General features: G+C 38.4%; 1 long non-coding RNA gene across 1 annotated transcript; it reads left to right on the plus strand.

Moving 5' to 3' along the window:
- The first annotated feature begins 14085 nt into the window (after nucleotides 1-14085).
- On the plus strand, nucleotides 14086-47490 carry LOC130541539 (uncharacterized). The gene is made up of 5 exons (XR_008955607.1): nucleotides 14086-14119; nucleotides 27565-27703; nucleotides 29188-29255; nucleotides 32121-32179; nucleotides 47249-47490. It is a non-coding gene; the product is annotated as an uncharacterized LOC130541539 (long non-coding RNA).
- The last annotated feature ends 24599 nt before the right edge of the window (nucleotides 47491-72089 follow it).

A 72089-nucleotide genomic window follows, 5' to 3' on the forward strand; every position in this document is an offset into this window, starting at 1 on the left:
TTTCAAAGTATATCCCTTTAAATGTAAATAATGACCTATTTTTCTTCCAAGTACTTAATGATATCATTGCAATTACCAGAGACCCCAAGGATAGAAAATAACAGTCTCAAAACAATTATCTCCCTTACAGGCAGAACAACAACAAAAAAAAACTCACTACCATCAGAGATATCAGAAAATAAATTAACAGAAACAGAGATATTTACATATCTTCAATAAAAGTACATCATCAAGAAATCAGAGCATAAATAAAGGCAGAGGAAAACCCTTGCACTTGCCCTCAAAACAATGTGCTGAAGTGTCCAGAGCCTCATACTCTCTAATTCTTTCTATATTAAAATGGTATATCACACCTGCCAAGAGACCAAGGTGAAAGCAGAAGGTCACTGGCGATCTTTGCTGGTGTGTAATTGTTTGCCGAGTAGCAAAGTTATCAAAGAGTTGGTCCTGTGATTGGGACCAGGTCTGGCTGGTTTCGTGGTCTGGCATGGTGGTCCAGGATGTGCACCTGTCGCAAACACAGGTAGAGACACCAGCCCTGGCCCAGGAAAATAGAAGAGGCAGATAAAACCACACTTGCCACCCAGTGTCAATAAAGCCCTAGACTGTCTGCAGCTCAATTCAGTGCTATTATTATTCCTCTTCAGGTTCTAAAGGCTTATTTATTTTTACTTTTTTTTATCATTATACTTTAAGTTCTACGGTACATGTGCACAACGTGCAAGTTTGTTACATATGTATACAAGTGCTATGTTGGTGTGCTGCACCCATTAACTCATCATTTACATTAGGTATATCTCCCAATGCTATCCCTCCCCCCTACCCCCACCCCACAGCAGGCCCCAGTGTGTGATGTTCCCCTTCCTGTGTCCAAGTGTTCTCATTGTTCAATTCCCACCTGTGAGTGAGAACATGCGATGTTTGGTTTTTTGTCTTTGCGATCGTTTGCTGAGAATGATGGTTTCCAGCTTCATCCATGTCCCTACAAAGGACATGAACTCATCATTTTTTATGACTACCCAGTGTTCCATGGTGTATATGTGCCACATTTTCTTAATCCAGTCTATCATTGTTGGACATCTGGGTTGGTTCCAGGTCTTTGCTATTGTGAATAGTGCCGCAATAAACATACGTGTGCATGTGTTTTTATAGCAGCATGATTTATAATCCTTTGGGTATATACCCAGTAATGGGATGGCTGGGTCAAATGGTATTTCTAGTTCTAGATCCCTGAGGAATCGCCACACTGTCTTCCACAGTGGTTGAACCAGTTTACAGTCCCACCAACAGTGTAAAAGTGTTCCTATTTCTCCACATCCTTTCCAGCACCTGTTGTTTCCTGACTTTTTAATGATCGCCATTCTAACTGGTGTGAGATGGTATCTCATTGTGGTTTTGATTTGCATTTCTCTGATGGCCAGGGATGATGAGCATTTTTTCATGTGTCTTTTGGCTGCATAAATGTCTTCTTTTGAGAAGTGTCTGTTCATATCCTTCGCCCACTTGTTGATGGGGTTGTTTGTTGTTTTCTTGTAAATTTGTTTGAATTCTTTGTAGATTCTGGATATTAGCCTAAAGGCTTATTTTTAATTCAAATAACTATTCTCAAAATTAAATTGAGCCCATTTTCAAAGCCAAATTTCATGAGACACTGCAATCCAAGACAATACTTTACTCTGTACAAATGTGTTCCCTCTCCTGCTTTCTCTTGATCCAATTCCATCAAAGCTGTTCAGTTCTGCAATTCTATTAAGACCATTATTTGTCTTACATTTGACATATCCCCTTGGCTTGTGTATTAGCTAACCTGGGGGTAAAACCTTCCCTGAAGGTATTCCTGCCTTCTGTAATAAATCATTTCAGATTTCTCTGTGATATCTACTCTGATATTTTGTTAATTTGAACCTCAGAAGATCTTGTGATTTCTGGGGTTATTTTACCCTTCATAATAATGCGGTCGCTTTGTATCAGAACAAATCTCTATAAATAAGTTCAATTTTAGCATTCACTGAGTTATGCTAATTTCATAGCACCTGAGAGTTTCAGTTGTTCTCTAAGGAATGGTCATCTATCATGTTTAACTTGCTTTTCAGTTATTTTCTATGTTAAAAAAAATACATGTTTGCTCTTTCAGCCACAGCAGAATCATCATTGTACTTCAGATATCTAACTGCCATAATGAACATTCCCAGACTAAGAGCAGACCACAGTTCAGTCTGGGGTCTGTCTTTCCCAAGTGTGAGCCTGAAAGTGAGGTGACAGTTTGGTAAAATATACCCCTGACATCCCCTTTACCGACTGAGTGATAGTGATCTTCAAAATTGGACATGGTCATCTCTGAGGGTAACAGAAAAATATCTAGGGAGTGTGAAGCCTATGTTTAGATCCTCAATTTCTTTATGTACACATTCCTATAACTGATTTTCTTGAAAGAGTGCTGGAGGTCATACGGGTCCTCACCCCTTTTATAATATACCTTTTCTTACTTAATGCTGGTGCATTTTCTCAAGTGGTTGTACAAAGAGAGAAGATAAATGGTCTTATAAGCAAGTCACCTTAACAACCTCTCTCAATCCAATTCATTATGGAATGCATTCCCCCTACGATTTTACTTTCATGGGTAATAATTTATTATAATTTGTAACAAATGTACATTGTTTGACCCATTGTATGTGAGAAATTATTGCAGTAAGTCAATTTAAAAGAAAAATGTTCACATTTTAGAACCCTGTGATCATATGAATTTTTTTAATTTAACTTTATGTATTTATTTTTGTTCTAGAGAATTATGGTGAAGTGAAAGGCTTTCAAACATAACAATATGTTACATTAGAATGCGTCACTGTATAGAAGGAAAACAGAAATATGATAGCTAGACTAAGAAAAAAATGATGCAAGAGTTTCTAGTATTAAAAAGGTGCTTCTTCATGCATTTTTAAAACAGATGATGGTGGAAATCAAATCACTATGGAATTCATATATTTGGAATTCAAATACTTGTTAAATATATTCAAAAGAGTGATCTGAAAGTTTTATTCAAGATGTCAATATTTACCAAATACTATTATAGAAATTATATCCTTCGGAACATTTAAATATACAATGAAAATGTTTAAGTGACAACTTTAAAATGTGGAGGAGAATACCTAAGTTGAACACTATTGTTATATATCCAGGCATCTGTTGGCGAGAGAGAGATTGAGATTATCTATACTTGCAAAGTGATTGGCAGATCACTTCTGACACTCACCTAAAGGTTAAAAGTATTAAGTCTAGAAGAATGAAATCATTTTACATTGGACATGTTAATGCCAAATAATGCAATATAAATATGAATAATTTGAAAACGCCATCTTTAGTCAATTTCCACTTATTACGTCCAAGTCAGTAGATCCAATGTAACACAATTCACAGTTGGCTTAGGCCCCTGTCGTTTTCACAACACCCATGAGGGGTACTATATTAAAAGAACAGTAAGCAGACGAAAGAATAGGTCAAACCAAACTGAAAAACTGAAAAACCAAACTTAAAAATGAGAAATACGGTTATGAACATATGCATAAAATGTTATTTAAAGATGTCAAGATAGAATGTTTGCTACAGAACATGGATGAATCTGACAGTCTAAATTCCTTTATTTCTGAACATCTCAGTTCATCTCTTCCTCCTGGGAATCTAAGCATGTCAATTCAAGTGAACCGGGCCATTCACAGAGGTTTATTCTCCCTCCTCCCCAACATACTCAGATTCATTTGGGTAAACACACAGTCCTTATCCCTCTCACCTTCCTTCTTCCTTTCTCCCTTGGTATGATCCATGGGCTGCATAGACATTGACTTTTGTAGAACCCTTGCTTCAGGAGAAATGGGGTATCTTGTTCACTAAAATTCTCTGCTCACACTGGCTTCCACTGAGATATAATTTGCCTCATATGGGTCTCCAGTGGTATCCAGTATTAAAGTCTGCAATCTTGAACTAGCCTCAGATGGCCAGGTCATACTGTTTGAGTCATTCTCAGCCTAACCATGAGATCTATGGAGCCCAGCTGTTATCTTTTGATTGTTCTGTACCTCACATAGGGGCACTTGGACACTGTTATGAGCTGAATTCTGGCCCTCCAAAATTCACATGTTGAAGTTATAACAACCAGTACCTCAGAATGTGACTGTATTTGCAGATAGGGCCTTTAAAGAGAGAATTCAGGTAAAATTAGGCCATGGGTCCTAATCCAATATGACTGGGGTGTCCTTATCACCAACAGACACAGAGGGAAGACTATGTGAAGATGCAGGGAGAAGACAGCCATCTACGAGCCAAGGAAAGAGGGCTCAGAAGAAATCAACCCTGATGACATCTTGATTTTGGACTTCTAGTCTTCAGAACTGTGAGAGAATACATTTCTGTTGTTTAAGCTTCCCAATCTGTGCTATTTTGTGATAGCAACCCTAGAAAACTAATACAGGCACTCTCAGCTGCTCCCCTTGTGTTCAGGTGGTAGCACGGAGGACTCAGCTTGTGACCCTCAAGGTATTCAGCCTAAAAATACCTCCCTCAGTCAGCGCCGGTCCACTGATCAGCACCTTGTGAAGATGCAGCTGCTCTCAGAGGCTTGCATATGCCTGGATATCCCTGGGCTACTCCACTCTTGAAAAATCTCCAACAGATTTAATCTTTGGTTTCTGCTCCTTTCCTCCCCACCCTCAACTTGTTTGACAGTTTTAGCCCGGGGCTGTTTGTGGGGGGGGAACAAAAAACAAACAAACAAAAATGGATCCCAGACTCCCTTCACAGACAGTATGGCCAAGGACTTATCCATCACTTTGTCTTTCACTAGACTTTCCTTCTCCAATTGGTCAATTTGACCTTCTTTCTGAATGGCAGGAAAAGTTGGCCAGAGATAGTCTTCTAACCCCATTGTTTATGCCAGGACCTGGGTTCTTGATTTTCAGTAAGTCTCTTCTCTCAATGCTGTCTTCCCAACCCAAATTTACAAAAATATATTTTAGAAATTCAAAAGCCAAGAATTGGACTCTTGGGACTTTTTATTACTTCAGTATTATAGCTTCCACGAGGGCAACGTGAATAGTGAGCTATTGTTGCATACTGAAGAGCGAAAGTAGCTCAAATCTTCCATTCATTCATCCATTTTCTTCAACAAATACATATTGAGGCCTTACTTCATGTCAGGCACTGTTTCAGATACAAGTGTAAACAAAGATATGTCCTTACCTATATGGACCTAACATCCTGGGGCAGGGAGAGTGGCAATGGCAACAAATACATATATAAATATATATATATATACATATAAGAGTAGCAAGTGAAGAAACACAAAGCAGGGAAAGTGTCCAGTGAAGGGGTTCCTGGTGGTTAGGAAATGTCTCTCAAAGGAGGTAATAGTTTGTGTAGAGACCTGAAGGGATTGGGGGAGTAAACAATTTTAATTTTTTGGTCAGTGTCTTCCTAGCAGAGAAAACTACAAGTGCAAAGCTCTGAGTTAATGAGGTACCTGTTGTGTTCAAGGAACACCAGGAAGGCCAGCATGGCTGGAACAAATGGGCCATTAGAGGAATGTGGTCAAAAGGAGATCTGGGTGGCAGGGGCAGCCCTTAGAACCCAAGGAACCAGAAACCATGGGGTTGAAAACTCTGTTAACTTTATTAAATATTAACCTACTGAGCTTACATCTTATTAAAGTATGATAGCTTCTACAAGACTGTTTTGAGGGAGAAAAAAGAGGAGTAATGTAGCTACCAGTGACAAGAAAGGAGAGTTGATTGAGTTAAAGATTCAGAAAAACAAGGCAGATGGAACAAGAATTTGGCTGAAATGATTACAATACAAAAATACTCCACCCTAACAAGTATGGGGCAAGCTCAGGGCTATCATGACTGTCACTCAGGCAGTGTCCTAGACAAGGATACCTGGGCAAGGAGGTGAGTGGGGTTGAAATCCAGCTGCCTACCGTTTGCCATGCCGCACCGTGGTACAGGGCTGCATTCAACTGGAAGTGTTTTCTAATTCACATCAGGGTGCTATGTAGGCTTGTATAGCCCTAGATGTACTGTGCATTGCTAGTGGAGCAGCAAATTCCCCTAGAAACCTATGTAGCAATATGTATCAACAGTCTTAAAATGTTGAGTGCTTTTAACCCAGTAATCTTGATATTAGGAAATATTTTCTGAGTTCTTTTGCATGACTGCCATTACTCCATTTTTGCTCTGCACCCTACATTTTACAGAGTTTATGGCTATCTGGTTTTGGGTTTTCTCTTTGCTCACCCTCTGCCAATCCTTTCCTAGCCTGACACACAGTGTGGTATATGTGGATTTGGCATTATGCTATGTAAATAGGCTAACTAGGCATCTAAGGTGAGGCAAGAACCACAGCTACATACAGACACCCAAAGCCAAAATGTTCAAACCAAGGTTAATAAATCCAAAGACCATCAACAGTCAAAGCATAAAGCAAGCTGAAATGGACAAGTAGGCGGAAAGTCCAAAAATACTAACAAGTAAGTCTGAAGGAAACAGCAGGTAATCCTGTGCACAAGGGCCCAGATGAAATCTTGTTCAATGGCTGCTTCTGTTCTACCATCCTTTCTCTGCGGTGGGTCCTCATGTTGGTATCCCAAGCCTTAGGGCACTGTGGCCCAATCTCTTACACTTCACCAAATATGAAAGAAGAAAACAGTAGAGGATAAACCATAGAGGCAGCAAGCATGCTTCATCTCACAATCTAACTCCAGTTGCTTGAAATGGCTCTTTGCAGCTCTGTGTGAATGTGGATCATGATTTGTCCCCCATGAGTGAAAATACAGAGAGCAGCATCATTACTCCTCAGAAACAACCCTTTCTCTAATATACACACCACCTCTCCTGCTGCTCAGGAGAAGGGAAATCTGTTTCCAGGGATGACTTAAAATGGGGTAAGAGCTGCTGGGTAGGAAAGCCTAATATGGAAAGAGTCTCAAGATGTCCTGTAAAAACTGCAAAGTGGGGATTATAGTAACCACACTTTTTATTTCTGTAAATGATCTTTTAACATTTACAAAATAGCTATTAGTTATTATAAAACCCTGGCTTACCCAAACTATCTGGAGACTTCAGATAACCCCAAACCACATACCTTAACAGTTGCAGTGAACGCAAATTTCACAGGAGTGCCACGTTCAAACATAGCCAGCCAATCCTAAGTCCACATACTCTGCCTTGCCCACCCCTTCCACAGAAACCACAATAATGGTATTTGCTCATCATCCTGTCCCCTCTCTCTGCCTCATGAAAGACCCTGGTACTTCCTCCTAGTGACCCTGTATGGCCTGCTATGTCCTCCCCAGGGAACTGTGAGTATAATAAAATTGGGAAACTCTTTCCAGTTTCTCTCTCTTGATCTGCATCTGACCTCATCATACCTCTCCCAAGATAATATGATTAAAACAGGGGGCCAGGTGTGGTGGCTCATGCCTGTAACGCCAGTACTTTGGGAGGCCAAGGCTGGTGGATCACTCGAGGTCAGGAGTTCGAGACCAGACTGACTGACATGGCAAAACCCTGTCTCTACTAAAAATACAAAAAAAAAAAAAAAATTAGCTGGGCATGGTGGCGGGTGCCTGTACTCCCAGCTACTCAGAAGGCTGAGGCAGGAGAATCACTTGAACCCGGGAGGTGGAGGTTGCCATGAGCTGAGATTGCACCAGTGCACTCCAGCCTGGGCAGCAAGAGCAAAACTCCACCTCAATAACAAAAAAAAAAAAAACAAAAAAGCAGGATGGGGTCCTTTTTCCTCAGAGTCCCATGACTGTGAGAAAGCCATGGATACCTAAAGAAAACAGAGGTTCTATTAGAAAACAGAGGTTCTATTAGCAAAGACATGGTGGGGAAGAAGGGGAGATTATGGGTTCAGAAATGGCAAACACAATGTTTAGTTCAAGTAGCAGGGAACTGAGGCAGAGAACAATTAACGTTTAAAAAATACTGTTAGGAAGACAAAATAATAGCGGAGTGGACTAAAATTAGTGAAAAGAAACAGGTAAATTAAGCAAATTGGCCATTCAGTGAATTGTCTTTCAGCAAATTAACCCATAACGGACATAATTGGTAATAAAGAAGGAATGGAATTTAACAAAGATTTAGTAATTGTCCCTGAGGGATGACCTAACAATTGCAAATGTTGGATGTCATTGTAAACAAGCCTTTTAAATTTTAAAGATTACTTTTAAAGCAATACAGTGAGTGGTTAGAGTGTAGAGATCATAAATACATACCCACAGGACAAATAAAAAAAAAAACTGTCCTAATGTTACGCAAATGGATTCTAGTGGCTTGGGATAAATTTCCAGTGACAGGATCATGCATGATTCACAAAGTACTGTATCTCAAACAACTTCAGTGGAAGTGAAGGTGACATGCCTAACAAAACTGCATTAGAGCATTCAAAAAGTGGCTATAGTGATGATGAAGACATGGATGTCAAAGATAAATGTGAAGAGCATGAAGAAAAATGAAAGTTAAAAAAAAGAAGCAGGTCTCTAAATGCACATTATTTTATCTAGCGTAATTTTAAACATTTAGCACACCTAAATTAAATATAACAACTATGCTCTTGGCTGTTTTATCTATATCTCTTAATGTTTATTTATTCAAGTTTGAAAAACAAGTTGTTCCATCTTCTCATCAGGAAACCAGAAGATTAAGGTCACTTTATGGATAGGGCTTACAGTAAGCAGGTAGTAGGAAATGATCAGAGTCATGTGATTCCAAATGACAAAGAACATGACTTGACCTTGGAATCTAGGAAAGCTCTCTGAAGAAATGCTACTTAAGTGCTGACAAGATCAAAGGGGAAAAGGAAGGCTGTTCCAGAACAAGTAACTAGCAGGCACAGAGTCCTGGGGCAGAAAGAGGCCCGCGCTGGGAACTGAAAGCAGGTTGTGGAGCAAAGGGAAAGAAGGGGAGCGTGGAGCAAGATGAAGCTGGAGGCATTTCAGAGCCATGAGAGATGCTAATCATTTTGTCTTCATGTAAGAGTGAAAAGAAGCTAATAAAGAGGTAGTGATTGCAAGTGGACCAAACATGAGATGTTGGCAAGTTAGTAGATGATGGCCAGATACCAGATCACACAGTGCCCTGCAGGCCACAGAAAGAATTTAATGCGGTTTGGTTTTGGCTTTAGTTTTGGTTATTGTGTTTTGTTTTGCTTAAGTGTGATGGGAGCCACCACCGCAAGGTCGCAGTGAAATGATCTGACTTACATTTTAAAAGCAACAATCTAGTTGCTGGATTGAATGGCAAAAGGGAAGGATAAAAAAGGGGAAGATAATTGAGAGGTTATCACCCTGGTCCTGTATTACAGGCAGAGGCTGGCTGCATGGGGGTAGCAACGGAAATGAAGACAAGTAAATGCAGTGAAGAGAGGGAGGGAGGTTTTACAGATGCCTCTTAAGATTTCTGCATTACCAGGATGCTTGTGCATGTCACTGAGATAGGGAACACTGGGAAACAACCAGCTTCAAGGTGGAGAAAATCATGAGAGGTCAGAGCGTAACTGAGGTGGAGTGAGACTTCCTTCCTCCGTGCCCGTCTTTCAGTGGCAGATGGACAATAGCATGTTAATGTCCTATATATTACAGGTATGGAGACTTTTATTTTCCACGTACCTCATAAACAAAGGAAAGTTCCAGGAAACATGGTAGAATCACCCAATTTGCTCCATGGGAGGTGGGGTTTACTGTAATTTTCACCTCATGTTTGGAAAAGAAGGAGATATTTACCATTTCTTGTAAGTATACTGAAGGAAGCCTTGTGGTCATGACCATGCAATAGTGCTTTATTGGACACTTGTGGATCAAGAATCTGAACCGAAAACAGAATCCAGGGAAAGGTGCTGATGATCCTAAAAACTCCTGATGACCCTAAAAACTATCTTTTTTCAGAATAGAAGGCTAGTTTTGATACAGAAATCAAGAGCATGGGAAGGAAACTTCTGTTTGTTTGTTACCTGCTCTGCTGGCTTCTCATATGGTTCAATATTTCTCCTCCATTAGGAATACTTTAAGATGAAGCCTTGGGAGCAGATGGAGAATGTCTTTGTCTACAACACTGAAGCCACAGAGCAGTAAGCCAACACTAACACTGGGGACAACCATCACATCTGTGTCACTCCCACAGATGCTGAGAAGACAACTCCCAATATGGGGCAAATGCATGGACTTGGGAAATGTCCTTTCTTGTGGGAGAAGAAAAAGAGAAAGTACACTTCTGACACATTCAGCAAACAGGGAGTTAAGCATACTGGGCCACCTTCCCTAATGTGTGTGTAGTGACACAGTCAAGGAGGTCACCATGGATACATCTGGCTGCATCTGCCTGAGTTATTTGTATTGAACAGATTGCTACAGGGTGTTTTTTTTCTGGTCTCATTATGTGCATGTAATGCCAATTAAATAACAGGAATGAAAATTAAAAAAGAAAATATCTGCCCCTGCTGGGTTTAATCTCATTAGCGCAAAGTCAAATGATTAGTCCCAAAAAAAAGGGCTCCAACAGGCAGCAAAGACAGCAGTAAAGCTGCAAGTATCTTTTGCATCACACCGAGAAAATGAATCAGAATTGCTCACTCAGTTGAAGACACCAGAGCCTTTCCTATCATAAGACCATGTTATGGCTTGAGTACTATTGAGTTGGGTCTCTACCTAAATGAACAACAGGGAGACTACCATGGCACATCCCAAACTTCAAATTAATAATAAAAAAAATTGCTACGTCAGCCATTTAAAGGACAGGTGTCATGTTTCCTTGGGTGGATTGTAAAACTTGGCAGATGTTTACTTTATAGTGCTCTAAGACTAACATAATCTTTAAGCAACAGATTATTTTTCAGATTAATCAAACCTTCCAGCTATAATGTTGCCACCAGAACTGAGCAGCTCTCGATTAAAATGCTAAATAGAAGAGTCTGCCCAATTTCAGGCTCAAAGTTCATTTAAAATGAAGGGCTTGAGCAGCTTAGAAGTACACCAGCAGGGGGCTCATCCTCAGCTAAGCCTCAGGTGGAAAACACCAAGTGTTCCCTCCCTTCAGAAACTTTGAGAAATATCAGCTACAGCTACAGGATATTCCAAGGAGAAGACCTGAAATGGCCAGCTGTGTAAAAATGACCAAGCCCAGGTTTTCCTCAGGGACTCACTGACATTTACTTTCAAAGTACTTTATCCCCTTTTCTCATTTTACCTTCACCCTGAAAAGCAGAGAAAACAGAAATCTTGTCAATATTTTAGGTGAAGAAAGCAAGGTACAGATGAGAAACCCAGTTCTCCTGACCATCTTTTAGTTAATTGCTCCACCAAGCCCTCCAGGGGCCAGTCAAAAGGAACCAGGCACAGACACATAATCATCTATCTTGAAAAAACTTCAGCTGGGATGAGGCATGCACCATGCCTCATATGGTGCTATAAAATGACTTACTTTGCCTGCCCAGGATGGAGACAACTGGACATTTTCCCAGCCCCTAACCAGTGAAAAGTAATCTTCCAGATTAAGCAGTCTTTAACAGAGGTCCAGAGTTAGACCTCAGGAGGCCTCTGAATCACCTTACATAATATGCAAACATGTGTGTTTTTGTGTGTATGGGGGGGGTGTATGTGTGTGTGTACATGACTTCTGAGAGAATGTAAAACTTTCATCAGATATTGTACCTCTCTGACCTATAAAAAGTTGAGTCCTGATCTCTACAGATGAAGAGACCCACACTTATTTTGAAAAGGCTAAAAAGAAAGCCAGAGCTGCCTACATGAGTGTGGGTAGTCTCTATTCAAAGCAATGGAGACCCCATGAGACAGGACATTCTCAAGGAGAGGCAATGCTCTGGAATGGGAAGATCATAGGATTTTGGATTCAGATAGATATAGGTTTGCAATATTAACCATGTGGTCTTCATCAAGTTATTAAACATGTCTTATGTTCAGTTTCCTCCCCCATAAAATTTTTAAAAATGAAAATATTTAAATTAATGTAAATAATCAGTCCCAACTTTCAGGGTTGTTGCAAGGATTCAGTGATGAATCAGTGATAAATCAAGTCCCTGACAAATGGAAGATTTGCAATAAATGTTGGTTTACTTCTCCTATTTGGCATCCTTGAGAAAGAATAAGACCAAAACCAAAATACAGATTTGACTCTGCCTGGCAAGCAATCAAGAGAAGAGGATCAACATGTGGCCTGACCAGAGAAAAGAGAAGAGATATGCAAGAACTTCACAAAATGAGTTAAGCACAGGGCATGGCCCCACATGTTCTTGGGCCAGCCCCAGCAGATGGGATCCTGGACAGCAGGACTCAAACCCAAACTTTGGGACTTCAGTCCAACCCTCTTCCCATGTTTCCTCCATAAATCCTGCTTCCACATGCCTCTGTTGTTTCAGTTTTGCATTCTCTCCCTCTCCATTTAATGATAGGGCTAAAAATAGTTTGCAATTAAATACACAAATCTATTAAATTTAAACAAAAAAGGTAATGTACTTATATAAAATAATTTCTATATCAAAAGCCAACTGTCAAAGCAAAATGAATGAGCCAGCAAAGGGGTCATTTGCACCTGTAAATAATTCTACATGGAATCGCCAATGTACAGTGATGGAAACACTGTCAGGGCAGAGGGGGACTCTATGCTGAAAACATACATGACAGGTATCCTTCCTCCCCACTCCAATTTTGGTGGCTGTTGGTCATCTAAACAGTACATTCCAACATGTTCTGCTCTCTGTGCCCTGGATTTTGTAGGATAGTTCTTATTTTACATGGTGTAACAGTCCCCTTGCCAGAGTAGTGGAAGCTAGAAGGCCCTTGACATTGGTCCTTAGAGCAATTGAAGGTCACAAGCCTGCCCCTGGGTGGGTGTGACAATGAGAAACTCTCACCTTGGCCAGGGGAGGAGAGACAGTGGAGGGCATGACCAGGAGCCCCAGCTTCATGGCTTCTGAAGAGTGTAAACTAGGGTATGCACTGAAATACAGACCAACATGTGTCTTCACGCACACTGGCACATCCCTGCACACTCTTGGGCAAATATTTTATTTGTCTTTCACAAGATAACTAACACACAATGCTACAAATTATAAAGTTTTTTTAAATAAATCAAATAATGATATGGTTCTCCCTTTTCTTCCTTTTGCAATATTCTCATGGTGATGTGTTTTAACTTATGCATGTTTATATAGTTTACTTCATCTGTACATTTCTTTAAACATTTCTTACTGAAAACAAGCAAATTAGCCCATCAGTAGAATAAAAGACTGTGTTTAATCATTATACATATAAAAATGAATATTAGTATATAGTATAGTGATAAAAATTTTATATTTATATTATATGTAAAAATATAGACATATAAAATACATACATAAATTAATGTATTCTTAAAAATCCAGTCAACATTGAATGCCCTGGCTTATTCAATAAAAAAAGTAATAGCTAAGGTGCCTAGATTTATTAGAAGCTGCATGAGAGTTACTCACATTGTTTCCTAAATACATATTGATCCTTACCTCTTCCAGCTCATACAAATGCATGGACAAATGCCTACCCTGGAATTAAAGTGACCCCAAGATGGCCAGAGTGAGTACCATTGCTCATTTCTCTGGTGACTGTCAGAGAATGAAACAGCAGAGGGACAGAGCCTAAGGAGATTTGGATTGACTGGAAAAGACGAGTCTAAAAGCACTGGGTTCCCCAAGATCAGGGGTGGGGACAGGAGGCAGAATGGAAGGCAGGGGCTTAGACCCAGGCTCCTCCTGGCAGGTAGAAAACTGACAGAAACCACAAGGCAGAGAGAAAAGAATGAAGGGTAGCCATGTTGCCTGTCTTCACACAGCCTCTCACAGTGGTGTGGCCTGGACACCACGTTTCCTTCTCCTTTCTCAGGCTGCCCTATTCTTAGTACTCCGACATATTTTGATATTTTCTAGCTGGTGAGACTGAGAGAAATTCATCCTCTTCTCAATTTTGTTTTGTTTTGTTTTTCAACACAGTACTCAGAAAGTTCCCATTGGATCTATTCTGGTGCCTGAAACTTGGAAAATTTGACACGCCATGCTTATTGATTTGGAAATAGATATTGTGAAGGTAAGTGACAGTGATAAGCTAATATTTTCTACCTTGCACATAGCAGGTGCTAAGGAAATATTTACAGTCCTGGTGGGATGGGAGTTAGTTCTTGTATCATCAGAACATTCTGACATCAGTTCAATTACAATCTATGTGAAGCCAAGGAGGATCCTTTAGATCCTATATTAAATTTTTCAATAGAAATTCCACAGTCAGCAAATTTGCCTCCAACAAGAAAATGATTGTGTCACATTTGTTCAGTCATGTGGTAGCAGAGAACAATAAGGTCTCTGTATACAACTTTGAAATGACCCCCCAGGAAACGCCAGTGCAATTGGAGGACTCAGACTTCAAATCGACCCCGAATCCCTTTTAGAAATAGGCAGTAAATCATATACAAAGTAAATAAAGAGAAATTTATCCAACATATAGCATTTGGAAAAGAAGTGGATCTTGGGAATTAGCCTAGGCTAAGGAATGATAATCACTCTATGATCACTAAAAATGTTTCTGGGGTTACACAATCAAGCAGTCACTGACAGACATGAAGTTTGGTGGCCCTTGGTATGATACAATAGCAAATGGCTAAGGTTGGAGATAATGACAATACAACCACAAGCACCTTTTGAGCACATGCTCTGCACCAGGAATACACAGGATAATTTTCAATACATGTTAAACATGTATTAGATATGCAACTGGAGTTATTATTAACTTATTTAGTCCTCACAACAACTTTAAGAGCTAGATACCTTTTAAGGCACAGAGAGGTTAAGTAACACGGCCAAGGTCATACAGCTAATAAATGTCAGAGCCAGGACTCAAATCAATCTGGCTGTCTGATCCCAGAGGTATACCTTTATTCATTCTATGCTATCTTGGGGATGTGTGTTAATAGCAAACTTGCATTTAAATACATTTTAGCATGCATGATCCTGTTGATTCTTATAAAGCAATCCTTTCAGAGGATAAACTGTGAGTAACTTTAAAGAAACTGCTTTTAAAAAAATCTTATTTCCTAGTCCTGTTTATTCTTCCCACGAGCACCATCTTCCAGAAGAGGAACATTGGAAATAACCATACATCAGACACCTGAAGCAATGGCCTCAGAATATACAGTATTAAGTAATCTCAAGGTGGGTTAGTACTCAAACATTTAATGTTTCATCACCAGCAACTTTAGCCTCTATATAACCCTCCTTGGAAGAAATACAAACACTTATTCTCCTGAAAGTATAAAGTATTACATTTAACATGTATTGAATATAGCCCCATTTTATTCTGCATTCCTTTCATCTGCAACAATCAACTGGAAGTATAAAATGCATGTGCTCACTAGGGAACTGAAGAAAATTAATTCCCAGCAAATTTTGTCAATGACTGTCACTCACTTTCTTGCTTAAAGGATTGTTCTGTTGCTGCACAGACATACCATTAAGTGTTGCTGTGAAAGAAGATAGATAACACATTTCTATTTTGCAGGACTCAAGTCTAAAGGGAAATCAGATCTTGCTTAGTATTGTCATAGTTGCATAATTGCCCTTAAAATCCAGCTGTCAGTCGTGTTCCTACACATAGTTACGTGTGACCCAAGTCTTTTCTGAGCTGAGTACATGAATACCCTCTTCTCTGGCTCAATTATGTGACAGCTGCTCACAGGCTCTGTCGTTGTAACCACTTCAGTTCATTTGTTTCACAGAAAGCACAATATCTTTGATCAGACTAAATCACTCCTAGAAATATTCTCCTTGAGGGCAGGAAATCTAGAGTTTACTTTATGGATCTTAGGATGTTATGTAAATACTATACACTCAATAACTAATGACTGAATGAATAAATTGTTTAACTCTACTACCCGTGGATTGATAATCTATCGTTTCTTTCTAAAAGTCCATGGCACTGCAGCAAATTTGTGTTATGCTTCAGTGCATCCCTATATTTTTCTTGCCCAGTGATGCTTTGCTAAGCATAAGACAAGGGGCACAAAGTGCTTCATTTCAGTCTGCCATATGACAGGCGCTTAAAAATATTATCCAGGAGTAGATGAGCAAAGACAGTCATCTAATTATATGATTTGTTTTATAATGACCACTCTAAGTCCTCTGTTCCAGCTAGCCCTCAAGATGTGAATTCAACTTTCATTCAAGTCTAACTCTCCCAGATTGACCAGGCAAGAATAAAAATATCACAAAGGAACTAAATCCTCAGCTATGACGGACAGTCTTGGCTACCAAATTCAGGAAATAAATTTTGACTGCAAATGTTTCAAGGTACCCAAGAGAGAGTCTCCTGAGGCAGACGGGACACCATGGGAGGGAAGAGTAGTCATAAAGGAAAGGCACTTGGCACATAAGAAACAGATGGGCCCGGACATTCTCTACCTTCAATTTTTGTTCAGCTGAACACAGAGAATTTTGTAGTGTCATCCTAATCACAGTAAATCCAGAGCTTGTGAACATCACAAAGGATACATTAAACTGTTTAGCTGTTTCATTAAAAATAAGGGGTTGCACTCAACAAAACACCCCAGAAAATGGCAATGATTTTGATTTAATCTAAAAGGTTGTTGTCATGGTGCATACCCAATTATTAATTAATTATCTACAAACAAATCCAGAATTACTATCATTATCCCAAACACCTATTACATTGTAACTACAAACTCAAACACAAATTTGGTCACGAAAATCTGCATAAGTACCGAATATGCACTTCAGGAATTCAGTCTCAGAAATTTTATTCTAAAAGTCTGAACATCACATATATTTCTGGGAGATTAAATTTCATATATCAATAAATTATTGAGGCACAATCTCTACCTTTCCCAGAATTCAGAATAAAATGAAAGCAGAAGAAAACTTTTGACTATACAATTTCAGGCCCTGCTCTACCCAACAGAAGTACCACATTCATTCAGGAAATGCAAAAGGAAATGGTTTAATATTAACCCATCAAGCAAGCTTCAAGTAATCCATCTGGACATCAACACATTACTTGCCTACAACAGGCACACCATTTTGAGTTTTTGGTTTAAGTGTATTCGCCATAATGAATAGGGAAAATGTCAACAATCTGAGGAGTCTCCTTTTTCTCTTCCCATGTCTATAAGAATTAGGGGAAACCACCTGAGACAGGAATTCTATCTGAGTCTGAACTCTTAAGGGTGGATCCATAGAGGAACATTGATCCCAGTATTTGACTGAGGGCAGCAGCAACTCACCTAACAATGCCGTCAGCAAGAGGAAAGCTGAACAGTTAATTACCAGTCTGGCTTCTGAACCTAAGGGGAATCTTAATAGACAGAACTAATTAAAATCAATACTCATATGGTAGTTGTGAAAAGGAAAAATGCTCAAGATAAATTTTTAAATGGAGAAAAATGACCAATCTCAGTTCTTATGTCAACCTTGCTATCTGGCTCTCCAACAAATGTTTGCCCACAAGTCATCTTTCTGGGAAGGCCTAAGCACTTGAAGGAAAAGAGAGCGTATACAAAGAAGCCCACATAAAGTGTTTCCTGAGCTCTAGGTAGTGTGGTCAGAGACACTGCATTTGTGAAGACAGAGTCATGCTCACATTAAATATTCTGATGCCAGAAAGTGAGAAAATTTGGTTTTAATTCTGACTATGTGACCTTGAGAAATTTAATCTCTCTAGGCCCCAGTTTTTTATCTGTAACATTAAAAAAAAATGATCTCTAAGATTCCTTCAGTTGTGTGATACCATATACTGTATCTCAGAGATGCAGATGGGAGCCAAGAATATATAAATTCAAATATGTAAGTGCAAATAATAGGCATCCCATTAAAAATATAATGTTTATATTTCTGATTTTCCTTTAAAACAGAAAGAGTGTGTCATATCATGTTCTTCATTCATAGCTTCCCATACCAATGCATAACCTCCAAGAGATATGTGGGGTTTTTTTTTTTCATTTCAAAATATCTTTTGCAAAGTGATAAATGAAAGCATAAAATCATGCCCAAACTTGATTATCACACTGTATTCTGGATTTTCTTCAGATGCTGTAGTAATGTTCATTAAGGGCAGATTCTGGTAGAAGACAAATCTTCTCAATTTAGGCAAAATTGTCCCAGCACAAGATGCCAATGTGACTGAAATAACATTTGAATTTTTTTTAACTTAATAATGTGTACTGATGCCAGCCAAGGACAGTTCTCCATGACCATATAACAGGATGATAAGAAATGAAATTGATGCATGCATGGTAGCTACGGGTGGCGGGGGGCAGGGAAGAAAGGTTTGTTTGTTGTTTGTTTTTAATGTATTACTTAGTTTTAAACTGTTAAATTTTTTACTTAAAAAATACTCATGGGGGGTCGGGCATGATTGCTCATGCCTGTAATCCCAGCACTTTGGGAGGCTGAGGCAGGTGGATCACAAGGTCAAGAGACTGAGACCACCCCGTCCAACATGGTGAAACCCCATCTCTACTAAAAATACAAAAATTAGCTGAGTGTGGTGGTGGATGCCTGTAGTCCCATCTACTCGGGAGGCTGAGGCAGGAAAATCGCTTGAACCTGGGAGGCAGAGGTTGCAGTGAGCTGAGATTGTGCCACTGCATTCCAGCCTGGTGACAGAGCAAGACTCCATCTCAAAAAAAAAAAAAATACTCTTGGTAAAATATTCAAATAGTACTAAAAGAAACACAGTGAAAAGTTAAGTCTTCTTCCAACTTCTGTCCCCTAAAATCCTCTCCCAGGGGCAGCAGGTGACATTAGTTTCTCATGTAGCCTTTCAGGGGTACACTACGCATATACAAATGATGCATATATAGGGACTCCCTCTTTTTAAAACACAAATTTAGCATACTTTACACATTGTTCTGCATATTCTTTTTCAACTTTAACATATATCACAGATAGTGTGACTTATCATTACATGCCTCATTATTTTAAAGGCATGTATTTAATTTTATGGATAGACATACTTTACATAATCAGTTCCATACAGATGGGCATTTAAGTTGTCTCCAATCTTTTGCTATTACAAGCACTCATTAAATAAATATCCTGGGACATACTTCTCTGTGCATTTGTGAATGTATCTGTGGGATACATCACAAAGATAGAATTGCTGGGCTATGCCTGTGTGCATTTGTAATTTTAAGAGATACGGCAAAATGTCTTGTGGAAAAATTATATCAACTTACATTCTCAAAACTGAAGGATAAGTTTGCTGTTTCCCACATCTCTACCAATAGGGTCTAGTATCTTTCTCAAAATCTTTTACCTATGTGGGGGATAAAAAAAGTAATCTCTTGTCATTGTTTTATTTTGAAATACAGTTATTATGAGAATAGTTGTCCATCTCTTCATGTGTTTCATATCACTGTTAAAGTTAACAGTGATGGCCATAAGATTATGTCTTGCAGACCTCCAACTACAAGGGGCACAACTGACCGAGAGTCCTAGTTGCTGTCCTCTGCTCCCTGCCCATTACTGAGCATGGCAGAGATATTAGGCAGGCCCATTCCTGAGAGACACAAGACTCCTCAGAGGGTTACATTGGCTCAAGGGTCCTCAACAACCTCACAGAAGTTTCCTTAGACTGTACCCTTGGTCTGAAATGCTTTTACTCAATGTTCCTTCCCTCTCTCTTTCACTTAGGGTCAGATTTGCATCGTGGTCTAAGAACCTTCCCAGCCTTTAACAGATTCCTCCCCATTTCCTCTCAATTCCGCTTGCACATTTAATCCCCTATTGGCATCTATTTCTCACTAGACCCAGACTAACAACACATTAGCTGTTCTTTGCTCATCATTTTATTGTCCTATTGCATGTTTCCTTGTTGATTTATAGGCATTCCTAATATAATAATGATTGGGACCTTTTCTGTCACATGTGTTGCAATTATCTTTCCTTAGTTGGTTTAAATCTTTGGCTTACTTTGTGATGTCCTTCCCATTTAGAAGCATCTCTAGAATTTCTAGGTGATGCATGGGAATCTCTGTATAAGATGTGGGTGTAACTCTTCTCGATCTGGAGATCTAGACAGTAAGTTGTAGGCCCAACTCACACCAATATACAAAAGTGAAATACGAGGAAGTGTGGGAGACCCACAGAAGTCACTGGCCTGCAGCCATCCTAAAATTCCTCTGAGTGGGCACAGCAAAGGTCCTCCACCCCAGGGGTGGAGAATGCTCCTTAAATAGGCTGCAGTTTTGCTGTATGGGAGAAGCTCTCCAAACATCACTGTCCATAGCCCTTGACTCCCACCCTCTAGACACTTTTTTTCTTTTCTATTGTCTTTAATACAGATCTCTAATACAGAAGTTAAAGAACATGCCCTCAATGAAGGCTGAGAAACTTTATTGATCTACTTCTGACCAAAAGTCATTTTAGGTCTTCAATAGTCGATTTCTCTTAGTTCAGGCTGCTGGGTCTTATGACAATACAACTCTCCTGAAAACTTAACTTTGTGGCTATTTGAGGCCTGTAGCCTCCTTGTGCCAGCAGCTATGCTCATGGTTCTCTACTAGATACACTTAGATTTGCTGTATTTCTTTGCTTTCCCATCCCCATGCCTCCACTTCATTTTCTCTGCCTCTCTCTCTCACTGTCCCCCCTACTATCTCTCTCTCTCTGTGTATGTATATATATATACACACACGTATGTATATGTGTATGTGTGTATATGTGTGTGTATATATATACACATATATATAGACACATACACACACATATATATATACACATATGTATTCTGAATTGCACATACCTTAGGTCTATCTGGCTAGAGAGTGAGAGCCATAACTTTAGCTTTCATTCCTCCATGCCATTTTACCTTATCAAAAGGATTTTGGGGGTACTGCCTCATTAGGTGGACCCTTATTCCAAGACATCTTAATCCATCCAAAGCTTTTAACAATGTATGACAACCATACTCTTGAATTGCTATTTGCCATGAGGATGGGTTTATTCAGCCTTTGTTGTCCAATTTTCTCTTTTACAACTTGAGTTTGAGAAGCAGTAGTCTCTTCCAAACCCACAAGTCTCTCCAAATTTCTGGACTTCCTCTCTTCCCTTGTACTCCTGCTTGCACTGACCAGTTTTTTCCTGAGCTTGCCATGAATAATCAATAGCAACCAACACATGCTACTAAGATTCTGTTTTCAACCTCTTTTCATAAGTTTACAAATGATAAATGATTTGCCTTCAAAATCATTAGGTAAATGATTTGCCTTCAAAGCTATTCCAACCAACATTCTTACCAAATGTTTTGCCACTGTATAATAAGAATCACCATCATTTTCTAGCCTCTGACAAGTTTATTTGCCACCCTCTATTGAGCAGCTAGGCCAATGCTACCTATTTCATAGTTTTGTTATGCCGACTCCCTCTTCTTAGATCCTAATTTCTGCGTTTGTGGGATAAATTAGGTTACGCTATGGGAACAAACTCAATGTTAATAAAAGTTGATTTCTTAGCTGACATGAATTATCAATGCAGGTTGGCAGAGGGACTCTGCTCATCATTTTCACTCATGGATCAACCTGACAGGGCTACATCTTAGCAGGTACTGCTACAATTACAGTAGAAAGAAGGAAATGTGGAGAACCACTAACTGGCACTGGCTCTTTACATTTCTGCCTGGAAGTGGCACCTATCAGGTCCACTCATGAATTTTTAGCCAAGTAGGTTACAAAGCCAAGATTAACTTCAGGAATTGAGGGAGTATTATTATCCGTTTTCACATCATTGTCTATTTTCACAGGCAAGGAGGGCTAGAAATACTCAGTGAACAATCAATAATGACCACCACAGTTACTGTGCCTTTCCATTCACCCTCCTCCCCTCCTTTCCTCCGCCTATTCTCCCTTCTCCTTCCCCTTCCTTATGCTCCTCTTTTTCCCTCAGCTATCTCTCTAAAGGTCTTGAGTTGACTTTAATAAAACTTTTAACATCTTTTTCTATCCCAGCCTCAAGTTCCCTCATATACTAATCACCAATATAAACAGGCTTGCAATTCACAGGTACTAAAGCCAAAATTCCTGGAGTTGCGTAAAAAGTATCAGAAACAAATGTGAATAGGCTCCAATTTTACTTAAAGAAAACCTGCAACTTGGCAGTTTGTTCAGATTCCTGGAGAGAAAGAATTCATTATTATCCACTGGATCTGTTGTATGAGCCAAGAGTGAGGATGCTTCTTCTTTACACAAAATTCATATCCTGACCCTACATGAAAGTCAGGGTTGTTGGGGCTATTCTGACAAACCCAAAGCTATGAATTAAGACACATTTACTGACAGACCCAGGTATCCACACAAATGAATACTCCTATGAGCTAATCACAAGCTCATAGGAGGCTTTTAGTTATCACTTCCAGCCAAAGACAGTTACAGCTCAGTGTAAACTAACTGGGCCTGGCAGAAATGCTATCTTGCTCAAAAACGTACCACTATTCCAGATGACCTGTTTGACCCTTTGTTAAAGAAAAAAAAAAAAAATCTACTTAACTTTGGGAAAAGTGGTTTAAGTGGTCTCATAAACTTTCTTCTTAAAAATTTACCCAAAGAAATCTTATTAAAGTATTCCCTTTAAATTCTTAGGGACTGGGGAACCTTGCAATCAAATTCATTTGTATCCAGCAAGACATCAGTTTCTTGTGGTAGAGCCCATGGCTTATTTTGTAATGCAATGTTATGGAATAATTGTTTTAGGCCTTTTAGAACAAGACCACCACCAAATATGGAGATAAATAACTCAGGTGCTAGTCTTGGTTGTTCCATTTTTGGGAGGTGAACTTTTCTAAGATAGGATTTCCTCAACTGCAGAGTGTATTGGCTGAACTGGGTTATGGGTAGAGTGCATCCGAAGTTAATTTTCTGTGACTGTTTTCCCCTTGGGCCATCAGAACCCACAGATTTAACATTTCTACCAATCTTACTCCAAATTGTTCCAATACGATATCAGAGTTGAAGCATTTGAAAATTCTTTCAATTAGTCAAAATAAACTCCTTAAAAGGTTATTTAAACACTATTTAATAAAAAAAAAATCATCATCATGACAACTCTCCTTCATGTCCTCCCCATCACTTCTACCCTACTCCACCACTGAGCCAACTTAGTATTGGACTTGCAAACTAATCTGGCCTTACTTAAGCACTTTTGAATTTTATTAATTTTTAAACATTTTAAAAATTATTATTATTATTATTATTATTATGGAGACAGAGTCTCACTCTGTCACCCAGGCTAGAGTGCCATGGCACAATCACAGCTCACTGCAGCCTCAACCTCCTGGGCGCAAGCGATCTGCTCACCTCAGCCTCCTCAGTAGCGGGGACCACAGGTACGTGCCACCACGCCGGGATAATTTTTTTTATTTTTTTTGTAGAGAGGAGGTCTCTCTGTGTTACCCAGGCTGGTTTCAAACTCCTGGCCTCAAGTGATCCTCCTGTGTCAGTTTCCCAAAGTGCTGGGATTATAGGTGTGAGCCACCACACCCAGCCAAGTTATGAATTGTAAAATCATCTTCCTCAATCCCCCACTTCTGGGCTGCCATGCAGAATGTGAGCAAGAAATGTGAAGGCTTATTTCCTAAGATGAATGCTGAAAATTTTTTCAAAGTGATCGTGGGTGGCTTGGACCGCCTCAGCTTCGAAACCCACTTTTTCCTGTTTTCACACTTGACTTTGTGTGTCACTGACCAGCAGGTATGAGAACTGAGGTTCCTTCAGCTGTGCCAAGTGCAGCCTCTTGTTCCTCCTAGCTCTACTCCAGTCCCCTATCAGTAAAGCTTTGCTTCAGATGAAGTCCTTCACTTACCAAAATTAACTGCTGCTGTGTCCAAATCTAGGTAGGAAAAAATTCACCTTTCTTTTTTCCTGCAGCAATCTTGCACTCTGAAATATCGCTACTTCAGAAATAGACCCTCTCCAGTTCTAAACTGTTAGTCCTTACCTCTTCTACCTTAAACAAGATGTTTTAAAATAAAATATTTTACTTATAGAAATCCCTTTATAACTTTTTCTGATTTTTAAAAATGAAACCTATCAATTTTGTCTAGATTTTCCTAGAAAAATAATCATAGTTACACAGCTGGTATTTAAACTTATATAAACCCTTACGTATATATTTCATTGTATATATTTAAAACATTGTATATATTTAAGACACAACAACAAAGCACTTAAGAACATAGCTATTTTCTCTGAGATATTTGACCTATTATTTGGATATACAACTATCAGAAAGAGGAGGAGTGCATGGTTATGACATCAACATTGGATATTCAGTTCTCCCGTAAATGTGGTGAATTCAACAGAAGAAAAAAAAGGAAGGAGAGAAGAAGGGATACCTTTGCCTTACTAACTCTTTTCACTTAAAAAAATAAAGCCTCAATATTAAGATCACTAAAATTTATTTTGAAAAGTATTCCTAATCTCTTTATACTGTGTTTTAAAGACATTCAGTTAAAAAGAGATTTAAATAAATACAAATATCTGCACGACTATTAGTTTTATTTGTTATTAAGTGTCAACAGCTCAAATACTGCTTCTCACCCTGGGATTCTACCCCAGGTTTGGACAGACTCCTCTTTTAACTTGCCCTGAATTAACCTGGAGACCAAAGTTTGCCTGGGTGTCTTCACAGTTCTAGTTCCTCTAGAGTTGCTTTACATGAAAAGCCCTTACAAACTGCTTTCATAATGTCAAATCATCCTTCTCCCAGTTTTTTTTTTCATTTAAAAAAGAGACCTAGCTAATTTAAAATTAGTCCTAAATAATGTATTTAATTTCTTCATATAGAAGGAGAGCCTAGGCATCCTTGTCTGCTACCAGCACTCACCAGAGTGAGCATGTGTGAGCTCGTCCTGTGGGTGGCACCAGAGCTGCAATGAGTGCTCCAGCGTGCCTGACTCTGAGGCCCGAGCCCGTGCTGCACGTGTGGTACCCATGTTCTGGAGAGCTTGCCCATCAACACCAGGCCCGACATCCTTTCTGTGGGAAACAGACACATAGAGCCAAATAGCATGTCTCGGTATTCAGTTATTAACATGAAATCTCATGATCGCCATTTTATAAATACAAGACAGTCATTTCTACGTCTTTTTATCTTATGTGTAGCTTCAGCCTGTTCTTTTTCTGATTTAGATTGAGTAGGTCCTGTAAACAAAAGATTAGATACACAACTGATGTCTGAAAGAGTTTAGAATTATAAAAACAAGCTTTCCAAAACTTACCATTTAAAAATACATTGCATCATGAATTAGAAATCTCTCAACAATGATACAATGATCTCATCACCAAACAGGGATTTCCTGAGCCTTCCTGGCTAACTCTGATGTTACTGAGAAATACTTCTTCCTTTCTCCTTATATTTCCCTCCTGTGAAGCATGCTAATCAGTGTAATCCCAGATCTCTTGTCCCAGTCTCACGCTACTCCTAGGGACCAGGTAAAATCGGGGCAGTAGAAGGATGCAAGACTCAGCCCCCTTCCTTCTTTTGTACAACTGGCTTTATCTGAGGAAAGCATATGTTTGGCATAAGTTGTGTAGGGGGAGGCCTACCTCACTCTAATGCTAACTGGATTTGAAGGGTTATGTCTGCCTAATTCTGGAGTTCAATATTAACCTGACCATTTCAATAACAGACTTTATATTTTGTGATATTTTGGTATCTACATTTTCTCTGGTTTTTTGCCAACTTATCCAAAACCTAGAAAGGCAAGAGGGTTTGTTATGTTTTTAATGGGGGGACCAAACTTATGTGATACAGCATATACTTAGGAATTTAAAAGGTTACCCCTTTAAATAATACATGTTTAAAAAACATGTATTATTAGGCTTGAAGACTTTGTGGATAACTGGAAATAAATGTGCATTGTTATATTCTGATGACTAGAAGCACTCATCTGCAAGGAAATTGTCAGTAAATTATGAATTGTGTTATATACATAATTCAGCATTAGAATGTTGGAAACGCAATCACACTATACAGATGATTCACACCTAAACCATGGTGCACTGAAGAAAACTAGTGTGCAAAAGAACTGATTTAAAATACATTGTCCTTTCTCATAAAAATAACGTTAGGGTTCAATTTGTAATCCCAACGTGGAAGACAATATCAGATAAATCAGAGCCCTGATCAGTAAATATCTATTCAAATAATTCAAAAGAAATAGGTTAAAAAGATCCTTTGGAACTACTCACCCCAAGTATATTCTATGAAACATGAATCTATAAGATGTTTCATTCAATATAAAAAGTTGCCTTGATCAATGAAGCTTAGGGAATAAATTATGCTATTATCTCTCCTCCCGAAGCTTCACAATGTAGACTAACATATTAAAGGCTCTGTGAAGCCCAGCATAATTTGTTTTAACCCAGCATTCATCAAACACATCTAATTGCAGAACATTATTTTCAAGTAGCATCAATTAATTCCCATGGAACACACTCTGGGAAATGTTATAATAGCAAGTATTATTAAGATGTAACACCCGGGCTGGGCGCAGTGGCTCACGCCTGTAATCCCAGCACTTTGGGAGGCCGAGGCGGGTGGATCACGAGGTCAGGAGATCGAGACCATCCTGGCTAACATGGTGAAACCCCATCTCTACTAAAAATACAAAAAACTAGCCGGGCGTGGTGGCGGGCGCCTATAGTTGCAGCTACTCGGGAGGCTGAGGCAGGAGAATGTCGTGAACCCGGAAGGCGGAGCTTGCAGTGAGTCCAGATCGTGCCACTGCACTCCAGCCTGGGCAACAGAGCGAGACTCCATCTCAAAAAAAAAAAAAAAAAAGATGTAACACCCAAATTCCATAAGGAACACTGATAGATAGCATATTGCCCCAGTTCTTGCACTCTTGGTGTTATATGAAATGCAGAGGTAGGACTCACACTCCACAGAGTTTCATCAATGAATTTAAGTAGCAGCAAAATTTATATAATGCATATATCAAACATTACATTATGAGACTGCATAAAGACTGAGACTTGAGACTATCTGGGCACTTTACGTGTATAAAATCCATTCACCTCACCAGCAATCACTGAGGTGGGACACTGGAACAAACTTGACTCTGTCTTCCAAGGACTTTCATTGCATTCCTTGAGTTAGAATTAGCCAAGGATTTTCTCTCAGCTTTTTCCCAAGAAGGCCATCATCTTTCCCCCTGCTACTACCACACCTGCCTTTCTAGTTGCCCAGATGGTAATGTCTCAGCTTCCCACCATCTGGATAATGACAGGCCATATAGAAGTTGTTAGTTGTCCACCTAACTCTCTACTGCAGTGGGAATTTCTTTAAATTCCATCTGCGGTTATCTATTCTGAGAGTCATGGTTCCCAAACTGTTTGCCAAGGTGTTCTGGGATGCTACAGTAATCTCACAGGTAACTTATGTATATTATTTTTTCATAAAGCTGTTAAGTTGTTAGGTATAAATACTTAAATTGTTTGGACCTATGTACTTAATAAACACAATTGTTAGGTTTTTCTTTTGGCCTAGGCGTGACTGTGAAAAATATACTGAATCACTAAGGGCACTAAGTTTCTGAAAGTGAGAAAGTTTGAAACCGTGTGCCTCAGAACTTTACAGAAAAGAAAATATCTAAGAGATTTCAGCCTAGGTAAGGAAACATTCATCCACAGATTTATCTCCCCCTTTTGTTAAAAAAAAAGAAAACTAAAACTACGATAACAATGTTAAAAATCTAAAAAGTTAGTATTATATATGAAAAGATAACTCTCTACTGATATACTGAAACCAAAAAAATAACAAAGAAAGAGTTTCTAAGTGTATAAAAACTTTATGTCAGAGAAAGTAATTCAATGCATTCACCATTTTGAGTCTGAGGAATAAATAAGCCAACGAGAGATAAATACTCACTTTTAATGTTTTCAAGGAGGGAAACCAGTGAAAAGATGGTTCAACTCTGATGCACAGAAGCTGGATGGGTCACAATTGCTACAGCTGGCATGATACCTATCTCCTGAAACCTGTTCTTTCTCCTTGGTTCTCTTCAAGGTCACAGTACCCTGCCACTCAGGCAGCTATAAGAATAGTCCCCAAGGAGTGTTAACATCTTTTAACTCTAAGCCACATTCCTCCCTAAAGAAAGTGTGCCTGAATTTGTGAAAGTCTGCATCCTGGAGCCAAGTACAGGAAACCAAGAAGCTAAGAAAATATTCCTGCCACTATTTCTATCTTTAATGCATAGCTTTCCATTCTTCTTTAAGTTCTCAGGGTTAAGGAGCGCAAATAATGTAAGGAGAACAAAAATGAACAATAAATTATTGAGTTTAGCCCACAAAAAAATCAGTCTGCAAATCCACCCAAGGCATGAAGATTTCCAGAACCCTGCCTAATGTCACCAGAGGATAAGAATCTTAATTACTTACTCCAGCAGTCATCATCTTGTTTCCATTCTCCAGCCTATTGTTTTTCTTCCCTTGATCAACTAGTCACATCCATCATCAAAGCCTGCTCCAATAACCTCTCTCTCCTTTTATCAGCACTCATGCCTGTCAATCTGCAAATACTAGTACTACATTACCAGCTCGCTTCAAAGATTTTACCATGATCTTCTATAGGCATTCACAATCATCCATTTAAGTTCCAAATCTTAGAGAAACTATTAGAAATTTTATCATCTTGTAACCCAACCCCTTGATTCTTCAGATGATGGAAACGGGTAACATTAAATGACTTGCCTCGGTTCACACAGGCTCACACAGATTTGGGGAAATCTAAGTACGGAATGTATAGAATCTACCTCTTCTATCTTGCTATAGGACATACTTTTTTCATAGAGATGAGGTCTCCTTGTGTTGCCCAGGCTGGTCTCAAACTCCTGGGTTCAAGCAGTCCTCCTCCCTCCTGCCTCCTAATCCCAAGCGCTGGGGTTACAGGCATGAGCCACCATGTCCAGCCACTATACTTTTATTAAGTCTCTAAAATAAGCCCAAATATACACTGAATATTAATGCAATGTAGGGATCATTTATTGCTGCCACAGCACAGGGGGTTTTAAGAGGGTTCAATTCAGCTCCACGATAACACCGTCCCATCAACTGATTGATCGGCGCCCCGCCACCATCTCTGGTCTTGCAGATATGCTGGAGTGTTGTGATACGAGGATGGACGTTCACATGGAGTAAGTCAGTCACTGTACTGGACAGGTATATCCCCTGGTGGAAGGAGACTACTCTAGCTGCCATTAATAAAATATTTCCTGTATGTCCATAGGAAGGAGAGTTAATCTAGTCTTTTTGGGCAGATGTGGACAGGGCACCCTCTGGTGACAGCTGACCAATATTGCAGGTCAATACAAGAACCACAAAGATTCAGGATGCTGAAACAATGACACTACTCTTCATAGTCTATTCTTGATGGACCTTTGTTTCCATGATAGAAATCTTCTCATCAGGAATTTTTCTTTACAAAAGTGCCTATGATCCCATTGGCCCAGAAGCACCAACCCCCAACTTTCTCTCGGGACTGTGCTGTTAGGAAGCATGACCCAAGCCCATTCTTTTCCTAGGACCCATGGTCTCTCTCGCCAATTTAGAGGATCTTTCAGACACAGGGAAAATTTCTTCTCTATGTTTATCAAAAACAATTTTTCTATGCCTATAAATTCCCTTTTCTTTAGTACATAAAAGGTGCCTTGAAAAGTGTCTGATACACAATAAGCACTCAACAAGCGAGCGGTTATTATTCTTTCTCTGTAGTCTTTTATAATAGGCCTTGATAGTGCAAGGCCTTGATTACTACCAGATCTAGAGCCAATCAAAAACTAATAATATCTGATGTTAATTAAATATTTAGTATATTCATACATTGGTTTAGTTGCTTTATATGTATTAACTAACTTAATACCCACATCTATCAGAGGTAGGTATAACTTTTATTCCCCTTTTATAGATTATAAAATTGTAGCACAGAAAAAATAATTTTCCCAAAGCCACACAGCTAATCAGTGCTAGAGAGGGGATTTGAACTTGTGTGGTTTATCTCCAGGGCTCATGCCCTTAATTATCACACTAAACAAACTTTCTAAATCCTCCTTTCCTTGAAAGCAAAAAGAACTTGTACTTTAGACCCTCAGTGAAGCAAAGAATGGAGTTAAGCTTATATTAAAACTATGTTCCTATTAGTCCACACATTAATGATGAGGGGCCCCAAAGTATTGCAGCATATAAAATATTCAATTCTACTTTATAATAATTTTGACAATTCTAAATAAAAATTTCTGGTTATAATAAACATTAATTCAACAGTTGATTAACAATACTTTTTATTGCCTTCTTTGAATTCATAGTGTTACAGAAACCAAATTTTCACAATGTTTTAAATGCACATTTATTATTTAAAAAATATTTTTGCACAAAATACATTGTTATATGTGGTTTTGTCCAAACCCTTTAACTTTTCCACTTTCCCTGAAAGAAAAGTTAGACGTGAAATCATTTCCCAGTGCATATTTATCAGAAAGTTTTATGCCTAAATGATATAATCCAATATCTAGAGTCATTACTTTGAGAAAAATATTGATTTTAACTGTAAATGCTTAACATTAAAAACATTAATAAGGGTTTAAAATTTATTCATTTGACTATCATGATCTGATTAACCATAGCTCTAAAAAACACTTAATTGTATGTTTCTGGGTTTTGGGGTTTTTTTTTTGGTTTTTGGTTTTTGTTTTTTTTTGAGACAGAGTCTCACTCTGTTGCCCAGGCTGGAGTGCAGTGGCATGATCTCAGCTAACTGCAACCTCCACCTCCCAGGTTCAAGCAATTTTCCTGCCTCAGCCTCCCGAGTAGCTAGGATTACAGGCGCCCACCACCACTCCCAGCTAATTTTTTGTATTTTTAGTAGAGATGGGGTTTCACTATGTTGGCCAGGCTGGTCTCGGACTCCTGACCTCAAGTGATCCACCAGCCTCGGCCTCCCAAAGTGCTGGGATTACAGGCCTGAGTCACCACGTCCGGACTTAATCATATGTATTTTAACTCATGGCACCTAATTCTGCTATTAGATTTAAAGACATGTCTATAATGCAAAAATATCAGCCTAGATACATGTGCACTAGCCCCTACTGACATTTTCAACTGGCAAGTCGTCAAAATAAGGCCCTTCCAAGGATTCAGAGTCCCATCAAGCATATGTGCATCAAGCATCAATGCCACAGCAGGCATTAGGATCATGCATCTGGGTTCTCCTCCTATTTTAGATGCTCAACAGGCCACACCAATGCAACATAACCTAAACTTCATGTGCCCTTTCCTCCCAAATCTCCTCAACCTCCATCTGCTCTGTTATCATTAGCTCTCATGGCCATGGTAGAAACCTGTCAGATATGCTTCCCCTTCCCATCACTGGGTACCTAGCTTAACGAGGTAGAACTCACAAGTCACCAGTTCCTAAGGGTTATTTTTCCCTAAGAGCCCCCAAACTCAGCTTCCCTTGTCCTGATCTACCTTTGCTCAGATACTTGTAATTTCTACATGAATTTCTACAGCAAAGACCTCCCTGAGTTCGGGCTTATACTAATTGGTATACACACAGAATATTTTTGTTGTTGTTGTTGAGACGGAGTCTTGCTCTGTCGCCAGGCTGGAGTGGAGTGGCAGGATCTTGGCTCGCTGCAACCTCCACCTCTCAGGTTCAAGCGATTCTCATGCCTCAGCCTCCCAAGTAGCTGGGACTACAGGTGCCTGCCACCACACCCAGCTAATTTTTGTATTTTTAGTAGAGATGGGGTCTCACCATGTTGGCCAGGATGGTCTTGATCTCTTGACCTCGTGATCGGCCCACCTCGGCCTCCCAAAGTGCTGGGGATTACAGGCGAATGATATTTCTTTTTGTAGAAAATATTATGAAACTAACAGTTGCACAGTATTGAAAACACCTGTGTAGCACAGAAGACATGTGAGGAAAAGTGAGTCTCCAACTCACCACACTTCAGCCCGCTTACTAGAGGCCATTACTTCTGTATCCATGAGAAAGTTCACACATGTTTTCTTTCTCTTTTAATACAGATGCAAACAAAATGTTTAACTTGGCCTTTCTGGTCTTCACCTCTCTTGGGACTGCTCAGGTAAGTGCAGGTCCAACGATCAGAACAGCCACTCCTTCAAAATGCACTTACGGTGCCCCTTGCCACTGGTCAACGATCTTACAAAAGTCATCTTCCTCCTGGGCATGAAACAGCTTTAACTGAAGTGGTGAGAATGGCCTCCTGCCTCAGGTTTAAGAAGAGAGCACATAGAGGTGGAAGGTTTTTTCCTAGAGAGGTAATTTAGCTTATGGATTAAGTACACAGACTCTAATTTGGACAATTCAGGTTGGGTTCCTGCTTGTATCACTAATACACTTTGTGATCTTCAGCACAGACTAACGCAGGCAGAGGTTATAATCTCTTGTGTGCCTTTGTTTCTTGTCGGCACACTAGGAATGATAACAATAGTATCTACTTCATAGATGGATATAATGATTTAAAGAGTTAATATTTGTTATTTGCTAATAACAACGCCTGGTGTATACTAAGTATTATTAAAACGTCTGTCATGTAAAACTTAAAGTAGTCTGTGGAATGCATTATATAAACACATACCCTGACTCAATGTGTTCCCACTCAGCTTTCTTACAACTCCTCCTCCACATCCTATCTTTGTAAGTAGTGGAACCACATGCAAAGATCACAACTTACCAAATTAATCATTTCACGTTGTGGGTAAAATTTCAGTTTAAATCTTCAGTATTTGGATTTCAAATTAGGTGTATGATTAAGCATTAATGGTGTGTGATGATAGTTAACCTTAAAATGAGAAATATTTTTACAAAGAAATCTTTATTCCTTGTGAGCCAGTGAAAAATTATTTATTATGTATTAAATTTTTGCTGCTGCACAGCAACAGCAGATTGATGAGCTGTTGCGGGCTGAATTATTCTCCAGGTTAAAGGTGACTTTTGGTTGTATTAATCACCTAGTGTAAAATTAAAGTAGACACGAGAGAGCCTTGCTTCTGACAACCCCCTGCACAGCCCTGCCCAGCCCAGCCCAGGCCAGCTTACTCGTTGTGAAAGCCGGTTCTTTTCCTGAAATGTTGGGTAAACCAAGGTCCCACTAAGATTGTCTTCCTTCATCCTGTACTGTCCATCAAGGTTCCTCATTTACACCGACTTTAAGTTTGAATCAAAAATTAGATTGAAGTTTAAAATGTCATTTTCAGCCAAAGAAAAGCCAACTTATCATTCTGAAAATTCCTCATGTAAAGAACGCTCCTCTCAGGAGCACAGCTCCATGCCACTGACCTGTTGTTTCTCTTCCTCCCCATCTCCTCCTCCACTTGACTCTCTTATGTGGTCACTTATCCGCAGAAATTGCTATCACCCTCACATTTTAAGTAAATTACTATTCCAGTAAAAGTGCTAAATGCTGCCTAGAAAAACTGAAGCCTGTACTTCTCCTTGGTAATGAACTGTTTTCAAAGACAAACAATATTACTTTTTTTCATTTATCCAGCACTATACCAGGCTCCAAGGATACAAAAGCGAATAAGATAGAAATGGTTTGTGCCTTGACAGAGCCTACATTCTTCTGAGAGGGACAGATAAAACAAGTTATCAGTCAACAAATATAATGCTCACAAATTATGATTCAATTAAATGATAAAATCAAATGGTGTTTAAAGAAGAATCTGTACTTCAGAGCAAGCATTCTCAACCTTGGTTACCACATTAGAATCACATGAGAAGCTTTCAAAAATCCCAAGTCACATCCCAGCATGAATTATAAAATATTTGTGGGGTAGGATCAGGCACTACTTTTTAAACAATCACTTGGCTCCCAAGTGATTCTAAAATATAGCCAAGATTCAGTATCATTGTTCTACTCTTACAGAAAAATATTATAGAATTGCATACACCTAAGAGCAATCTGGTTCCTTTCTTGATTAAACTTAATTTATTATTAAATACTAGTAGGGTGACCTTAAGTGAACTATTTAGACTATAATGCTTATGTACCTATAAAAATGTAAACAACACACATGGAAGCTTTCTGGGGTGCAGTTTCTCATGGATGATTGTGTGTGATAAAACCAGTTATCTGAAGTTTCTCAGACATGTGTTCAGAGTCTTAACTAGCACTATTCAGAATGAACTACAGCCCATGGCCACCCATGCGATAGGTTACTAATATTCATTTTCATTTCAAGTCATTTCTCTTGGTTTCACATATAAGGACTACAGTGTACTGTGGTTAGCAGGGTAGAGGAAGCAGATAACTGATATGCCAAACTGATGTGCTGGAAGTAGTAAGAACACAACCCCTACCACAACTATGGGAGCCCAACCTTGGATGCCTATCAGACAATTATTACATCTTGATTAATGTAATAATCAAGCCAGGAGAGGGCAAAGCATGCCAGTACTTCCATACTTGGTTATAAAGATGACAAAAAAATAATAGAATTATTCTGGTGGATGGCGACATACATCCACAATGTGGGACTGACCACCTGAAAACAGTTGGTGTAGTTATACGGGCCACTGGATTTGGAAAATCCAGAAACAAAAATTTCTTATTCTTCCTCCTCCTGTTACTCCTTATCTCAGTGTAACCTTCAAATTTCTCCCTTCCTGAGAACAAAAATAGGTTCAATTCTCTCCGATTCAGCAATCAGACTCCAATGATATTACATCTCATTCAATGCCAAAATGGACTGGATTGGAAACAGCAACAGTACTACTGTCCCTGTACCTCAAGATGTTTACTTCAGCTGGTAGGTACAAGATGGGCAAAAGAAAACAAATACAATGATAGCATAATGACATTTCCCAAATCTCAAAATATTCTCAACTGCAATTTAGGTTTAAAATTCAGTTCTTGAATTAGTCATTTAAGTATTTGTCCCAAATCAAAAATTAGGATGGCATTCTATACTTTACCAATTTTAATTTCTCTTATTTAAATGATTATGAAATAAAGAATCTATTTTGAAAACTAATGTAATAAATATAACAGATGCAGGAGGATAGCCACCAAGTGGTTGATGCACGTACTAGTGAGGGAAAATGCAACATATTTGAGACATACATTTCAGGACATTCTCTAACTTCATCGATTTCTGTTTGGAGGATGCGCAATTGCCTCTGGGCACATATTACACAGTGAAATAGAAAGAGACAGTACCTGCCAAAAGAATTTATAATCTTCAGGAAGAAGATAAACATCCCACACTCACATACTTGTTAGTATGCATAAGCACATAACCTAATTGTATGAAAAGGATTTAATATTCTGGGTGCCAATGCTCCATCCAGTTAAGCATCAGTGAGCACGAATAAGGGAGCTCAGTTATTCAAGAAACTTTTTTGGTAACTTTCTACTAAAACCTAATGTTTATAAATTATCAGGAGGAAATGCACTATATGCCAGGGAGTTCAGTAAATATTCTAGTTGATCTTGACACCAGGCATCAGAGTACACCCAAGGACAAGTAATAATCCTTGGAAAATGTGCAGATAGCTGGATCATGTTGCTTAAAAATGGAATATCCTTTCTCAAAACAAAATGCCTCAAGGAAATTTTGTGCATATCTCAGGTCCAAACACTTTGTGCTTCAGAATCCCTTAAGCATGTGCTTCTCTCCCCTTGGTTTGGTGAGAATGCATGGTGCAGAATTCTGATATAGTCTTTGTGAATCCAGTATATGATATCATTAAAATAGCTCAGATAAGTCAGTAAATTAGGAGGAAAAGGTAATTCTAATAATTTACTGAAGGCACAGAGATGTCATAACCCATGGAGATGCCAGGGCATATATCCCATTGCACAGCTCCAGAGGTCACTATTTACTTGGAATTGGGAGTTCCATTCCCTCAGGACACAAGAAGAATGAGGCTTGGGAAATTGAAGAGTGGAAGCCCCAAGCTCCTACTCAAGCTCCACTTTTATCTGTTTTATATTTGGCTCATAGGTAAGATTTAAGGAAAGCCTGAAAACACTGATCAAGGTTACTTTGTGAGAAATTGAAATGGCTTAGAAAGCTGTTTTTTTTCTACTTGTGTTTTTCCTACTTATTCAAGAAAAGTAAAGAAAGGAAAAAGGCAAAACATATATTGGGCACATATATACGCCATATACCCTAGCAAAGACCAAGTGCTTTAACATGCATAATTACAGCAAAACAATCCTATGCTTTGGTTATTATCCAAATTTGCAGAATCTCAGTGAAAACTGAGATCCAGAGAGGTAAGGGAGCTACCTTGAGCACAAGCAAGGTAGTAAGCAATAGAGTAGAAAGATAAATCCAGGACTCTAAGATTTATGATCTTGCATCTATAACATCTTGCTTTCCAAGATGACAGGACTCATGGTGGCAGGGAGCGCTCTCTGTGCACTGCACAATGGCAACCTGTGGAAATTAAAATGCTGTCTTTTAGGGTTAATTTATATACCATATTATTCCAGGTTCTAGTATAGATAAATAGCAGCAGAAGCCAAATATTTAAGACAATTTCAATTTCTATCCATTAAGTAATTTTCCATAGAAATTAGGGAAACCACAATTGTCTTATTTTAGCATGAACACCCACTTACTAGGGAGAATAAGTGGAAACAGAATCCCAGGGAACCTGCAGCCGCTCCAATACAGTCCCTTCCCTACAGCGGCACTGAGATAAGGTCTTCCTTTCTGCCTTCCACCAGCCCTGCCTGGCCTTCCCTCCTCTTAGCAATGCTTCAATTCTATAATTTTGCTTCAGCGTTAAAGGGGCAAGTGAAAGCTCAGAGAGCTCAAGGATCTGTGTTTTTCTTCCATTTTAAATGAGAGCTCCATAGCAGAATACTAGAGTTTCATGCCCAGTGGAGGATGCAATATTGTGAAATCAGTTTTCTTAGGCTGTGTTTGACATTGTTCTGTATCTGCCCTATTTGATTTTTCTACACCCCCTTTATCCTGAAATCATCATTATATCCCCAAGTGGCACCAAAAGTAGAGCAACATAAAACTACTACTTGATCTACATTTAAGTAGTATCTTTTGAAGATAAAAATTCTTCAGCTTCATCAAATTTTAAGGCTTTTATTTTCTTATTGCCATTTGTCATCCCCCTTTCTCAATGCTATTCATTGGGCCAAGCCCTCTACTACATAGAAATAATAAGTGAAAAACATGGGGACAAAAGGAGACAAGAAGAGGACAGAAGGGTAGTGTTTAGGGTTGTAAGAGTGACACCTTTGTGCACAGAACCTAAAGTGGAGTGTGTTGGGGAACAAGGGGCTGTGACAGAAAGAATGTCTAGCAGCATCTGAGAATTTGGGATGCAGGGACTATCAATGTGAATAAATGCATCCAGCATACATATATAAATAAGGCAGGAACCATTGAGGGTGAAGTAAATTCAAATTTTTGAAACACCTACCTGCACCAAGTCCCAGATATACTTATCAAATCAGTGTAAACAACTCAGTAAACATTTATAAAACTAAGAAACATTTTCTCTCACACCCAAGCATCTCAATATCCTGAGTATCTAGTGGGTCCACTGTCTGACTCATTTGCTTTTTCTCCTTCCCACTAGCAGACAGAGAGCAGGTTAAACAGCTTGTTTAAATGAGGTTTGAAATTGCAAGTGAACTTTGATTATCATAGTCACTCCTTTCTCCCATTTTCGTAAATAATCGAGTTGACTGCACACAGCCATTTTAAAAATAAATTGGCATTCTTAACTACACAGCTGGCATAGATTGTTACTCACCCTCGGTTACTCTGACCTGCAAAACTGATCTATGTGAAGATGTAAAAATCTCCATATGTTACTGTGACATTCTTAAATGGTCACAGACTTGGGCTATGAAAGCACATCTAGCAATAAAGGGTCATCTTCAGCTAAAATGTTAATTCTTTTAGCAGCTGAAAAGTCTGCCCTCTTGGACATACCTCAGAGCTGAGACCTTATTACATAAGGCACAATTTCATTGGGCATGCAGAGTAAATAACCTCGTTAAGAATGTAGTGTGAAGAACTGCAGTTCAAATGGGGTCAAAGGGGGTGAACAAAGTAAGGGGAAGAGGTAGTCAAGTGTAAGACCGCTACGGGCTGTAATTTATGGTCTTTAATAATTTGGGCATGTCGAGTGTTAAGAGAACTGTTTGCTTGGCACCAGACAGGGGCTAATGAAATCATCCAATGAGGAAACCTGACTCAGGATGCTGAAAACCTGCCCCAGTGAGCTAAGGGAATGATGGTACAGGGCTCTGCAGGGTCAGCTGGCTTGCTGACCAAAGCTGTCAGAGAAGCCAGGCTTGAGGCAACTAAGAAAGAGCTTAATTATCCAGACTTTTTCATTAGAATTGGGACTAAACAGCAGGAGAAGTGTGCTGGACCACCAATTAGGTTACTTAGAAGGTTACTCAGTTTAAGATCAGAAGTAGAGGTGAGGCAGAGCCTGGAGGAGGCAAAACATCAAAGGCCCTTTTGGCCATCAGGGGGTTCCCCTTCCTACTGTGGACCAGGCCATTCCCATGACCTAACACTTCAGTAGGTCTTCATTTCTGGCACCATTGAAATTCTGGCCTTCTCTCTCAGAGAAGAATGTCATAACCCATGATACCCACTGAACTTTAGTCAGTGCAATTTTAAGATATTTTACTGCACATTGAGTTTTACTGCCAAATGCTATTATTATTACAATTCTCTTTTTAAGAAAACCACACTATAACAAAAGCATGTTTTTCTAACAGCTGCCCTCATCAGAGTTCACAGAACGAACGTCAGTGGCAGGATCACTCAAGAAGACATTTGAGGCAGAAAATATTCATTCTGGCTCCCACTTCATTTATGTTCCCAGAGAAACCCTTCTCCACACTCTGAATACATCCTGAATCTCTAACAATAAAAGCCTGAATCATTAAGCATGCTAGCACTAGCCTATGCCCTAAGTCACTCAATCACTATGGAAAATTTGGTATATGACAGAATTTAAGAGAATTTTAGCCACTCGACTATTAAGATCTTTTTTTTAACTGTAGTGTTAACTACAGACACTAGTTGGCTAAATACTCTAAACCTGAAATACAGAAACTATATTTAAAATACACAGACACTACCTGAAGTAGACAAACTCCATACCTGAAATACCTAAAGAATCCTAGCCAAGAATAATCCCAGAACCTTACGTCCTCACTTTCGTGTCTTTGTTTGGAAGATATATTCATATTTACCTACAAAACTTTCCAAGATTTTTTGATCTCCTGCTTCCGGCCATGAAGAAGTTGGCAGAAGAAAATAAATTAAATTTGTTTGAGTTCATTGTAGATTCTGGATATTAGCCCTTTGTCAGATGAGTAGATTGCAAAAATTTTCTCCCATTCTGTAGGTTGCCTGTTCACTCTGATGGTAGTTTCTTTTGCTGTGCAGAAGCTCTTTAGTTTAATTAGATCCCATTTGTCAATTTTGGCTTTTGTTGCCATTGCTTTTGGTGTTTTAGACATGAAGTCCTTGCCCATGCCTATGTCCTGAATGGTATTGCCTAGGTTTTCTTCTAGGGTTTTTATGGTTTCAGGTCTAACATTTAAGTCTTTCATCCATCTTGAATTAATTTTTGTATAAGGTGTAAGGAAGGGATCCAGTTTCAGCTTTCTACATATGGCTAGCCAGTTTTCCCAGCATCATTTATTAAATAGGGAATCCTTTCCCCATTTCTTGTTTTTGTCAGGTTTGTCAAAGATCAGATAGTTGTTGATATGCAGCATTATTTCTGAGGGCTCTGTTCTGTTCCATTGGTCTATATCTCTGTTTTGGTACCAGTACCATGCTGTTTTGGTTACTGTAGCCTTGTAGTATAGTTTGAAGTCAGGTAGCATGATGCCTCCAGCTTTGTTCTTTTGGCTTAGGATTGACTTGGCAATGCAGGCTCTTTCTTGGTTCCATATGAACTTCAAAGTAGTTTTTTCCAATTCTGTGAAGAAAGTCATTCGTAGCTTGATGGAGATGGCATTGAATCTATAAATTACCTTAGGCAGTATGTCCATTTTCACGATATTGATTCTTCCTACCCATGAGCATGGAATGTTCTTCCATTTGTTTGTATCCTCTTTTATTTCATTGAGCAGTGGTTTGTAGTTCTCCTTGAAGAGGTCCTTCATATCCCTTGTAAGTTGGATTCCTAGGTATTTTATTCTCTTTGAAGCAATGGTGAATGGGAGCTCACTCATGATTTGGCTGTTGGTCTGTTATTGGCGTATAAGAATGCTTGTGATTTTTGCACATGATTTTGTATCCTGAGACTTTGCCGAAGTTGCCTATCAGCTTAAGGAAATTTTGGGCTGAGACAATGGGGTTTTCTAAATATACAATCATGTCATCTGCAAACACGGACGATTTGAATTCCTCTTTTCCTAACTGAACACCTTTTATTTCTTTCTCCTACCTGATTGCCCTGGCCAGAACTTCCAACACTATGTTGAATAGGAGTAGTGAGAGAGGGCATCCCTGTCTTGTGCCAGTTTTCAAAGGGAATGCTTCCAGTTTTTGCCCATTCAGTATGATATTGGCTGTGGGTTTGTCGTTTGTCATAGATAGCGCTTATTATTTTGAGATACTTCCCATCAATACCTAATTTATTGAGAGCTTATGAGAAAAAAACAACCCCATCAAAAAGTGGGCGAAGGATATGAACAGACACTTCTCAAAAGAAGACATTTATGCAGCCAACAGACACATGAAAAAATGCTCATCATCACTGGCCATCAGAGAAATGCAAATCAAAACCACAATGAGATACCATCTCACACCTGTTAGAATGGCGATCATTAAAAAGTCAGGAAACAACAGGTGCTGGAGAGGATGTGGAGAAATGGGAACACTTTTACACTGTTGGTGAGACTGTAAACTAGTTCAACCATTGTGGAAATCAGTGTGGCGATTCCTCAGGGATCTAGAACTAGAAATGCCATTTGACCCAGCAATCCCATTACTGGGTATATACCCAAAGATTATAAATCATGCTGCTATAAAGACACATGCACATGTATGTTTACTGCGGCACTATTCACAATAGCAAAGACTTGGAACCAAGCCAAATGTCCAACAATGATAGACTGGATTAAGAAAATGTGGCCCATATACACCATGGAATACTATGCAGCTATAAAAAATGATGAGTTCATGTCCTTTGTAGGGACATGGATGAAGCTGGAAACCATCATTCTCAGCAAACTATCGCAAGGACAAAAAAACCAAACATCGCATGTTCTCACTCATAGGTGGGAATTGAACAATGAGAACACATGGACACAGGAAGGGGAACATCACACATTGGGACCTGTTGTAGGGTGGGGGAGTGGGGAGGGATAGCATTAGGAGATACACCTAATGTTAAGTGACGAGTTAATGGGTGCAGCACACCAACATGGCACATGTATACATATGTAACTAACCTGCACGTTGTGCACATGTACCCTAAAACTTAAAGTATAATAAAAAAAGAAAATTAATTACCTATTTGACATTAAATATATTTTAATAGCTTTGAGAATTTATACTGTAAGCATTTTAAATTGACAAATATTTATTTTTGCAACAGTACTTAATAAGTAAAAATATGTATTTTAATATATATATTAGCATTCGAATAAATGTTTTTCTTTCCATTTTTACACTTCTGTGTTAGTATTTCATACTTCAAACCCAAGGTCATAAGTCTTGCTGTTGTGGTAATATATTCTGTGTTAAAACATTCTCTATTTTAAAATAGGTATGTATGTATGTGTGTATATATTTATATGCATATACACATATATTCCTTTCTTTGTTATGAGATGTTTTTTCTTTCAGCTTAAATACATTTTTATTTCAGTGTTGGTTTGAGGGGAAAAAGCTAAATCTACACTGTTTCAGTACAACTTAACGGTAGAATAGAATATGGATAAGAAAGAACTTAAATAATTTTATCCTTTCATTACAATTTATTGTCTTGGTATTTGTTGGGGTTGGGAATGGGGAGGGGTGGTGGTCTGTCCTCTGCATCATGGCAGCTTTCCTTCCAAACAGAAAATGAGCAGGCATGAAATGCAGCCTGACCCAGGATAATAGCTCAGGATAATACATGCTACTTGGTGGATTAATAATTTATAAGATTTTTTCCATCTTTGCTTGGAATACAAATGAACATATTCTTGTCTCATTTAAAGTGATTCCTCACTCGGGGCTAAAGAGATGCTTAACACCTTAAATTCTATGGTCTTTGCTTTTCTGATTATATTACCCAGGAAATAAGCTAAACAACTGGAGTGCTTGGCAAGAGAGTCATATTCCACATCCCAACAACATATAAATAATCTCCATTTACATAAAAGTCCCAAAAGGTTAGAAGGTACAGCTTCACCATCACATACACACACACACACACACACACACACACACACACCCCATGTCAAGATGACATTTTTCAGCAAAGATTTCCATTCCACATTAAATGTGTGTATTTGTGTGTGTGCACATGTACTTTGCATAACAGCAATTTCATGTTTCCAAATGCTATATTCATGTTTTCTGCCAGCCAGCAGGATAGTCCCCTGATGAAATTCTGGTGTGGCAGGAAGGGAGGTGGTGCCTGCCCACAAGAGCACAACAAAAGTCTAGAGCCTGTATTTTGTGCTGTAAGTTGACCTAGAGAGAAAACATTTTGTTGTGGACAGATACCTTTGAATACATCATTAGAGATAATTATATTCCCCCTTTAGGCAAGTGTTGAGGTTAATCTACAAATATAGACTGCCTCTTGATTTCTATTAATTTGGTTTGCTCTTTGATGATGTTGATTAACAACATTCATTTTAATGAGGGAATATCCCTCCTGCAGGCCCCTTCCTTTCTTACTTTGCCTGGTATTGGTGCAGTCACTGTTACAGAATGCAGTGACATCATAACTTCTGTGACTAGGAATAATTCCATATATAAGTAGAGTCAAAGATAACTAAAATCACTGTAATACTTAAGAGATTTTTGTGTTCAAATATTTTTGTTAAAAATAAACATACTACTTTTTAATGAAATAAAATAAAAATATTGTTTGTGTTACCTGAAAAGAAAGAAGGCTTTTTAAAGGCATTAATGAAAACATATGGGCAGAGAGCAGAAAGAAAAGATGTTTAAGACCAAATAAAAATTGAATTCCTATAATCATGTAGCAAGAATGAAACTTAAGCCCCAGGCTCTCAGAGATCCGAGAAAAAGGCTGAGGGTTTCAAGGTGTAATCCCAGTTGAGAAGATATTCATCTAACCTTGTAACTACCTAGGGTAATGAATGCAACCTCAAACACCCATCAAAAGGCAACTATCAGGAGCCAACAGTTTTTTCTTACAACTGGTCTTACACACACAGACACATGCTCTCACACTCACATAGTGTCCCAAATGTATTTGTAGCTGTGCTCTTTGAATCATTCACCATTTTCCCTAGTCCTTGCATCTAAAGGACATACAAGAAAAACATTCTAACTCTGTGATTTCCAATATTACAGTCAAATTCTGAGAAAATTTCATCTAAAATAAACAGCGGTATGTTATACCTAGCTATTCTTTTTGCAAAAATTAGATTTTTTGAGCTATAATGTTGGAGAGAGCTACAGAAGCTTATTTGGAGCTTACTGTGGTCTTGCATTTTAATTTGAAAAGGAGAATAACAACAGAATCAGTTGAAAACCTATTAAAATTAATTTTTTTAAACTTCAGTAAAAATCTCTAGTACAAGATACATTTAAAAAAATCAGATTCAATGCCATCCCCATCAAGCTACCAATGACTTTCTTCACAGATTCGGAAAAAACTACTTGAAAGTTCATATGGAACCAAAAGAGAGCCCGCATCGCCAAGTCAATCCTAAGCCAAAAGAACAAAGCTGGAGGCATCACACTACCTGACTTCAAACTATACTACAAGGCTACAGTAACCAAAACAGCATGGTACTGGTACCAAAACAGAAATATAGATCAATGGAACAGAACAGAGCCCTCAGAAATAATGCCACTTACCTACAACTATCTGATCTTTGACAAACCTGAGAAAAACAAGCAATGGGTAAAGGATTCCCTATTTAATAAATGGTGCTGGGAAAACTGGCTAGCCATATGTAGAAAGCTGAAACTGGATCCCTTCCTTACACCTTATACAAAAATCAATTCAAGATGGATTAAAGATTTAAACGTTAGACCTAAAACCATAAAAACCCTAGAAGAAAACCTAGGCATTACCATTCAGGACATAGGCGTGGGCAAGGACTTCATGTCCAAAACACCAAAAGCAATGGCAACAAAAGCCAAACTTGACAAATGGGATCTAATTAAACTAAAGAGCTTCTGCACAGCAAAAGAAACTACCATCAGAGTGAATAGGCAACCTACAACATGGGAGAAAATTTTCGCAACCTACTCATCTGACAAAGGGCTAATATCCAGAATCTACAGTGAACTCAAACAAATTTACAAGAAAAAAACAAACAACCCCATCAAAAAGTGGGCGAAGGACATGAACAGACACTTCTCAAAAGACATTTATGCAGCCAAAAAACACATGAAAAAATGCTCATCATCACTGGCCATCAGAGAAATGCAAATCAAAACCACTATGAGATATCATCTCACACCAGTTAGAATGGCAATCATTAAAAAGTCAGGAAACAACAGGTGCTGGAGAGGATGTAGAGAAATAGGAACACTTTTACACTGTTGGTGGGACTGTAAACTATTTCAACCATTGTGGAAGTCAGTGTGGCGATTCCTCAGGGATCTACAACTAGAAATACCATTTGACCCAGCCATCCCATTACTGGGTATATACCCAAATGACTATAAATCATGCTGCTATAAAGACACATGCACACGTATGTTTATTGCGGCATTATTCACAATAGCAAAGACTTGGAAGCAACCCAAATGTCCAACAATGATAGACTGGATTAAGAAAATGTGGCACATATACACCATGGAATACTATGCAGCTATAAAAAATGATGAGTTCATATCCTTTGTAGGGACATGGATGAAATTGGAAACCATCATTCTCAGTAAACTATCACAAGAACAAAAAACCAAACACCGCATATTCTCACTCATAGGTGGGAACTGAACAATGAGATCACATGGACACAGGAAGGGGAATATCACACTCTGGGGACTGTGGTGGGGAGGGGGGAGGGGGGAGGGATAGCATTGGGAGATATACCTAATGCTAGATGACGAGTTAGTGGGTGCAGCGCACCAGCATGGCACATGTATACATATGTAACTAACCTGCACAATGTGCACATGTACCCTAAAACTTAAAGTATAATTAAAAAAAAAAAAAGAAAGAAAAAAAATAAAAAATAAAAATAAAAATAAAATAAAAAATCATCCTCCCTAAACTGCCAAAAACTAGTCAGAAAATATATTGGAATAATAACTCATATTTACAACAGCAATAAAAAACATGATACCTGGCCAGTCACAGTGGCTCACTCCTGTAATCCCAGCACTTTGGAAGGCCGAGGCAGGTGGATCATGAGGTCAGGAGATCAAGACCATCCTGGCCAACATGGTGAAACTCCGTCTCTACTAAAAATACAAAAAAATTAGCCGGGCGTGATGGCGCACGCCTGTAGGCCCAGCTACGCAGGAGGCTGAGGCAGGAGAATTGCTTTAACTAGGGAGACAGAGGCTGCAGGGAGCCGAGATCATGCCACTGCACTCCACCCTGGGCAACAGAGTGAGACTCCATCTCAAAAAAAACAAAAACAAATAAACAAACAAAAATGATACCTAGAAATAATTGAAAGATCAAATGTGTATAATTTACATGATGAAAAACAGAGTTTTCAAAAAATATAAAAAGGGAAGACAAAAAATAAGAAGAAATTCTATTTTCTTGGGGAAAAAAAGGCTTAGTCTTATAAAGACGTCAATTCTTTCCAAATCAATTTATAAATTTTGAGTGATTTAGATCAAAATTTAAATGAGGGATTTACTTTTACTGGAACTTGGCAAAAATGTTTAAATTATCTGGAAGAATAAATAGGCAAATATAAATAAAAAGAAAGCTGATAAAGAATAAAAATGAAGAAACTAGTTCAATCAGACCCAAAAACATATTATAAGGGTACAATAATGAAATCTGCAAACAATATTGAGAATCAATAGCATAGAGACAAACCCGAATGTGTAGAGTTGCCTAACAGAAATGTAATATGAGCCATACATAAGTTAAAATTTTGTAATAATAACATTTTTAAAGTAAAAGTGAAATAACATGTTTATGTTATTTACATATCATATAACTATATCATATATTCATATCATATATCATATCATATAAAAAATATATATTTACATATCAATATAATATATATCAATAGAGTATATTATGTGTCATTATATAACATATATCATGTTGATATACTGACAAATTATCATGTCAACATGTTATAAACACCAAAAATTATTGAGATGAGTTACATTTTGTTGTTGTTCTAAGTATTTGAAATCTACCATATGTATTTTAAACTCACAGCACACCTCAGTTTCGTCTAGCCATATTTCACATGCTCAACAACCAAGTACTGCTAGCAACTACTCTACAGTGCAAGTATAAAGAAAATTAATACATGATAAAAGAAGTACAATAAGTTCAGTAAGTTATATTAAAGCAATTTTCTCCTTTGATTGAAAAGAGAAAAAATAAAAGTTTAGCTATTACACATATCTCAAACAATAAACAGTATAAGCTCAAAGGAGATAAGAGTTAAATGCTTTAAAAAGTCAAAACTTTAAGACTCAAAAACAATGTAAGTCGTTCTTTGCCAAATCTCTACAGAGGGAAAAAAAACTCCAGCATTAAAAGCAACATAATTCTCAAAACATGTAGTCAATAGATTTGATGATGTAAAATTTCAAAACTTTTTCATATCTGAAGTCAAAAGACAACTGATAAGATGAAATGTTTGCTAAAAATATGACAAACAGGATTTTAATCTTTTTGAATAGCTCATGTAAAACCCACCTCACTAGTAATCCCAGAAATGTATATTTAAACAAGGCTATTTAATGTTCCTTTCTTCCTCAGCCATCGCTAATGCCAGTGTGTCTTCTTGATCTCTTTTCATTTTTCTCCTCTTTGATAGAACCATTGTGGGTGTGGCGATGCTTAGCAGGTACTCTGACATCATATCTTCTGCCATGTGGAAGAATTCTGTGTATAAACGGACTCAAAAATAACTACAATTATTGTAATACCTGAATTATTTAGTGCTCAAAGAATTTCAAGAGAGGCAAAGAAAGAGGCAGAAAGAACCATGGCATACCTGAGTTGAAAGAACCTGGGACATCTAAGAAACAATGAAGGAATGAAAATAAACCTGCTACATAAAGGCAAGGTACTTCTGTTTTCCAAATCCTCACAACTACAGATATCAAAGGTGACCTCAAATGTTCAGCTGCTGCAATGGTATATAACAACAAATAATACAAACAATAATGATCAAAGAAATAATTTTTAACACCAATGTTTGCAACAGTGAAAGAAAAGCATGAGTAAGACATAGGACCCAGCCCACTCAAATCATAATGAATGTTGCAACTGTTCACATAGTATCTACTATGTGCCTGGTGCTACCTAATCTAATTCCCACAATAAATCTATGATGTAGGTATTGCAAATACTCTCATTTTACAAACAGGGCATCTGAGGTACAGAGTGTTAAGTAACATTTTTAGGAACACGTTGTTAATAAACTATGGATTAATTACTATCCTGCCCATAGAAGACTTAACCACATTCTAAAAAGCAGACTAAACTTTAGCGAATTAAATATTTAATGAAAGCTTATTATGTAAGCATATTGGTTTTAAAGAGGCCCAATTTATGACACAATTGAGCTTTATTTTATATGCTAAAGTAATATTTGTGATACTGTGGAATTCTTTACATATGCCAAGCTAAGAAGTGCATTAAAATGATTTTATAAGATTTAGAACAGGCTTTACTATGTAAGTTTTTGTAGAGGTTTATAGTTGTTCTGCTTTTTCCTCGAGGATTGTGATGGCTTATATAAGTGGCCAAGTCTTTGATCACTAGTATCACTGGAATAATTAATAGATTTTCATTTCCCCATTTGCTCCAGGGAAAGGGGAACAGGAAAGATGACCTTATTAGGGAAGAGAATGTGATATGGAGAATATCCCATCAAACAAGAAGGGGAGGGGGAGGTGAAAAGGCTATTTCCTTCCAGCCCCTGTGCATTTGGAAAACAGGGGGAAGGAAGCAAAGAAAGGAGGCAGTGAGGCCAGGCCTTCCTGACCACATTCTCCAGACTCAAATCAGAGAGAACACTTTTGTTAATTAGGTTTAAGAGAAAACACAAAGGAGAGAGGAGCTGTGGCCACATTCCCGTTTGTGACTAAGAGCAGACTGCTTTGTAAAACACATGAGCCCACACTGCGTCCTGCTGCTCTAGATGGAGAGTGACAGCTTTGTGTGAGTGAGGAACCCCAGCCACCCTGGGCTCCTGTGTGACATCAAAGAGCCTGGATAGTCTCACAAACTGCGGGGTTGGAGAGTGGGGGTCAAGGATAGTCAATCTCTGGAGCCTACCTGAGGTTTTGTCTTGATGGAGTAACATGACCCTGTGACTCTGGGCTAGAAAGTAAGTTACTCAGCCTGGAGACTGAAAGGAGCCACAATCAGACCTCAGGCAGAGGGCAAGAGTCAGCAACGATGAAGCTGGAGTTGGGTGAGGCTGATAGAATCCATCAGGAATTCACCAGCCATAGAGTGAGGATCAAATGGCACACCTGGAAAACAGGGACAACCTCAGAAACCAGAGGCCCAGAGGAAAGGAGAAAGCCCTAGAAGCATGGGTCTCAGGCCACCCTTATCTCTGTCACTTTTAAAGCTTCCACATTCTACCCCAAATGCCCTACACCGACTCCATCTTGGAGACAAGTCTGGAAGGGGAAGAATATCTGAAAGTTGTTAGCACTTACCTGAAAGAGACTGAGTTACCACTGTTTTAAATTTTTGAAAAGGACTATAATTTTTATGTTGGATTAAATTTTACTTGCCTTCATGTATTCAGCAGGGAAGAGCTCAGGAGAAAGAAGAAATGTACAGAAAAAAAATAAGCTATATTTGGTATGTGTGTGATTTGAATGTTCTTGTTAATTCAATTCAGTATTTCCTGTGGCAAAATGGGATCTGCCTTACAAAGGGACCCACTTTATAAAGGCATTTTCTCAGATTGTCATGTTGTGGCAGAGAAAAGGAGAGAAAGAGAGTGAAAGACAAAGACAGAGAAATAGACACACACAGAAAGAGAGAGAGAATGAGAGAGACCCTGCTTTGGCATTAAAGTTTCTTTGTAGGGAAATCTGCCATGACTTAAAGTATTGCCTATTTCTTAATATGTGCCAAGCACTGTTTTAAATACTTTCAAGAATGAACTCATTAAATTCTCATAATTACACCATGAGGGAGAATTTATACCCTCCATTTTACAGATTCAAAAAGTGATGTCTGGAAAGATTAAGCTACTCATTGTACAGCTGGTATGTAGCAAAGCTCCATGGTTTATACTCTTATAATCTACTCTATGTGCCTTCTTTAGTAAAATAAGTCATTTCTAGGCTAAATCTGTCCACTTCTCCACTCTACCTCTGTTAGCTAGGGGTTGCTCATCAAAGATGAGCCTTCACCTTTCAGTGGGCCCACTCCTCTGACAGACCTCTCCCTTGAGCTCCAGGACCTCACTGAGGGATGTTTCCACTTGAATGTGCCATCAACACATCCAACTTGGCAGGCTGCAAGATCAACACAGCCTCATCATCCCAGAGTCACTCTTATTTTTGTGTTCTCCATTTCTAATTGGCACCAGCATCTTCTCAAGCCATACCCAGAATTAATCCTAGAACCATCCTTGGTTTCTCATCCTCTACATCTAATCTGTTATCAGGCCCTATAGAATCAACCTCTCTCTAACCTCTCACATTCTGACTCATCTCGCCTTTCAGCTCAACTTAAGGGTTAAGAATATGGGCTCTAGAACTGGAACTAGTTAAAATCCTGACTCCACTCCTTCCTAGATATATGACCTCGAGTGATTCATTTAACCTGCCATTGCCTTAGCTTCTCCATCTGTAAAATAAGAATAAATAACAGTACGGTAGTTCCCCCTTAGCCACAGCGGATATGTTCCAAGACCCCCAGCGGATGCCTGAAACTGCAGATTGTACTAAAGCCCACTGCCATCAATCGGAACACGTTTCTGTTCATGTATTCCATCCACAAATTTAATGCTTTTTCTGTGTTTACTCAGCACTTATCACACACTATGGCTGTAACTTTTTTAGTTTGAACTCTGATAAGAAAACTGGCATGCATTTTCTTTCCTTCTTTACCATTTCACAGATAGATTTGTTCTTATAGATATTAGCCACCTCAGCATACAATATTTTTTCTTTCTTTAAGTTGAGAACTTTCATCTTTTCACTTAAAGGAGGTACTTTATGGATTCTCTGTGGCATATCTGAATTTCCGGCATCACTATTCTTGTACCTTGGGATTATTAAGTAAATCAAGGTTGCTTGAACACAAGCACTGTGATACCACAATAGTCGATCTTATAACCAGGACAGCTAATGGGCAGGGAACATAGATGGTGAATATTTGCTGATAAAGGGACGATTCATGTCTCAGGTGGGACAGAACGGGATGACACAAGATTTCATCACCCTATTCAGAATGGCATGCCATTGAAGATATATGAATGTTTAACTTACGAATTTTCCATTTAATTTTTTTTAGGCCATGATTGACACAGTAAAGTAAAACCGCAGACAAGGGGACTACTGTACCTATTGCTCAGGGTTGATGTAAGAATTAAATTTATGCCTGAAAGCACTTGGAACAGTGCCTTTTACATAATAAATGTAAGTTTTTATCACTCTTGTTCATGTTCTTTTTTATCACCACCATGGTGCTATGACAGGTTCAGTCTCTCTTTACCTTTCACTTGAGCAAATTATAGCACACTCATAGCTACTTCCAAAGTCCTCCTTCCAACCCCATTTCTCCAATCCAAGCTGCATATGCTAAACCAAAGCAGAGATTTGATGGTGTCACTCTATAAATCCTCAGCATTAGCAAGATAAAGGACAAACCCTTCAGTACAGCATTCAAGGTTCTCCATAACTTAGCCTGTTCTATTATTTGTATCTCCCATCCCTCTTGTGTTGTGCTGTAGCTCTACTGAATTACTCACAGCTTGCTGAAAAGAGCATATATTATTTGGTTTAGTGATTTTGTTCACACTCCTGCCTCTGCCTGTGATATGGTTTGGCTGTGTCCCCACCCAAATCTCATCTTGAATTGTAGCTCCCATAATTCCCACATGTTGTGGGAGGCACCTGGTGGGAGATAACTGAATCATGGGGGCTGTTTCCCCAAAACTATTCTCGTGGTAGTAAATAAGTCTCACAAGATCTGATAGTTTTAGAAGGGGAAACCCTTTTCACTTGGCTCTCATTCTCTGTCTTACCTGCCACCATGTAAGATATGCCTTTCACCTTCTGCCATGATTGTGAGGCCTCCCCAGCCACGTGGAACTGTGAGTCCATTAAACCTCTTCTTTTTTATAAAGCACCTAGTCTCTGGTATATCTTTATCAGCAGTGTGTAAAGGGACTACTACGGCCTGAAATATCTTCTTCCAACTCAGTCCTTATCTCAGCACACCTAGAAATCTCCCTAGTTAACTTATGAGCTGAGTTTTGAAAGATATTTCCTCTATTAAGAATTTCCTGTTACTTCCCCCAACACCCATTTCCTCTTCCTAATTCAGAAAGAAAACTACTTTTTGTGTCATACGCCATACTCCATACACAGTACTTAACTTAGACCTAGCCAACTAAGGTTTCTGAGCCAGGCCCAGTACTATTCTGTCTTTTATTTGACTGTGATCTTCCCCATGGAGCAAGGAATCCAAAAGAAAAAACAAGGACTTGAGCAACACAGAACTAGAAACCTGTGTCTCCCCTACCTTGTAGACCCAATAACTTGGGTCTCAGAATTCTCTGCTCGGTGGTCCTGATCCCTCTTCCAGAGCCTGCAAAGGCCTCTTTTCATCTGACTCCCAAGGGTCCCATACTATCAACATACTCATCCCTCAGCCACAGGGATCAAAAAGGGCTAATTATTTGGACTAAGGGGGTAGAAGAGGAATAAAATTAAGCATGAAATTTGAAGTGTCTATATATGGATGCAAGGTTCTACGTGGTGTAGGATGGAGCTAGGGATGAGAGGAGAATGTAGTGGGAGGGTGGAGGCACCATCTGTTCTCTTTTCTTAAAAATGATAGGGTAGTATAATTATATACCTGGCTGTATAATTTCTGTCAGAGAATCTATAAATATTTCTTGTTAACCAAACTTATAAACATTTCCACAACTTAAATGTATTAATATAGTCCTATCTTATTTCACATTCAAACTTAAAAAAACAGCACAGTTCATTCTCATTTTCATGCTAGCTATGTTCTATAAAGTGTCATGAACAGTAAATTAGAGTACACTGAACCACTGCTCCTAGAGGAAATACAGGATTAGGTTCCTGTGAGCCTCTGGTTACCTTTCCATCAACTGATCAATGCATAGCCTTGTTTTAAGCAGAAACACATAGCCTATAATTTTATTTTCTCTCCTTTCTTTGCATATAAGTTATACTTCTTTTGAAACATTTTTTAGTGGTTGCCCTAGAGTTTGCAATATGCATTTAAAGCTATCCCAAGTCCACTTTCAAATAACATTATAGTGCTTCATAGGTAGTGTGAGCACTTTATAATAACAAATTAATCCTAATTCTTCCCTCCTGCTGTTATTCATTTTACTTATATGTAGGCATACATAAGCATATATATGTGTATATATATATGTAATTTAATATACTGTGGCTACTCCTGTTTTGAACAAACTTACCTGTTAGATCAAATAACAATAAGAAAAATAAAGGTTTTTATTTGCCTCCACTTATTCCTTCTTTAATGTTCATATTTTCCTTATATTTCTGACGTAGAACATTTTCCTTATTTCTAAAGGACTTCTTTTTAACATTTCTGGCAAGGTAGGTCTACTGGCAACAAATTTGCTCCATTTTTGTTTGTCTGAGAAAGTCTTTATTTCTCCTCTTTTGAAGAATTATTTTGCAGGGAACAGAATTCTAGGTGGGAGTTTTTTTCTCAGCATTGTAAATATTTCACTTCACTCTCTTCTTATTTGCAGGTCTGAGAAGCTGGATGAAATTCTTATGTTTGCTCCTTAATAAATAAGGTGGTTTTATTTCCTCTGGATTCCCTCAAGATTTTTTCTTTAACTTTTTGTTGTTTGAAAACAACTTCTCTAGGCATAGTTTTCTTTGCATATATCTTGCTTATTGTTGTCTGAGCTTCCTACATCTGTGGCTTGGTGTCTGACATTAATTTGGGGGAAACTCCCAGTTGTCATTATTCAAATATTTCTTCTATTTTTTTTCTTTCTCTTCTTTGAGTATCCTCATTATGTGTATTTACACCTTTTGTAGTTGTCCCACAGTTCCTGAATATTCTGTTCCTATTATTTTTAGTCATTATTTTCTTTGCTTTTCAGTTTTGGAGGTTTGTACTGATACATATTCAAGCTCAGGGATTCTTTTCTCGGCCTTATCTAGTCTACCAATAAGCCTATCAAAAGCATTCTTCAAGAAGTTCTTGATACAGGAATTAGACAAAAGAATGAAATAAAGGGCATCCAAACTGGAAAGAAAGAAATCAAATTATCTTCATTTATAGATTATATGATCTTACATTTGGAAAAACCTAAAGATTCTTTCAAAAAAAAAATAACTATTAGAACTGATAAATTCAGTAAGGTTACAGGATACAAAATTTACATAGAAAAATCAGTAGTATTTCTATATGACAACAATGAGCAATCTGAAAAAGAAATCAAGAAAGCAATCCCAATTATAATAGCTGCAAATGAAATTGAATACCTAGGAATTAACCAAAGAAGTGAAAGGTCTCTGCAGTGAAAACTATAAAACATTGATGCAAGAAATTGAAGAGTACACACACAAAGAAAGAAAATATATTCCATGTCCATGAAATGGAAGAATCGATATTGTTAAAATGTTCATACTGCCCAAAGAAATCTACAGACTCTATACAATCCCTATCAAAATACAAATGACATTCTTCACAGAAATACAAAAAGCAATCTTATAATTTATACGAAATCACAAAAGACCCAGAGTAGCCAAAGCTATCTTGAGCAAAAATAACAAAACTGGAGGAATCACATTATCTGACTTCAAATTATACTACAGAGCTATAGTAACCAAAACAGCATGCTACTGGCATAAAAGCAGACACAGAGACCAATGGAACACAATGGAGAATCCAGAAGCCAATCCATACATCTACAGTGAACTCATTTTTGACAAAACTGCCAAGAACACACACTGGGAAAAGAACGTGCACTCTTCAATAAATGGTTCTGGGAAAACTGGATATCTATATGCCAAAGAATGAAAATAGACTTCTCTCACCATATACAAAAATCAAATGAAAATGGATTAAAGACTTAAATCTAAGACCTCAGACTATGAAATTAGTAAAACAATATTTTCAGGAAAATCTCCAGGACATTGGCCTGGGCAAAAATTTCTTGAGCAAAACCCCACAAGCACAGGCAACCGAAACAAAAATGGACAAATGGGATCACATCAAGTGGAAAAGCTTCTGTATAGCAAAGAATACAATCAACAAAGTGAAGAGACAACCCACAGAACAAAAGAAAATATCTGAAAACTACCTATCTCTCAAGGAATCTATAATCAGAATATATAAGGAGCTGAAACAACTCTATAGGAAAAAAATCTAATAATCTGATTTAAAATGAATAAAAGATCTGAATAGACATTTTCAAAAAAACACACATGAATAGCAAACAGGTATGTAAAAAAGTGTTCAACATCATTGATCATCAGAGAAATGCAAGTCAAAACTACAATGAGATGTCATCTTACCCCAGCTAAAGTGGCTTTTTTCTAAAAGACAGGCAATTAAAAGCAACTGAAAAAAATAAAACATTTGCACCAGCCTAATAAATGCCAGAGAGAATGTGGAGAAAAGGGAACCCTTTACATTGTTGGTGGGAATGTAAACTAGTATAACCACTATGGAGAAAAATTTGGAGGTTCCTCAAAACACTAAAAATAGAGCTAATATGTGATCTAGCAATCCCTGTGCTAGGTATATACCCAAAAGAAGGGAAAGCAGTATATCAAAGAGTTATCTGCACTCTCTTGTTTATTGCAGCAGTTTTCACAATAACCAAGATTTTGAAGCAACATAAGTGTTCATCGATAGATGAATTGATAAGGAAAATGTGGTATGTATACGCAATGGAGTACTATTCAGCCATAAAAGAAATGAGATCCTGTAATTTGCAACAACATGGATAGAACTGGAAGTCATTATGTTAAGTGAAATAATCCAAGCATAAAACCAGAAACTTCATGTGCTCTCACTTGTTTGTGGGAGCTATAGACTAAAACAATTGAACTCATGGAGATAGAGAGTAGAAGGATGGTTAGCAGACGCTGGAAAGGGTTGCCAGGGGTGAGGAAAAAGTGATGATGGTTAGTGGGTACAAAAAGTAATCAGAACAAAATGAATAACATTTAGTATTTGACAGCACAACAGGATGGCTATAGTCAATAATAATTAAATTATACATTTAAAAATAACTGAAAGAGTATAATTGAATTGTCATACAGAGGATAAATGCTTGAGTTGATAGGTACCCCATTTTCCATTATATGATTATTACACAATGCATGCCTGTATCAAAATATCTCCTATACCCCATAAATATATACACATACTATATACCCATCAAAATTAAAAATAATAAATAAATAATTCAAAAATTTTATAAAAAGCACTCTTCATTTCTGTTACAGTGTTCTTTAGCATTTCTTTTTGGTTCTTTCTCAGAATTTCCATCTCTCTGCTCATGTTGCTCATCTGTTCTTTCATGCTGCCTACTTTATCCATTAGGGCTCTTAGTATGTTAATCATGGTTGTTTTAAATTCCTGGTCTGATGATTCCAACATCCCTGTCATATCTGAATGATGTAGTTTTGATGCTTGTTCTGTCTTTTCAAAGTATATATATATATTTTGCTTTTTAGTATGTCTTCTAATTTTTTTCTTGAGAGATAGACATGACATACTGTGTAAAAGGAACTGTTGCAAATAGTCCTTTAGTAATGTGGTAGTAAGGTGGTGCTGGGAGTGTTCTATAGGCCTATGATTACATCTCAGTCTTTTAGGAAGTTTGTGTCTCTGGACAGTGAACTCCATGCTTGCTTTTCACTTGCCCTCTTAGGCGAAACGGGAAGGACGGAATAAGCTGAAGTTGTTATTTCTCTTCTCCCAAGTGAAGGCTATAGGTGTATAGTTGGGTATTTCCATTCCCTCAGGTCAGTTAGGTTTTGATAATGCCCCAGCAGATTAAGCTGTAGCTAAGACTACAGGCACACACCACCATACCCAGCTCATTTTTTTATCTGTATTTTTTGTAGAGATGGTATCTCACTATGTTGCCCAGGACGGTCTCAAACTTCTAGCCTCAAGTCATCCTTCCATCTCAGCCTCCCAAATTTCTGGAATTGCAGGAATGAATCACTACACCTCACCTGAACATCCACTTTCACAAAACAAAAGGGGTGAATCTTGACAGAGACCTCATACCCTTCACAAAAAATTAACTCAAAATGGGTTACAGATCTAAATGTGAAATCTAAAACTATAAGTCTCCTAAAAGGCATCATAAGAGAAAAAATTTAGATGGCCTTGGATTGGCAATAATATTTTAGATATGACAACAAAGGTACAATTCATGACAGAAATAATTAATAATCTGGACTTTATTAAAATGGAAAACATCTGTTCTAAAAAGGACAATGCCCAGAGAATGAGAAGACAGGCTGCAGGCTGGCAGAGAATATCTGCCAAAGACACATCTAATAAAAAACTGTTATCTAAAATATACAAAGAACTCTGTACCTTCCTTCAATTCTGCTGTTTACCTAAAACCATTTTTTTTTAATTTTCTTTAAAAGCTTTTTGCAAAAAGTGATAATAGGAAAAAATGGCAGACAGGAGGCTGGACTAATTTGCAACTCCCACTCAGATAGACAAAGAAGCACGTGAAGATTTACATCGTGACCTTTTGCTCCAAGAACTACTACAAGGAACATACCAGGAAAGCCAAGAGAATCAACAGATCCTTTGAAAGAAGCGGCTTGGGGCTGCAGCCAAAAAGCTGTGAGTGCTCAAAGTGTGTAAGGAGGGAAGTCCACCGCTGAACACACATCCTTACCGGGAACCTGAAAGTCCAGATCACAGGAGAAGGATCTAACCTCACCTGGAGCCGAGACAAATTTAGAGAGCCAAGAGAAATACAGGGGTAGAGGAAGCAGCGGTAAGAGCCCTGTGGGCATTCTTGTTCCCCAAGGAAGCCATTTATGACTTTGTCTCACAGGGGTCCCTGCGGAGGGCTACCAGTGGAATTAGGGAAAGACCACAGGGAGAAGGAAACTTCCAGCTGAACTTTGTAATGGGGTGAACAGGAAGTGGAGATACTAGCACAGAAGCTTTGGCAGGCAGGGAGGCTCAAAACCTGAAAGCCCTGCTTGCTTTTTCAGCAGGGAGGCTTGCAGTCCAAAGCAAATTCTCAGCCCTGCTCACCTGCTGCCAGAAAATAAACTCATTGCTGTAGTTGGGGGCACGGTGGAAGTGAGACTGGCCTTTCGGGTTGTGTGGAAACTGGATGAGGCCTGTCACTGCTGACTTTCCCCTACTTCCCTGGCAACCTGTAGGACACAGCAGAGGCAGCCATAATCCTCCTCAGAACATAACTCCATTGGCCTGAGAACCACATGTGCACTCCCCACAGCAGCCACAGTAAGCCCTGCCCAAGAAGAGTCAGAACTCAGACATGCTTAACCCTACCCCTACCTGATGGTCTTTCTCTACCCGCCCTGGTAGCCGAAGACAAAGAACATATCTCTTGGAAGCTCCATGGCCCTACCTTCCACCTGAGAAACCCGAATACTTATCCAGGTGACCCTGGGGCAAGCTTGTATCCTCCCTATACTACTGCAGCTAATGCTGTCTTGAAAGTGCCACCTCCTGGCTGAAGGCCGACCAACACAAAATGCATGCACTGAACAAAACTACAAGGACACTCACAAAGTCCACTTCATTCCCCTGCTCTCTCCACCAGAACAGATGCTGGTATCCATGGCTGAGAGACCTGAAGACAGATCACATCCCAGGACTCTTTGCAGACACTCCCCAGTACCAGCCTGGAGCCTGGTAGCTCCACTGGGTGGCTACACCCAGAAGGGAAATAATAAGCACTGCAGTTTGACTTTTAAGATGATGCTAGATGACGAGTTAGTGGGTGCAGCGCACCAGCATGGCACATGTATACATATGTAACTAACCTGCACAATGTGCACATGTACCCTAAAACTTAAAGTATAATTAAAAAAAAAAAAAAAAAAAAAAAGAAGCTCCATCCCTAGGGGAAGGGAGAGAGCACCACACCAAGGGAGAAGCCCCATGGGCTAAAATCTGAATAGCAGCCCTTGAGCCTCAGATGTCCCCTCCAACATAGTCTATCCAAAAAAGAAGAAACCAGAAAAGCAATTCTGGTAATATGACGAAGCATGGTTCTTTAACACCCACAAAAGATCACAGTAGCTCACCAGCAATGAATCCAAACCAAGAACAATCTCTGAATTCCCATAAAAAGAATTCAGAAGGTCAATTATTAAGCTACTCAAGGAGGCACCAGAGAAAGGTGAATACCAACTTAAAGAAATTTTTTAAATGATACAGGATATAAATGGAAAAATCTCCAGAGAAATAAATAACATAAATAAAAAATAATCACAGCTTCTGGAAATGAAGAACACATTTACAGAAATGTAAAATACACTGGAAAGTATCAATAATAGAATCAAACAAGTAGAAGAAATAACTTCAGAGCTCAAAGACAAGGCTTTTGAATTAACCCAATACTACAAAGAAAAAAGATCAAAAAGTAAAAATAAAGTGAATGAAACCTCCAAGAAGTTTGGGATTACATTAAATGACCAAACCTAAGAATAATTGGTATTCCTAAGGAAGAAGAGAAATCTGAACGTTTGGAAAACATAATTGATGGAATAACCAAAGATAACTTCACTGGTCTTGCTGGAGATCTAGACATTCAAATACATGAAGCTCAAAGAACACTTGGGAAATTCATTGCAGAAAGGTCATCACATAGGCACATAGTCATCAGGTTATCAAAAGTCAAGACGAAGGAAACCCTACAAACTAGAAGGGATTTAAACCATACCCTAGGATGGATTTAAACTATAACCTAGAACAAATGGACTTAACAGATATTTGTAGAACATTCTACCCAATAACTGCAGAATATACATTCTATTCATCAGCACATGGAACTTTCCCCATGTGCTGTTTACCTAAAACATAGACCATATGATAGGTCACAAAACAAGCCTTGATAAGTTTAAGAAAACTGAAATTATATCAAGCCACCCAGACCACAATGGAATAAAACTGGAAATCAGCTCCAAAAGTAACCTTTAAAACCACACAAATACATAGAAATTAAATAACTTGCTCCTGAATGATCATGAGGTCAACAATGAAATCAAGATGGAAATTTTAAGGTTCTTTGAACTGAATAATAATAGTGACATAGCCTATCAAAACCTCTGGGCTATGGCAAAAACGGTGCTAAAAGGAAAGTTCATAGCATTACATGCCTACATCAAAAAGTCTGAAAGAGCACAAATAAATAATCTAAGGTCACACCACAAGGAACTAGAAAAACAAGAATAAATCAAACCCGAATCCAGCAGAAGAAAAGAAATAACAGAGATCAGGGCAGAACTAAATAAAATTGAAACAAAAAAAGATAAATGAAACAAAAAGATGGTTCTTTGAAAAGATAAAATTGATAGAACATTAACAAGATTAACCAAGAAAACAAGAGAGACGATCCAAATAAGCTCAATTCAAAATGAAATGGGAGTTATTACAACAAATGCCACAGAAATACAAAAGATTATTCAAGGCTACTATGAACATCTTTATGCGCACAAACTAGAAAACCTAGAAGAGATGGATACATTCCTGGAAACACAATACCTTCCTAGATTAAACCAGGAAGAAGTAGAAACTCTGAACAGACCAACAGCAAGCAGCAAGATTGAAACGGTAATTGAAAAATTGCCAAAAAAAAAAAAAAGTCGAGGACTAGACTTCACAGCTGAATTCTATCAGATATTCAAAGAAGAATTGGTACCAATACTATTGACATTATTCCAAAAAAAGAGAAAGAGGGAATCCTCCCTAAATCATTCTATGAAGACAGTTCTCTAATATCAAAATCAGGAAAAAATATAACAAAACAGGAAAACTACAGACCAATATCCCTGATGAACATAGATGTAAAAATCCTCAGCAAAATACTAGCTAACTTAATCCAACAGCATATGAAAAAGCTAATCCACGATGGACAAGTGGGCCTTATACCAGGGAGGCAGGGATGGTTTAACATATGCAAGTCAATAAATATGATACACAAGATAAGCAGAATTAAAAACAAAAATTACATAATCTCAATAGATGCAGAGAAAGCATTTGACAAAATCCAGCATCCCTTTATTATTAAAAACCTCAGCAAAATCAGCATAGAAGGGACATACCTTAAGGTAGCAAAGCCATCTATGACAAACCCACAGCCAACATTATACTGAATGGGGAAAGGTTGAAAGCATTTCCCCTGAGAACTGGAACAAGACAAGGATGCCCACTCTTAACATTCTATTCAGCATAGTACTGGAAGCCCTAGCTGAAGCAAACAGACAAGAGAAAGGAATAAAGGGCATCCAGATCGGTAAAGAGGAAGTCAGATTGTTGCTGTTCACCAATAATATGATCGTATACTTAGAAAACCCTAAAGACTAATCAAAAAAGCTCCTAGAACTGATAAATAAATTCAGTAAAGTTTCAGGATACAAAATCAATATACACAAATCAGTAGTACTGCTATACACCAACAGCGACTAAGCTGAGAATCAAATCAAGAACTCAACCACTTTACAATAGCTGCAAAAAGAAATAAAATACTTAGGAATATACCTAACAAAGGAGGTGAAAGACTTCTACAAGGAAAACTAGAAAACATTGCTGAAAGAAAATCATAGACAACACAAACAAATGTAAACACATCCCATGCTCATGGATGGGTAGAATTTGATATTGTGAAAATGACCATACTGCCAAAAGCTATCTACAAATTCAATGCAATTCCCATCATAATACCACGATGGTTATTTTTTGCTAGTTCTTCACAGAACTAGAAAGAACAATCCTAAAATTCATATGGAACCCAAAAAGATTCCACATAGCCAAAGCAAGACTAAACAAAAAGAACAAATCTGGAGGCATAACATTACCCAACTTCAAACTATACTATAAGCCTATAGTCACCAACACAGCATGGTACTAGTATAAAAAATAGGCAACAAAAGCCAAAATTGACAAATGGGATCTAATTAAACTAAAGAGCTTCTGCACAGCAAAAGAAACTACCATCAGAGTGAACAGGCAACCTACAAAATGGGAGAAAATTTTCACAACCTACTCATCTGACAAAGGGCTAATATCTAGAATCTACAATGAACTCAAACAAATTTACAAGAAAAAAACAAACAACCCCATCACAAAGTGGGTGAAGGATATGAACAGACATTTCTCAAAAGAAGACATTTATGCAGACAACAGACACATGAAAAAATGCTCATCATCACTGGCCATCAGAGAAATGCAAATCAAAACCACAATAAGATACCATCTCACACCAGTTAGAATGGCGATCATTGAAAAGTCAGGAAACAACAGGTGCTGGAGAGCATGTGGAGAAATAGGAACAATTTTACACTGTTGGTGGGACTGTAAACTAGTTCAACCATTGTGGAAGTCAGTGTGGCGATTCCTCAGGGATCTAGAGCTAGAAATACCATTTGACACAGCCATGCCATTACTGGGTATATACCCAAAGGACTATAAATCATGCTGCTATAAAGACACATGCACACGTATGTTTATTGCGGCACTATTCACAATAGCAAAGACTTGGAACCAACCCAAATGTCCAACAATGATAGACTGGATTAAGAAAACGTGGCACATATACACCATGGAATACTATGCATCCATAAAAAATGATGAGTTCATGTCCTTTGTAGGGACATGGATGAGGATGGAAATCATCATTCTCAGTAAACTATCGCAAGGACAAAAAACCAAACACCGCATGTTCTCACTCATAGATGGGAATTGAACAATGAGAACACATGGACACAGGAAGAGGAACATCACACTCTGGGGACTGTTGTGGGGTGGGGGGAGGGGGGAGGGATAGCATTAGGAGATATACCTAATGCTAAATGATGAGTTAATGGGTGCAACACACCAGCATGGCACATGTATACATATGTAACTAACCTGTACATTGTGCACATGTACCCTAAAACTTAAAGTATAATAAAAAAAAGTCACAAAGACCAATGTAACAAAATAGTGAACTCAGAAAAAAAGTCAAATATTTACAGTCAACTGATCTTCAACAAAAACGCGCACACACACACACACACACACAAAAAACATAAAATGGGGAAAGGATACCCTTTTCAACAAATGGTGCTGGGATAATTGGCAAGTCACATGTAGGAGAATGAAACTGGATCCTTATCTCTCACCTTACACAAAAATAAATTCAAAATGGATCAAAGACTTAAATCTAAGACCTGAAACAATAAAAATTGTAGAAGATATCATCAGAAAAACCCTTCTAGACATTGGCTTAGGCATAGACTTCATGACCAAGAACCCAAAAGCAAACAGAACAAATACAAAGATAAACAGATGGGAAATAATTAAACTAAAAAGCTTCTGCACAACAAAAGAAATAGCAGAGTAAACTGACAACCCACAGAGTGGGAGAAAATCTTCACCAACTATGCATCTAACAAAGGACTAATACCCAGTATTTACAAGGTATGCAATCAAATCAGCAAGAAAAAAACAAACAATTCCATCAACAAGTGGACTAAGGACATGAATAGACAATTCTCAGAAGAAGATACACAAATGGCCAACAAACTTATGAAAAAATGCTCAACATCACTAATGATCAGAGATCAAAACCACAATGCAATACCACCTCACTCCTGTAAAAAGGCCATAATCAAAAGATCAAAAATAACAGATGTTGATGTGGATGTTGTGAAAGAGAACACTTTTACACTGCTGGTGGTAATGTAAACTAGTACAACCCATACGGAAAACAGTGTGGAGATCCTCTAAAGGACTAAAAGTAGATCCACCATTTGATTCAGCAATCCCACTACTGGGTATCTACCAAGAGGAAAAGAAGTCATTATATGAAAAGATACTTGCACATGCATGTTTATAGTGGCACAATTCACAATTGCAAAAATATAGAACCAGCCCAAATGCCCATCAACCAACAAGTGGATATATATACACACACCATGGAATACTACTCAGCCATAAAAAGGAATGAAATAATGGTATTCACAGCAACCTGGTTGGAATTGGAGACCATTATTCTAAGCGACATAACTCAGAAATGGAAAAGCAAACATCGTATGTTCTTACTTATAAGTGGGAGCTAAGCTATGGGAACACAAAAGCATAAAAATGATACAATGGACTTCGGGGACTTGGGGAAAAGGGTGGGAGGGAGATGAGAGATAAAAGACCACACATTGGGTACAGTGTACACTGCTCAGTGACAGGTGCACCAAAATCTCAGAAATCACCACTAAAGAACCTATCACGTAACCAAACACCACCTGTTGCCCAAAAACCTATTGAAATTTTTTAAGTGACAATAATAACGATGCATTGGGTGATTATACATATGGATAAGTGAAATTAATGACAGCAGTGTCACAGAAATAGAAATTAGGAATTGGGAATATTCTTTACTAAGGTACCTATACTACATGTAAAGCAATATAGTATTATTTAAAGGTGACTTCAATTAATTAAAAATGTATGTTTCAAATTTTATGGAAACCACTGAAACTATTAAAAAGAAGTATAATTGATACTCTATGAGAGGAAGTAAAATACAATCCTATAAAGGCTCAACTAAAAGAGACAGAAAAAGAAAGGGTAAAGAAATAAACAACAAATGCAATGAATATAAAACAGTTACAAACATGGAAATTATTAATCTAATTATATCAATTATCCCTTTAAATGTGAATGGTCTATAATAATGCATGTATGCACAAAGTTCATCTCAGTGCCTTTCGCAATAGCAAAGATATGGAATCAACTTACATGCCCATCAACGGTAGACCTGATAAAGAAAATGTGGTATCATGAAATACTGCTTAGCCATAATAATGAGATCATGCCCTTTGCAGCAACATGGATGGAGCCGAGAGCCATTATCCTAAGCAAACTAACACAAGAACAGAAAACCAAATGCCGAATGTATTTACAAGTGGGAACTAAACACTGAGTACATATGGATAAGAAGAAGGGAACAACAGACCCTGGGGCCTAGTTGAGAGTAGAGAATGGAAGGAGGGTGAGAATGGAAAAACTGCCTATCAGTACTATGATCATTACCTGGGTGATGAAATAATCTGTACACTAAACCCCTGTGACATGAAATCTACCAGCGGGCGCAGTGGCTCACGCCTGTAATCCCAGCACTTTGGGAGACCAAGGCGGGCAGATCACCTGAGGTCAGGAGTTCGAGACCAGCCTGAACAACATGGAGAAGACTCGTCTCTACTAAAAATATAAAAATTAGTCTGGCATGGTGATGCATGCTTGTAATCCCAGCTACTCGGGAGGCTGAGGCAGGAGAATCGCTTGAACCCGGGAGGCGGAGGTTGCAGCAGGCCGAGATCGTGCCATTGCACTCCAGCCTGGGCAACAACAGTAAAACTCTGTCTCAAAAAAAAAAAAAAAGAAGAAGAAGAAAAACAGAAAGAAAAGAAGACATGAAATCTACTTATATAACAAACTTGCACATCTGCCTCTGAACATAAAATAAAAACAATGAAATAAAAATAAATGTGAATGGTCTGAATACACCAACTTAAAAAAAAGGAGATTGTCAGAGTGGATAAAAAAAAAGGAAGGCCGGACGCAGTAGTTCATGCCTGTAATCCCACCACTTTGGGAGGCCAAGGTGGGCGGATCACGAGGTCAGGAGTTCGAGACCAGCCTGACCAACATGGTGAAACCCTGTCTCTACTAAAAATACAAAAATTAGCTGGACATGGTGGCTCACACCTGTAATCCCAGCTACTCAGGAGGTTGAGGCAGGAGAATCACTTGAACCCAGGAGGCAGAGGTTGTAGTGAGCCGAGATTGTGCCATTGCACTCCAGCCTGGGCGACAGAGCAAGACTCTGTCTTAAAAAAAAAAAAAAAAAAGACACAACTGCATGTTTTCTACAAGAAATCCATTTCAATTATAAAGACTTAGACATGTTAAAATCTTTCAATGACTTTTCATGGTACTTAGAATAATATGCCACATTCCTTATTAAGGGCTACAAGTCCTGTTGTCTGGCCCCTGCTATCTTTATGACTTCATTTCTTATTGCTCTTGCCTTTTATTATTCTGCTCCAAAATGGAATTTTCTAGGCGTACTTCCACTTTCTGACCTTTCCATACGCTGTTCCCTTCACTTGACATGCTCGGATGTCGTCAGGACTTGCTCCATCACTGCCTTTAGATCATTAATCAAATGTTACTTTTTCTGAAGGCCTTTCATAATCCCTTGTTTAAAATCTTAACTGCCCCTGCCACGTATGTCCTTACCCTGCTTCATTTCTCCATAGCTATAACCTGTTTGATGTTCTTACATTTTACTTTTTTGTTTATAAAGGTCTTTATTAACTAGAATAAAAGTCCATGAAAAAGCTATATATATCTCTCTTCAGAAATATATATAATTTTTCTAATCCTATATATAATAAATAATGCTATATATATAATAAAGAAATATATATATTTCTAATGTTATATCCCTAGGGTTTAGAATAGTGCTTGGCACAGTTGGTCTCAGTAAGTGTGCATTGCATGTTTGAAGGAAAAATTGTTTTGTTAAATGCTGTTTCCTTAGTGCCTAAAATAATACCTAGAAGAATGGGAGCTAAAAAAAAAAAAAAAAAAAACAACTTGTTGAATGAGTGGAAGTAACACCGCATTATTTATTAGCTGAGCTTTGGAGAGAAACTCCAGCAAACTTAAGTGAGCTAGGCTGCTGCTCCATGTGGAGGATTCCTTTTCTTAAGCAAGGCTGGCCTCAGATAGGCTCAGACCAAATAGGCCATGAGATCTGCATTGTTTTTTCCCCAGTGTCCCACCAGTGGTGTCCTGGAGCCAGTTTGGACCATGATGGGACTATTTACATCACAGAAAGTGGCAGACCCTACAAATTAGTGTTGCCCCGCCCCCCATCACCACACTCCTATGCTCCCCTCACTCCCCTGGCTTGGAGAGCTGCCGTTTTACTAGTCCAGCAGTGGGGGCTGGAAGAAGGCAGGAGGAATTTTCTCTTTGTTACATAGTAAAGGAGGACATGAATTTTGACTTACTTGGGGAACCTAAAATACACACACACGCAAACATCCAATACCTGGGTTCCATTCGGACCTACTGGGTTGAAGCAGTGATATATTAGTTTTCTATTGCTGCTGTAACAAATTGCCACGAACTTAATGGCTTAAAACAACAAAAACTTACTCTTACACAGTTGCGAAGGTCAGAGTCTAAAATCAAGGTGTCAGGAAGGCTATGTTCCTCTTCCTAGAGGCTTCGAGAAAGAATCAGGGTTTTTCTTCGTGTTGTTGTTTTTTGGGTGTTTTGTTTTGTTAGGCTTTTTTCAGCATTTAGAGGCCACCTATGTTCCTTGCCTCACAGCCCATTCCTCATATCACTGCAGCGCCTTCCTTTTATCACCACATCTCCCACTGTGGACTCTGAGCCTCCTCCCTCTCTCTCTTAAGAACGCTTGTGATTACACTGGGCTCACCTGAATGACCTCCTCACCTCCATGTCCTTAATGTAATCATATCTGCAAAATTCCTTTACCAGACAAGGTAAAATAGTCACAGGTGTTGAAGATTAGGGCACGGATACTTTCAGAACCTTTATACAACCTACCACAAATGGTTTTTAAACACTGCTGAACACTAGAGTCACCTGGAGAGCTTAAAAATCCTGATGCCCAGGCTGCATCTCAGAACAATTAAATCAGAATTTCTGGGCTGGGACCTAGGCAGTCTTGTACTGAAAACTCTTCAGGTGATTCCAATGTGCAGTCAAGGTTGAAAAACACTGTTAGCGGTTTCAGGATGGGATCCAAGTGTGTTTATAAAAACATTTCCAGTTAAAGAGCACCCCTAATTTTGGCCTCCTATCTTTAAAACTGCATGGAGTTTTTAATTTATATTCTGTTCGTGTGTGTCCTTCTCAACCTAAAAAGACTGTGAGTTCCTCAAGTTCAGGGCCATATTTTGCTTATCTTTCTCACCACAGGACAATGTGTAATAAATATTTGTTTAATGCATGAATAAACACTTTTTTAAAAACACTCTTGTTTACACAATTCATCTCAACACTGTTCTCTACATGATGAATGAAATATTTCTAATGCCTGTGGACCCTTAAAAACTTGTTAGAGGCATCAAGGGAGGGCACAGAGAAGGACTGAGTCATTTCAGTGGGAGAGGAAAACTGCTTCATCCATCGTCTCACTTCCCTGATAGTTAACCCATTTCCTTAGTGAATTTCACCCTTGTGTTGTGCTCCACTTCAGTCTCTGCCTTCGCCTAATACATCCTATAGGATATACAGCATATTCCGTTCAGAGTAAGAGTGTTCCATATTCCCCAGCAATGTGGGTGTTGTAAATTGAGAAAATGGCCCACAGCCAGAGGAAGGTGGTACAAACTAGTCTGTGTCAAGTTTTTGGTTTTTTTTTAATGTGGGCAACTACTTTTTATTTGCATTTTTACTTTTTTCCATCTTTATTGAGGTATAATTGACAAATAAAGTTGCATATATATATATATGGTATACAATGTGATGATTTGCTATACTTATATATTGTGACATTATTACCGTAATCAAGTTAGTTAACACATCTGTCACCTCACAGTTACCTTTTCTTCTTATTCTTTTTGGTGTGGTGAAAACACTTAAGATCTAATCTCCTAGCAAATGTCAAGTATATAAAACTTGTGAACTATAGTCACCATGCTGTGCTTTAGATACCCAGAACTTATAAAACTGTAAGATTTTACCCTTTGACCAGCACATCCTCGTTTTCTCCACCCCAACTCCCAGCCCCTGGCAACCACCATTCTATTCTGTTTCTATGAGCTTGACGTTTTTAGATTCCACATATGAAATCATGCAGTGTTTGTCCTTCTGTCTGGCTTGTTTCACTTAGCATAATGACCTCCAGTTTCATTCATGTCATCACAAATGGCAGGATTTCCTTCCTTTTACAGCTGAACAATATTACAGAGTGTTTTTCTTTACCCATTCATCTATTGATGGACAGTTAGTTTGTTTCCATATCTTGGCTCTTGTGAATAATGCTGCAGTGAACATAGGAGCATAGATAGCTCTTTGAGATATTGATGTTGTTTCTTACATGGTACTTCTATCTTTAATTTTTTGAGGAACCTTCATACCGATTTCCAAAATGGCTGTACAATTTACATTCCCACTAATCAGCAGCTACTTTTTTATATGTATAGGAGTTACCTAGACATAGATGTGTATTGTGAGGTTTTAAAGGGATATGATTCTACTTTGAGTGGGAGACACTGATCCATCAGTGGGTAGAGAAGGCAGGTGATTTTCAAGAGGAGTCAATGACTCTCTGCTTTTTTCCCCTCATTCACACTGCTCTGGCTACAGTGACCACCTTCTTCTCTGTAAACATTCCAGGCAAGGCCAAGCATTCTTCTGCCTGCAGGCCTTTGATCCAGCTGGTTGTTTCTTCATCTCAATTGCTATTCCCCAAGATGTCTACTGAGCTATCTCCCTCACCAAATGCAAGTCTTTCTCCATGTGGTGATCCCCACCATGCTCCTGTTCCCCTTACCGTTCTCTACTTCTTTTTTCCTAAGGTACTAACCACAGTATGGTAACACATAAGAGTTTCATTTTTTTAATTTTTCACTCCAGCTGCTAGAATGAATGTTAAGTCCTGCAAGAGCAGAGATCTTTGTCTGTTTTGTTCACTGAAGTACCTCAAGCCCCCAGGACAGATCCTGGCACAGAGGTTGTACTCAAAAAATATTTTTTTAAATAAATGAGGAAAAAGAATTTCAATCGAAACTGAAGAAACACAGAGAACGATGCTATAGTAAGAAACTATGGAACTAAGCAATAAGAGCATAATATGGAGAAAATAAGATACATGGAGAGAGAGAAAACCTATATCCATGCCAGTGACAGAGGAGATATAAAGAAGTCAGCTATGAGGAAGGAGGTTGAGATGTCAATGCAGTTTTGGTTAAAGTTAAAATGGAAAAAGTATGGTCCAATGGAAGAGACTTATTACTCCCGAGGAATCCAGAGAAAGGCTGAAGACAGTAATTTAACTTAGGAATTGGAGGTGGAAGTGTATAGGTACTAATCATTTATAAGCTAAAAGTTCAGGGCTTTCAAAAAAGGCTAGAGAAGACAAAAGGGCATTTAAGGAGAGTGCCGACAAGCTGGGCCTGGGAAGAATTGTGCTTAATATATTTATACCTGAGCTGTCACCAAAAATGGTAATGGTGCGATTGAGTGCTTTAATTAAATCTGAGCTATGCTGACCGTACAATATGAAAGTATAAGTATTAGGCTTCTTCAGGGGAATATGATTTGTGTCTGAAATTCCCCCACTCTCTGGCTGTTCATCTGGCTTGTGTGTGCTGCACTGCTCTGAACAATCAATGTTTGTAGCTGGATAAGTGTGGCGGAGGCAATCTAGAAGGAATATCTCTAGGGATATTAGAAACAGGGGAGTATATAGATGGGGGGACCAAAATCAAGGATATGAGATAGCACTACTTCACACACACACACACACACACACACACACACACACTTCTAATTGCAGTTTACCCAGTCAAGATCAGTAGAGACCATACTTTATACTATTCCTGTTCACCTTCTGGAATTCAGCGGAGTGATAAGTACTTGAAATTGGTAACATTGATATCTGGGGATGGCTAGTGATATAAGGAGTATTTTTGGCAAAGGGTTTAAGAAGAGTAGGATTTCAAAAGTAATTGCTATAGTTCCCCGCCCCACCCACCCTACACTGGGAAAGAACTGCAGGCTGACCTCGGACTATTAGGTAATATCACCTTATTGATTACATGAACCTTCTTAAACATCAGCGTTTTGTAAGTCTTACCAGGGGAAGGAGTTTCTCTAAAAAGCTGCCTGCCACTGTTGAGTCCTCAGCAAAAGTGAGCAACAGTCATCTTTTTTTTTAATTTTCTACTCCAGACAAATCAGGACATTTCTGATAAGTGAAACAATTCCACCAGTCTCCAGACTCAGCGTTTTGGGAGGAGGGGAGGATGAATGGCTTGAAGGATCAAGGTAAAGTGACACTGGGTAAAGCTAAAGCTTCCCCCTTCATTTTATTCTTCAGATGATTGCTTCTGAAATGGCTCTTTCAAATAAGTAAATGACTGCTAACACTATCATGAAAAGTCTTTTGAAGTCAAAACACCTTCTTCTCCTTGTCCCTGAATCTCGCTGATGAGCTTTGATCACTGGCATCATCCCAATCTCGTTTTGCTTTGATTGCTGACATAATGGATATGTTGTTATTTTCTGTAAACTCTACCAGTAGAGCTCAAATAAACTAATTAGCATCGAGGTTAATTAATAGGGAATAAATTGGCCTCATGAAAGGACAGATATGTATACAACGTTATTATGCACTGAAGACTGGAAACTGAAAGGGAGAAAGATAGCATATGAGAAGACTGTGTTGCTGTTTTCATAGGATTAATAAGGCCAAGCTGTATTTATGTGCTTATTGAGAAATGGCACACTTAATCTGATGTATCTTATTGTGAAGAACATTCTGAAAACAGGCAATATCCTCTTCATTAGTAAGATACTGTGACAGCCTTTTCTCTTCTTCTAAGTTATTTACTCTTTGGTGCTTTGGGAAATAAAACTTAGAAAGGTGGAAGACAGAACATCATGCTCTCCCTGACCCAAAGACATATACTAAAGGATAAAAGAGAGCAACATAGATAATATCAGCAGATTAAACACCAAGCACATTAGCCCTTTGAGTATGTATTACACCAAAAAATTGCAAAAAAAAAATTGCTTTGTTGAATCAAAAACACACAGAATTTAGAAACTCACTTCATATCAGTTGCCAAATGAATATTGCTTATTATACTTTTTAGCTCTTTAAATAAAAATTATGACAGGAAAATACTCAATATTCTAGATGTCATAGTGATAATTCTAAGCAAAAACATGGACCAGCATGCAAAAGGCCTGTTTTTTAAGGCCATTGTTTCCATTTCAACCTGAAAGGGAAGGAAAAAAATAAATATTCTTGTACCCTCTGCACAGCCTGGCTTCTGGTATGAACATTTTTAACGTAAACAGTGGACAGTTTTACTACTACTTTTATTGACTTCTATCAGTGCTGACCATTGGTGAGCACCTTGGGCGATATCTACAAAAGAAAAAAGACAATGGAGGAAAATAAAAAGCCAAGAATAAAAGCTGTC

The sequence above is a fragment of the Pan paniscus genome, chromosome 4 (assembly GCF_029289425.2).
Source record: "Pan paniscus chromosome 4, NHGRI_mPanPan1-v2.0_pri, whole genome shotgun sequence".
In the NCBI taxonomy this organism is placed as follows: domain Eukaryota; kingdom Metazoa; phylum Chordata; class Mammalia; order Primates; family Hominidae; genus Pan; species Pan paniscus.